Here is a 71,051-nt window from a genome sequence, read left to right as displayed (position 1 = left end):
TGAGGCGGGAGGCCCAGGGTCCCTTTCCACGTGCCACAGTGATCCTGGGACTCCTATCCATTTTCAAGTGGAGTCAGGCATCGTCTCCTTTGGAAGCATTGATCTCCGCGGACCTCTCGAGTTTTCAAAGGATGTGAGGCCTCCGGTCATGTTGAGGCGGAGGACTAGGTCTTTCTCTGTGGTCTCCACAGGGGATTCAGACATCCCTTCGTCTTGGGAGATGCAAGACGAGCCTGTATTCAATTCACTGCAGGGATATCCGGCCTTACTTCGAGTCAGAGCATCTCGGTGTCCATTCCACTTGAGGCCACAAACTCAGGGTCCCTCTCACATACCTTTTGCTGAGAGAAGCCTCCTCTTGAGGTGCTTGTGGAAAGTTGGTATTCCTCTTGAGTCGAAGCCAGGGAATAAGCTCTCATCTCGAGTTGATTTGGGGTCCACGGAGCCCTTTCGTGTTGCTCCAGTGACCTCAGGATCCCTCTAGACTTGAGACAGTGATCTTGGGTTTTCTCTGGAGTGCCATCAAGGAAATCAAGGCTCCTTTCACGTTTGATGTGGAACACGGAATTGCTCTGCACGCAGTGCAGGGGAATCGGGCCTCATCCAGCGGCGAGGGGGAAGTCTCATAGTTTTTCTCGAGTTGCGGCCGGAACCTGGGGTATATTCTCGAGTTAAGACGGGGAGGGCCCTTCCAGACACGTGTTTGTTCAGCGAAGTCAGGACTCCTGCCTAGGTGCGAGGGACACCTCGGGATTCTCCTCGAGTCTTGCCATGGGAATTGGGATATGTCTCCAGTTGAGGCGGGAGACCCAGGGTCCCTTTCCACGTGCCACAGTGATCCTGGGACTCCTATCCATTTTGAAGAGGCGTCAGGCATCGCTTCCTTCGGAAGTATTGATCTCCGCAGACCTCTCGAGTTTTCAAAGGATGTGATGCCTCCCGTCTCGTTGAGGTGGAGGACTAGGTCTTTCGCTGCTGTCTCCACAGGGGATTCAGACAACCCTTCGTCTTGGGAGATGCAAGACGAGCCTGCATTCAAATCACTGCAGGGATATCTGGCCTTACTTCGAGTCAGAGCATCTCGGTGTCCATTCCACTTGAGGCGACAAACTCAGGGTCCCTCTCACATACCATTAGTTGAGAGTAGCCTCCTCTTGAGGTGCTTGTGGAAAGTTGGTATTCCTCTTGAGTCGAAGCCAGGGACTAAGCTCTCATCTCGAGTTGATTTGGGGTCCACGGAGCCCTTTCGTGTTGCTACAGTGACCTCAGGATCCCTCTAGACTTGAAACAGTGATCTTGGGTTTTCTCTGGAGTGCCATTAAGGAAATCAAGGCTCCTTTCACGTTTGATGTGGAACACGGAATTGCTCTGCACGCAGTGCAGGGGAATCGGGCCTCATCTCGCAGGGATGGGGAAGTCTCATGGTTTTTCTCGAGTTGCGGCCGGAACCTGGGGTATATTCTCGAGTTACGACGGGGAGGGCCCTTCCAGACACGTGTTTGTTCAGCGACGTGAGGACTCCTGCCTAGGTGCGAGGGACACCTCGGGATTCTCCTCGAGTCTTGGCATGGCAATTGGGACGCTTCTCCACGTGAGGCGGGTGACCCAGGGTCCCTTTCCACGTGCCACAGTGATCCTGGGTTTCCTATCCATTTTCAAGAGGAGTCAGGCATCGTCTCCTTTGGAAGCATTGATCTCCGCGGACCTCTCGAGTTTTCAAAGGATGTGAGTCCTCCGGTCGCGATGAGGCGGAGAACTCGGTCTTTCTCTGTGGTCTCCACAGGGGATTCAGACATCCCTTCGTCTTGGGAGATGGAAGACGAGCCTGCATTCAACTCACTGCAGGGATATCCGGCCTTACTTCGAGTCAGAGCATCTCCGTGTCCATTCCACTTGAGGCCACACACTCAGGGTCCCTGTCACATACCTGTAGCTGAGAGAAGCCTCCTCTTGAGGTGCTTCTGGAAATTTGGTATTCCTCTTGAGTCGAAGCCACGGACTAAGCTCTCATCTCGAGTTGATTTGGGGTCCACGGAGCCCTTTCGTGTTGCTCCAGTGACCTCAGGATCCCTCTAGACTTGAGACAGTGATCTTGGGTTTTCTCTGGAGTGCCATCAAGGAAATCAAGGCTCCTTTCACGTTTGATGTGGAACATGGAATTGCTCTGCACGCAGTGCAGGGGAATCGGGCCTCATCCAGCGGCGAGGGGGAAGTCTCATGGTTTTTCTCGAGTTGCGGCCGGAACCTGGGGTATATTCTCGAGTTACGACGGGGAGGGCCCTTCCAGACACATGTTTGTTCAGCGACGTCAGGACTCCTGCCTAGGTGCGAGGGACACCTCGGGATTCTCCTCGAGTCTTGGCATGGCAATGGGGACGCGTCTCCACGTGAGGCGGGAGACCCAGGGTCCCTTTCCACGAGCCACAGGGATGCTGGGACTCCTATCCATTTTCAAGAGGAGTCAGGCATCGTCTCCTTTGGAAGCATTGATCTCCGCGGACTTCTCGAATTTTCAAAGGATGTGAGGCCTCTGGTCGCGATGAGGCGGAAAATTAGGTCATTCTCTGTGGTCTCCACAGGGGATACAGGCATCCCTTAGTCTTGCGAGAAGCAAGACGAGCCTGCATTCAATTCACTGCAGGGATATCCGGCCTTACTTCGAGTTAGAGCATCTCCGTGTCCATTCCACTTGAGGCCACAAACTCAGGGTCCCTCTCACATACCTGTAGCTGAGAGAAGCCTCCTCTTGAGGTGCTTGTGGAAAGTTGGTATTCCCCTTGAGTCGAAGCCAGGGACTAAGCTCTCATCTCGAGTTGATTTGGGGTCCACGGAGCCCTTTCGTGTTGCTCCAGTGACCTCAGGATCCCTCTAGACTTGAGACAGTGATCTTGGGTTTTCTCTGGAGTGCCATCAAGGAAATCAAGGCTCCTTTCACGTTTGATGTGGAACATGGAATTGCTCTGCACGCAGTGCAGGGGAATCGGGCCTCATCCAGCGGCGAGGGGGAAGTCTCATAGTTTTCCGGAGTTGCGGCCGGAACCTGGGGTATATTCTCCATTTAGGACGGGGAGGGCCCTTCCAGACACGTGTTTGTTCAGCGATGTCAGGACTCCTGCCTAGGTGCGAGGGACACCTCGGGGTCTCCTCGAGTCTCGCCATGGCAATTGGGACGTGTCTCCACGTGAGGCGGGAGGCCCAGGGTCCCTTTCCACGTGCCACAGTGATCCTGGGACTCCTATCCATTTTCAAGAGGAGTCAGGCATCGTCTCCTTTGGAAGCATTGATCTCCGCGGACCTCTCGAGTTTTCAAAGGATGTGAGGCCTCCGGTCGCGATGAGGCGGAGGACTAGGTCTTTCTCTGTGGTCTCCACAGGGGATTCAGACATCCCTTCGTCTTGGGAGATGCAAGACGAGCCTGTATTCAATTCACTGCAGGGATATCCGGCCTTACTTCGAGTCAGAGCATCTCGGTGTCCATTCCACTTGAGGCCACAAACTCAGGGTCCCTCTCACATACCTTTTGCTGAGAGAAGCCTCCTCTTGAGGTGCTTGTGGAAAGTTGGTATTCCTCTTGAGTCGAAGCCAGGGAATAAGCTCTCATCTCGAGTTGATTTGGGGTCCACGGAGCCCTTTCGTGTTGCTCCAGTGACCTCAGGATCCCTCTAGACTTGAGACAGTGATCTTGGGTTTTCTCTGGAGTGCCATCAAGGAAATCAAGGCTCCTTTCACGTTTGATGTGGAACACGGAATTGCTCTGCATGCAGTGCAGGGGAATCTGGCCTCATCCAGCGGCGAGGGGGAAGTCTCATAGTTTTTCTCGAGTTGCGGCCGGAACCTGGGGTATATTCTCGAGTTAAGACGGGGAGGGCCCTTCCAGACACGTGTTTGTTCAGCGAAGTCAGGACTCCTGCCTAGGTGCGAGGGACACCTCGGGATTCTCCTCGAGTCTTGCCATGGGAATTGGGATATGTCTCCAGTTGAGGCGGGAGACCCAGGGTCCCTTTCCACGTGCCACAGTGATCCTGGGACTCCTATCTATTTTGAAGAGGCGTCAGGCATCGCTTCCTTCGGAAGTATTGATCTCCGCAGACCTCTCGAGTTTTCAAAGGATGTGATGCCTCCCGTCTCGTTGAGGTGGAGGACTAGGTCTTTCGCTGTGTCTCCACAGGGGATTCAGACAACCCTTCGTCTTGGGAGATGCAAGACGAGCCTGCATTCAAATCACTGCAGGGATATCTGGCCTTACTTCGAGTCAGAGCATCTCGGTGTCCATTCCACTTGAGGCGACAAACTCAGGGTCCCTCTCACATACCATTAGTTGAAAGTAGCCTCCTCTTGAGGTGCTTGTGGAAAGTTGGTATTCCTCTTGAGTCGAAGCCAGGGACTAAGCTCTCATCTCGAGTTGATTTGGGGTCCACGGAGCCCTTTCGTGTTGCTACAGTGACCTCAGGATCCCTCTAGACTTGAAACAGTGATCTTGGGTTTTCTCTGGAGTGCCATTAAGGAAATCAAGGCTCCTTTCACGTTTGATGTGGAACACGGAATTGCTCTGCACGCAGTGCAGGGGAATCGGGCCTCATCTCGCAGGGATGGGGAAGTCTCATGGTTTTTCTCGAGTTGCGGCCGGAACCTGGGGTATATTCTCGAGTTACGACGGGGAGGGCCCTTCCAGACACGTGTTTGTTCAGCGACGTGAGGACTCCTGCCTAGGTGCGAGGGACACCTCGGGATTCTCCTCGAGTCTTGGCATGGCAATTGGGACGCTTCTCCACGTGAGGCGGGTGACCCAGGGTCCCTTTCCACGTGCCACAGGGATCCTGGGATTCCTATCCATTTTCAAGAGGAGTCAGGCATCGTCTCCTTTGGAAGCATTGATCTCCGCGGACCTCTCGAGTTTTCAAAGGATGTGAGGCCTCCGGTCGCGATGAGGCGGAGAACTCGGTCTTTCTCTGTGGTCTCCACAGGGGATTCAGACATCCCTTCGTCTTGGGAGATGGAAGACGAGCCTGCATTCAACTCACTGCAGGGATATCCGGCCTTACTTCGAGTCAGAGCATCTCTGTGTCCATTCCACTTGAGGCCACACACTCAGGGTCCCTGTCACATACCTGTAGCTGAGAGAAGCCTCCTCTTGAGGTGCTTCTGGAAATTTGGTATTCCTCTTGAGTCGAAGCCACGGACTAAGCTCTCATCTCGAGTTGATTTGGGGTCCACGGAGCCCTTTCGTGTTGCTCCAGTGACCTCAGGATCCCTCTAGACTTGAGACAGTGATCTTGGGTTTTCTCTGGAGTGCCATCAAGGAAATCAAGGCTCCTTTCACGTTTGATGTGGAACATGGAATTGCTCTGCACGCAGTGCAGGGGAATCGGGCCTCATCCAGTGGCGAGGGGGAAGTCTCATGGTTTTTCTCGAGTTGCGGCCGGAACCTGGGGTATATTCTCGAGTTACGACGGGGAGGGCCCTTCCAGACACGTGTTTGTTCAGTGACGTCAGGACTCCTGCCTAGGTGCGAGGGACACCTCGGAATTCTCCTCGAGTCTTGGCATGGCAATGGGGACGCGTCTCCACGTGAGGTGGGAGACCCAGGGTCCCTTTCCACGTCCCACAGGGATCCTGGGACTCCTATCCATTTTCAAGAGGAGTCAGGCATCGTCTCCTTTGGAAGCATTGATCTCTGCGCACCTCTCGAGTTTTCAAAGGATGTGAGGCCTCCGGTCGCGATGAGGCGGAGAACTCGGTCTTTCTCTGTGGTCTCCACAGGGGATTCAGACATCCCTTAGTCTTGCGAGATGCAAGACGAGCCTGCATTCAATTCACTGCAGGGATATCCGGCCTTACTTCGAGTCAGAGCATCTCGGTGTCCATTCCACTTGAGTCCACCAACTCAGGTTCCCTCTCACATACCTGTAGCTGAGAGAAGCCTCCTCTTGAGGTGCTTGTGGAAAGTTGGTAATCCTCTTGAGTCGAAGCCAGGGACTAAGCTCTGATCTCGAGTAGATTTGTGGTCCTCGGAGCCCTTTCGTGTTGCTCCAGTGACTTCAGGATCCCTCGAGACTTGAGACAGTGATCTTGGGTTTTCTCTGGAGTGCCATCAAGGAAATCAAGGCTCCTTTCACGTTTGATGTGGAACACGGAATTGCTCTGCACGCAGTGCAGGGGAATCTGGCCTCATCTCGCGGCGAGTGGGAAGTCTCATGGTTTTTCTCGAGTTGCGGCCGGAACCTGGGGTATATTCTCGAGTTACGACGGGGAGGGCCCTTCCAGACACGTGTTTGTTCAGCTACGTCAGGACTCCTGTCTAGGTGCGAGGGACACCTCGGGATTCTCCTCGAGTCTTGGCATGGCAATTGGGACGCGTCTCCACGTGAGGCTGCAGACCCAGGGTCCCTTTCCACGTGCCACAGGGATCCTGGGACTCCTATCCATTTTCAAGAGGAGTCAGGCATCGTCTCCTTTGGAAGCATTGATCTCCGCGGACCTCTCGAGTTTTCAAAGGATGTCAGGCCTCCGGTCGCGATGAGGCGGAGAAGTCGGTCTTTCTTTGAGGTCTCCACAGGGGATTCAGACATCCCTTCGTCTTGGGAGATGCAAGACGAGCCTGCATTCAATTCACTGCAGGGATATCCGGCCTTACCTCGAGTCAGAGCATCTCAGTGTCCATTCGACTTGAGGCCACAAACTCAGGGTCCCTCTCACATACCTGTAGCTGAGAGAAGCCTCCTCTTGAGGTGCTTGTGGAAAGTTGCTATTCCTCTTGAGTCGAAGCCAGGGACTAAGCTCTGATCTCGAGTAGATTTGTGGTCCACGGAGCCCTTTCGTGTTGCTCCTGTGACTTCAGGATCCCTCTAGACTTGAGACAGTGATCTTGGGTTTTCTCTGGAGTGCCATCAAGGAAATCAAGGCTCCTTTCACGTTTGATGTGGAACACGGAATAGCTCTGCACGCAGTGCAGGTAAATCGGGCCTCATCTCGCGGCGATGGGGAAGTCTCATGGTTTTTCTCGAGTTGCGGCCGGAACCTGGGGTATATTCTCGAGTTACGACGGGGAGGGCCCTTCCAGACACGTGTTTGTTCAGCTACGTCAGGACTCCTGCCTAGGTGCGAGGGATACCTCGGGATTCTCCTCGAGTCTTGGCATGGCAATTGGGACGCGTCTCCACGTGAGGCTGCAGACCCAGGGTCCCTTTCCACGTGCCACAGGGATCCTGGGACTCCTATCCATTTGCAAGAAGAGCCAGGCATCGTCTCCTTTGGAAGCATTGACCTCCGCAGACCTCTCGAGTTTTCAAAGGATGTGAGGCCTCTGGTCGCCATGAGACGGAGGCCTAGGTCTTTCTCTGTGGTCTCCACAGGGGATTCAGACATCCCTTCGTCTTGGGAGATGCAAGACGAGCCTGCATTCAATTCACTGCAGGGATATCTGGCCTTACTTTGAGTCAGAGAATCTCGGTGTCCATTCCACTTGAGGCCACAAACTCAGGGTCCCTCTCACATACCTGTAGCTGAGAGAAGCCTCCTCTTGAGGGGCTTGTGGAAAGTTCGTATTCCTCTTGAGTTGAAGCCAGGGACTAATCTCTCTTCTCGAGTTGATTTGGGGTCCACGGAGCGCTTTCATGTTGCCCCGTGACCTCAGGATCCCTCTAGACTTGAGACAGTGATCTTGGGTTTTCTCTGGAGTGACATCAAGGAAATCAAGGCTCCTTTCATTTTTGATGTGGAACACGGAATTGCTCTGCACGCAGTGCAGGGGAATCGGGTCTCATCTCGCGGCGAGGGGGAAGTCTCATGGTTTTTCTCGAGTTGCGGCCGGAACCTGGGGTATATTCTCGAGTTACGACGGGGAGGGCCTTTCCAGACACAGGTTTGTTCAGCGATGTGAGGACTCCTGCCTAGGTGCGAGGTACACCTCGGGATTCTCCTCGAGTCTTGGCATGGCAATTTGGACGCTTCTCCACGTGAGGCGGGAGACCCAGGGTCCCTTTCCACGTGCCACAGGGATCCTGGGACTCCTATCCATTTTCAAGAGGAGTCAGGCATCGTCTCCTTTGGAAGCATTGATCTCCGCGGACCTCTCGAGTTTTCAAAGGATGTGAGGCCTCCGGTCGCGATGAGGCGGAGAACTCGGACTTTCTCTGTGATCTCCACAGGGGATTCAGACATCCCTTCATCTTGGGAGAGGCAAGACGAGCCTGCATTCAATTCACTGCAGGGATATCCGGCCTTACTTCGAGTCAGAGCATCTCGGTGTCCATTCCACTTGAGTCCACCAACTCAGGTTCCCTCTCACATACCTGTAGCTGAGAGAAGCCTCCTCTTGAGGTGCTTGTGGAAAGTTGGTAATCCTCTGGAGTCGAAGCCAGGGACTAAGCTCTCATCTCGAGTTGATTTTGGGTCCACGGAGCCCTTTCGTGTTGCTCCAGTGACCTCAGGATCCCTCTAGAATTGAGACAGTGATCTTGGGTTTTCTCTGGAGTGCCATCAAGGAAATCAAGGCTCCTTTCACGTTTGATGTGGAACATGGAATTGCTCTGCATGCAGTGCAGGGTAATCGGGCCTCATCTCGCTGCGAGGGGGAAATCTCATGGTTTTTCTCGAGTTGCGGACCGAACCTGGGGTATATTCTCGAGTTACGACGGTGAGGGCCCTTCCAGACACGTGTTTGTTCAGCGACGTGAGGACTCCTGCCTAGGTGCGAGGGACACCTCGGGATTCTCCTCGAGTCTTGGCATGGCAATTGGGACAGGTCTCCACGTGAGGCGGGAGACCCAGGGTCCCTTTCCACGTGCCACAGGGATCCTGGGACTCCTATCCATTTTCAAGAGGACTCAGACATCGTCTCCTTTGGATGCATTGATATCTGCGGACCTCTCGAGTTTTCAAAGGATGTGAGGCCTCCGTTCGAGATGAGGCGGAGAACTAGGTATTTCTCTGTGGTCTCCACAGGGGATTCAGACATGCCTTCGTCTTGCGAGATGCAAGACGAGCCTGCATTCAATTCACTGCAGGGATATCCGGCCTTACTTCGAGTCAGAGCATCTCGGTGTCCATTCCAATTGAGGCCACAAACTCAGGGTCCCTCTCACATACCTGTAGCTGAGAGAAGCCTCCTCTTGAGGTGCTTGTGGAAAGTTGGTAATCCTCTTGAGTGGAAGCCAGGGACTAAGCTCTCATCTCTAGTTGATTTGGGGTCCACGGAGTCCTTTCCTGTTGCTCCAGTGACTGCAGGATCCCTCTAGACTTGAGACAGTGATCTTGGGTTTTCTCTGGAGTGCCATCAAGGAAATCAAGGCTCCTTTCATGTTTGATGTGGAACACGGAATTGCTCTGCACGCAGTGCAGGGGAATCGGGCCTCATCTCGCGGCGAGGGGGAAGTCTCATGGTTTTTCTCGAGTTGCGGCCGGAACCTGGGGTATATTCTCGAGTTACGACGGGGAGCGCCCTTCCAGACATGTGTTTGTTCAGCGACGTCCGCACTCCTGCCTAGGTGCGAGGGACACCTTGGGATTCTCCTCGAGTCTTTGCATGGCAATAGGGACGCGTCTCCATGTGAGGCGGGAGACCGACGGTCCCTTTCCCGTGCCTCAGGGATCCTGGGACTCCTATCCATTTTCAAGAGGAGTCAGGCATCGTCTCCTTCGGAAGTATTGATCTCCGCGCACCTCTCGAGTTTTCAAAGGATATGAGGCCTCCAGTTGCTTTGAGGCCGTGGGCTAGGTCTTTTTCTGTGGTCTCCACAGGGGATTCAGACATCCCTTCGTCTTGCGAGATGCAAGACGAGCCTGCATTCAATTCACTGCAGGGATATCCGGCCTTACTTCGAGTCAGAGCATCTCAGTGTCCATTCCACTTGAGTCCACAATCTCAGCGTCCCTCTCACTTACCTGCAGCTGAGAGAAGCCTCCTCTTGAGGTGCTTGTGGAAAGTTGGTATTCCTCTTGAGTTGAAGCCAGGGACTAAGCTCTCATCTCGGGTTGATTTGGGGTCCACGGAGCCCTTTCGTGTTGCTCCAGTGACCTCACGATCCCTCTAGACTTGAGACAGTGATCTTGGGTTTTCTCTGTAGTGCCATCAAGGAAATCAAGGCTTCTTTCACGTTTGATGTGGAATACGGAATTGCTCTGCACGCAGGGCAGAAGAATCGGGCCTCATGTGCGGCGAGGGGGAAGTCTCATGGGTTTTCTCGAGTTGTGGCCGGAACCTGGGGTATATTCTCGAGTTGCGACGGGGAGGGCCCTTCCAGACACGTGTTTGTTCAGCGACGTCAGCACTCCTCCCTAGGTGCGAGGGACACCTCGGGATTCTCCTTGAGTCTTGGCATGGCAATTGGGACGCGTCTCCACGTGAGGCGCGAGACCTAGGGTCCCTTTCCACGTACCACAGGGATCCAGGGACTCCTATCCATTTTCAAGAGGAGTGAGGCATCGTCTCCTTTGGAAGCATTGATCTCCGCGGACCTCTCGATTTTCAAAGGAGGTGAGGCCTCCGGTCGCTATGAGGCGGAGGACTAGGTCTTTCTCTGTGGTCTCCACAGGGGATTCAGACAACACTTCGTCTTGGGAGGTGCAAGATGAGCCTGTATTCAATTCACTGCAGGGATATCCGGCCTTACTTCGAGTCAGAGCCTCTCGGTGTCCATTCCACTGGAGGCCACAAACTCAGGGTCCCTCTCACATACCTGTAGCTGAGAGAAGCCTCCTCTTCAGGTGCTTGTGGAAAGTTTGTATTCCTCTTGAGTCGAAGCCAGGGACTAAGATCTCATCTCGAGTTGATTTGGGGTCCACGGAGCCCTTTCCTGTTGCTCCAGTGACCTCAGGATCCGTCTAGACTTGAGACAGTGAACTTGGGTTTTCGCTGGAGTGCCATCAAGGAAATCAAGGCTCCTTTCACGTTTGATGTGGAACACGGAATTGGTCTGCACGCAGTGCAGGGGAATCGGGCCTCATCTCGCGGGGAGGGGGAAGTCTCATGGTTTTTCTCGAGTTGCGGCCGGAACCTGGGGTATATTCTTGAGTTACGACGGGGAGGGCCCTTCCAGACACAGGTTTGTTCAGCGATGTGAGGACTCCTGCCTAGGTGCGAGGGACACCTCGGGATTCTCCTAGAGTCTTGGCATGGCAATTTGGACGCGTCTCCACGTGAGGCGGGAGACCCAGGGTCCCTTTCCACGTGCCACAGGGATCCTGGGACTCCTATCCATTTTCAAGAGGAGTCAGGCATCGTCTCCTTTGGAAGCATTGATCTCCGCGGACCTCTCGAGTTTTCAAAGGATGTGAGGCCTCCGCTCGCGATGAGGCGGAGAACTCGGTCTTTCTCTGTGATATCCACAGGGGATTCAGACATCCCTTCATCTTGGGAGATGCAAGCCGAGCCTGCATTCAATTCACTGCAGGGATATCCGGCCTTACTTCGAGTCAGAGCATCTCGGTGTCCATTCCACTTGAGGCCACAAACTCAGGGTCCCTCTCACATACCTGTAGCTGAGAGAAGCCTCCTCTTGAGGTGCTTGGGGAAAGTTGGTATTCCTCTTGAGTCGAAGCCAGGGACTAAGCTCTCATCTCGAGTTGATTTGGGGTCCACGGAGCCCTTTCGTGTTGCTCCAGTGACCTCAGGATCCCTCTAGACTTGAGACAGTGATCTTGGGTTTTCTCTGGAGTGCCATCAAGGAAATCAAGGCTCCTTTCACGTTTGATGTGGAACACGGAATTGGTCTGCACGCAGTGCAGGGGAATCGGGCCTCATCTCGCGGCGAGGGGGAAGTCTCATTGTTTTTGTCGAGTTGCGGCCGGAACCTGGGGTATATTCTCGAGTTACGACGGGGAGGGCCCTTCCAGACACGTGTTTGTTCAGCGACGTCAGTACTCCTGCCTCGGTGCGAGGGACACCTCGGGATTCTCCTCGAGTCTTGGCATGGCAATTGGGACGCGTCTCCACGTGAGGCGGGAGACCCAGGGTCCCTTTCCACGTGCCACAGTGATCCTGGGACTCCTATCCATTTTCAAGAGGAGTCAGGCGTCGTCTCCTTTGGAAGCATTGATCTCCGCGGACCTCTCGAATTTTCAAAGGATGTGAGGCCTCCGGTCGCTATGAGGCGGAGGACTAGGTCTTTCTCTGTGGTCTCCGCAGCGGATTCAGACATCCCTTCGTCTTGGGAGATGCAAGACGAGCCTGCATTCAATTCACTGCAGGGATATCCGGCCTTACTTTGAGTCAGAGCATCTCGGTGTCCATTCCACTTGATGCCACAAACTCAGGGTCCCTCTCACATACCTAGAGCTGTGAGAAGCCTCCTCTTGAGGTGCTTGTGGAAAGTTGGTATTCCTCTTGAGTCGAAGCCAGGGACTAAGCTCTCATCTCGAGTTGATTTGGGGTCCACGGAGCCCTTTTGTGTTGCTCCAGTGACCACAGGATCCCTCTAGACTTGAGACAGTGATCTTGGGTTTTCTCTGGCGTGCCATCAAGGAAATCAAGGGTCCTTTCACGTTTGATGTGGAACTCGGAATTGCTCTGCACGCAGTGCAGGGGAATCGGGCCTCATCTCGCGGCGAGGGGGAAGTCTCATGGTTTTTCTCGAGTTGCGGCCGGAACCTGGGGTATATTCTCGAGTTACGACGGGGAGGGCCCTTCCAGACACAGGTTTGTTCAGCGATGTGAGGACTCCTGACTAGGTGCGAGGGACACCTCGGGATTCTCCTCGAGTCTTGGCATGGCAATTTGGACGCGTCTCCACGTGAGGCGGGAGACCCAGTGTCCCTTTCCACGTGCCACACGGATCCTGTGACTCCTATCCATTTTCAAGAGGAGTCAGGCATCGTCTCCTTTGGAAGCATTGATCTCCGCGGACCTCTCGAGTTTTCAAAGGATGTGAGGCCTCCGGTCGCGATGAGGCGGAGAACTCGGTCTTTCTCTGTGATCTCCACAGGGGATTCAGACATCCCTTCGTCTTTGTAGATGCAAGACGAGCCTGCATTCAATTCACTGCAGGGATATCCGGCCTTACTTCGAGTCAGAGCATCTCGGTGTCCATTGCACTTGAGGCCACAAACTCAGGGTCCCTCTCACATACCTGTAGCTGAGAGAAGCCTCCTCTTGAGGTGCTTGTGGAAAGTTGGTATTCCTCTTGGGTCGAAGCCAGGGACTAAGCTCTCATCTCGAGTTGATTTGGGGTCCACGGAGGCCTTTCGTGTTGCTCCAGTGACCTCAGGATCCCTCTAGACTTGAGACAGTGATCTTGGGTTTTCTCTGGAGTGCCATCAAGGAAATCAAGGCTCCTATCACGTTTGATGTGGAACACGGAATTCCTCTGCACGCAGCCCAGCGGAATCGGGCCTCATCTCGCGGCGAGGGGGAAGTCTCATGATTTTTCTCGAGTTGCGGCCGGAACCTGGGGTATATTCTCGAGTTACGACGGGGAGGGCCCTTCCAGACACGTGTTTCTTCAGCGACGTCAGGAATCCTGCCTAGGTGCGAGGGACACCTCGGGATTCTCCTCGAGTCTTGGCATGGCAATTGGGACGCGTCTCCACGTGAGGCGGGAGACCCAGTGTCCCTTTCCACGTGCCACAGGGATCCTGGGACTCCTATCCATTTTCAAGAGGAGTCAGGCATCGTCTCCTTTGGAAGCATTGATCTCTGCAGACCTCTCGAGTTTTCAAATGATGTGAGGCCTCCGGTCGCGTTGAGGCGGAAGACTAGGTCTTTCTCTGTGTTCTGCACAGGGGATTCAGACATCCCTTCGTCTTGGGAGATGCAAGATGAGCCTGCATTCAATTCACTGCAGGGATATCCGGCCTTACTTCGAGTCAGAGCATCTCGGTGTCCATTCCACTGGAGGCCACAAACTCAGGGTCCCTCTCACATACCTGTAGCTGAGAGAAGCCTCCTCTTGAGGTGCTTGTGGAAAGTTTGTATTCCTCTTGAGTCGAAGCCAGGGACTAAGATCTCATCTCGAGTTGATTTGGGGTCCACGGAGCCCTTTCCTGTTGCTCCAGTGACCTCAGGATCCCTCTAGACTTGAGACAGTGAACTTGGGTTTTCGCTGGAGTGCCATCAAGGAAATCAAGGCTCCTTTCACGTTTGATGTGGAACACGGAATTGGTCTGCACGCAGTGCAGGGGAATCGGGCCTCATCTCGCGGGGAGGGGGAAGTCTCATGGTTTTTCTCGAGTTGCGGCCGGAACCTGGGGTATATTCTTGAGTTACGACGGGGAGGGCCCTTCCAGACACAGGTTTGTTCAGCGATGTGAGGACTCCTGCCTAGGTGCGAGGGACACCTCGGGATTCTCCTAGAGTCTTGGCATGGCAATTTGGACGCGTCTCCACGTGAGGCGGGAGACCCAGGGTCCCTTTCCACGTGCCACAGGGATCCTGGGACTCCTATCCATTTTCAAGAGGAGTCAGGCATCGTCTCCTTTGGAAGCATTGATCTCCGCGGACCTCTCGAGTTTTCAAAGGATGTGAGGCCTCCGGTCGCGATGAGGCGGAGAACTCGGTCTTTCTCTGTGATATCCACAGGGGATTCAGACATCCCTTCATCTTGGGAGATGCAAGCCGAGCCTGCATTCAATTCACTGCAGGGATATCCGGCCTTACTTCGAGTCAGAGCATCTCGGTGTCCATTCCACTTGAGGCCACAAACTCAGGGTCCCTCTCACATACCTGTAGCTGAGAGAAGCCTCCTCTTGAGGTGCTTGGGGAAAGTTGGTATTCCTCTTGAGTCGAAGCCAGGGACTAAGCTCTCATCTCGAGTTGATTTGGGGTCCACGGAGCCCTTTCGTGTTGCTCCAGTGACCTCAGGATCCCTCTAGACTTGAGACAGTGATCTTGGGTTTTCTCTGGAGTGCCATCAAGGAAATCAAGGCTCCTTTCACGTTTGATGTGGAACTCGGAATTGGTCTGCACGCAGTGCAGGGGAATCGGGCCTCATCTCGCGGCGAGGGGGAAGTCTCATTGTTTTTGTCGAGTTGCGGCCGGAACCTGGGGTATATTCTCGAGTTACGACGGGGAGGGCCCTTCCAGACACGTGTTTGTTCAGCGACGTCAGGACTCCTGCCTCGGTGCGAGGGACACCTCGGGATTCTCCTCGAGTCTTGGCATGGCAATTGGGACGCGTCTCCACGTGAGGCGGGAGACCCAGGGTCCCTTTCCACGTGCCACAGTGATCCTGGGACTCCTATCCATTTTCAAGAGGAGTCAGGCGTCGTCTCCTTTGGAAGCATTGATCTCCGCGGACCTCTCGAATTTTCAAAGGATGTGAGGCCTCCGGTCGCTATGAGGCGGAGGACTAGGTCTTTCTCTGTGGTCTCCACAGCGGATTCAGACATCCCTTCGTCTTGGGAGATGCAAGACGAGCCTGCATTCAATTCACTGCAGGGATATCCGGCCTTACTTTGAGTCAGAGCATCTCGGTGTCCATTCCACTTGATGCCACAAACTCAGGGTCCCTCTCACATACCTAGAGCTGTGAGAAGCCTCCTCTTGAGGTGCTTGTGGAAAGTTGGTATTCCTCTTGAGTCGAAGCCAGGGACTAAGCTTTCATCTCGAGTTGAATTGGGGTCCACGGAGCCCTTTTGTGTTGCTCCAGTGACCACAGGATCCCTCTAGACTTGAGACAGTGATCTTGGGTTTTCTCTGGCGTGCCATCAAGGAAATCAAGGGTCCTTTCACGTTTGATGTGGAACTCGGAATTGCTCTGCACGCAGTGCAGGGGAATCGGGCCTCATCTCGCGGCGAGGGGGAAGTCTCATGGTTTTTCTCGAGTTGCGGCTGGAACCTGGGGTATATTCTCGAGTTACGACGGGGAGGGCCCTTCCAGACACAGGTTTGTTCAGCGATGTGAGGACTCCTGACTAGGTGCGAGGGACACCTCGGGATTCTCCTCGAGTCTTGGCATGGCAATTTGGACGCGTCTCCACGTGAGGCGGGAGACCCAGTGTCCCTTTCCACGTGCCACACGGATCCTGTGACTCCTATCCATTTTCAAGAGGAGTCAGGCATCGTCTCCTTTGGAAGCATTGATCTCCGCGGACCTCTCGAGTTTTCAAAGGATGTGAGGCCTCCGGTCGCGATGAGGCGGAGAACTCGGTCTTTCTCTGTGATCTCCACAGGGGATTCAGACATCCCTTCGTCTTTGTAGATGCAAGACGAGCCTGCATTCAATTCACTGCAGGGATATCCGGCCTTACTTCGAGTCAGAGCATCTCGGTGTCCATTCCACTTGAGGCCACAAACTCAGGGTCCCTCTCACATACCTGTAGCTGAGAGAAGCCTCCTCTTGAGGTGCTTGTGGAAAGTTGGTATTCCTCTTGGGTCGAAGCCAGGGACTAAGCTCTCATCTCGAGTTGATTTGGGGTCCACGGAGGCCTTTCGTGTTGCTCCAGTGACCTCAGGATCCCTCTAGACTTGAGACAGTGATCTTGGGTTTTCTCTGGAGTGCCATCAAGGAAATCAAGGCTCCTATCACGTTTGATGTGGAACACGGAATTCCTCTGCACGCAGCCCAGCGGAATCGGGCCTCATCTCGCGGCGAGGGGGAAGTCTCATGATTTTTCTCGAGTTGCGGCCGGAACCTGGGGTATATTCTCGAGTTACGACGGGGAGGGCCCTTCCAGACACGTGTTTCTTCAGCGACGTCAGGAATCCTGCCTAGGTGCGAGGGACACCTCGGGATTCTCCTCGAGTCTTGGCATGGCAATTGGGACGCGTCTCCACGTGAGGTGGGAGACCCAGTGTCCCTTTCCACGTGCCACAGGGATCCTGGGACTCCTATCCATTTTCAAGAGGAGTCAGGCATCGTCTCCTTTGGAAGCATTGATCTCTGCAGACCTCTCGAGTTTTCAAATGATGTGAGGCCTCCGGTCGCGTTGAGGCGGAAGACTAGGTCTTTCTCTGTGTTCTGCACAGGGGATTCAGACATCCCTTCGTCTTGGGAGATGCAAGATGAGCCTGCATTCAATTCACTGCAGGGATATCCGGCCTTACTTCGAGTCAGAGCATCTCGGTGTCCATTCCACTGGAGGCCACAAACTCAGGGTCCCTCTCACATACCTGTAGCTGAGAGAAGCCTCCTCTTGAGGTGCTTGTGGAAAGTTTGTATTCCTCTTGAGTCGAAGCCAGGGACTAAGATCTCATCTCGAGTTGATTTGGGGTCCACGGAGCCCTTTCCTGTTGCTCCAGTGACCTCAGGATTCCTCTAGACTTGAGACAGTGAACTTGGGTTTTCGCTGGAGTGCCATCAAGGAAATCAAGGCTCCTTTCACGTTTGATGTGGAACACGGAATTGGTCTGCACGCAGTGCAGGGGAATCGGGCCTCATCTCGCGGGGAGGGGGAAGTCTCATGGTTTTTCTCGAGTTGCGGCCGGAACCTGGGGTATATTCTTGAGTTACGACGGGGAGGGCCCTTCCAGACACAGGTTTGTTCAGCGATGTGAGGACTCCTGCCTAGGTGCGAGGGACACCTCGGGATTCTCCTAGAGTCTTGGCATGGCAATTTGGACGCGTCTCCACGTGAGGCGGGAGACCCAGGGTCCCTTTCCACGTGCCACAGGGATCCTGGGACTCCTATCCATTTTCAAGAGGAGTCAGGCATCGTCTCCTTTGGAAGCATTGATCTCCGCGGACCTCTCGAGTTTTCAAAGGATGTGAGGCCTCCGGTCGCGATGAGGCGGAGAACTCGGTCTTTCTCTGTGATATCCACAGGGGATTCAGACATCCCTTCATCTTGGGAGATGCAAGCCGAGCCTGCATTCAATTCACTGCAGGGATATCCGGCCTTACTTCGAGTCAGAGCATCTCGGTGTCCATTCCACTTGAGGCCACAAACTCAGGGTCCCTCTCACATACCTGTAGCTGAGAGAAGCCTCCTCTTGAGGTGCTTGGGGAAAGTTGGTATTCCTCTTGAGTCGAAGCCAGGGACTAAGCTCTCATCTCGAGTTGATTTGGGGTCCACGGAGCCCTTTCGTGTTGCTCCAGTGACCTCAGGATCCCTCTAGACTTGAGACAGTGATCTTGGGTTTTCTCTGGAGTGCCATCAAGGAAATCAAGGCTCCTTTCACGTTTGATGTGGAACTCGGAATTGGTCTGCACGCAGTGCAGGGGAATCGGGCCTCATCTCGCGGCGAGGGGGAAGTCTCATTGTTTTTGTCGAGTTGCGGCCGGAACCTGGGGTATATTCTCGAGTTACGACGGGGAGGGCCCTTCCAGACACGTGTTTGTTCAGCGACGTCAGGACTCCTGCCTCGGTGCGAGGGACACCTCGGGATTCTCCTCGAGTCTTGGCATGGCAATTGGGACGCGTCTCCACGTGAGGCGGGAGACCCAGGGTCCCTTTCCACGTGCCACAGTGATCCTGGGACTCCTATCCATTTTCAAGAGGAGTCAGGCGTCGTCTCCTTTGGAAGCATTGATCTCCGCGGACCTCTCGAATTTTCAAAGGATGTGAGGCCTCCGGTCGCTATGAGGCGGAGGACTAGGTCTTTCTCTGTGGTCTCCACAGCGGATTCAGACATCCCTTCGTCTTGGGAGATGCAAGACGAGCCTGCATTCAATTCACTGCAGGGATATCCGGCCTTACTTTGAGTCAGAGCATCTCGGTGTCCATTCCACTTGATGCCACAAACTCAGGGTCCCTCTCACATACCTAGAGCTGTGAGAAGCCTCCTCTTGAGGTGCTTGTGGAAAGTTGGTATTCCTCTTGAGTCGAAGCCAGGGACTAAGCTCTCATCTCGAGTTGAATTGGGGTCCACGGAGCCCTTTTGTGTTGCTCCAGTGACCACAGGATCCCTCTAGACTTGAGACAGTGATCTTGGGTTTTCTCTGGCGTGCCATCAAGGAAATCAAGGGTCCTTTCACGTTTGATGTGGAACTCGGAATTGCTCTGCACGCAGTGCAGGGGAATCGGGCCTCATCTCGCGGCGAGGGGGAAGTCTCATGGTTTTTCTCGAGTTGCGGCCGGAACCTGGGGTATATTCTCGAGTTACGACGGGGAGGGCCCTTCCAGACACAGGTTTGTTCAGCGATGTGAGGACTCCTGACTAGGTGCGAGGGACACCTCGGGATTCTCCTCGAGTCTTGGCATGGCAATTTGGACGCGTCTCCACGTGAGGCGGGAGACCCAGTGTCCCTTTCCACGTGCCACACGGATCCTGTGACTCCTATCCATTTTCAAGAGGAGTCAGGCATCGTCTCCTTTGGAAGCATTGATCTCCGCGGACCTCTCGAGTTTTCAAAGGATGTGAGGCCTCCGGTCGCGATGAGGCGGAGAACTCGGTCTTTCTCTGTGATCTCCACAGGGGATTCAGACATCCCTTCGTCTTTGTAGATGCAAGACGAGCCTGCATTCAATTCACTGCAGGGATATCCGGCCTTACTTCGAGTCAGAGCATCTCGGTGTCCATTCCACTTGAGGCCACAAACTCAGGGTCCCTCTCACATACCTGTAGCTGAGAGAAGCCTCCTCTTGAGGTGCTTGTGGAAAGTTGGTATTCCTCTTGGGTCGAAGCCAGGGACTAAGCTCTCATCTCGAGTTGATTTGGGGTCCACGGAGGCCTTTCGTGTTGCTCCAGTGACCTCAGGATCCCTCTAGACTTGAGACAGTGATCTTGGGTTTTCTCTGGAGTGCCATCAAGGAAATCAAGGCTCCTATCACGTTTGATGTGGAACACGGAATTCCTCTGCACGCAGCCCAGCGGAATCGGGCCTCATCTCGCGGCGAGGGGGAAGTCTCATGATTTTTCTCGAGTTGCGGCCGGAACCTGGGGTATATTCTCGAGTTACGACGGGGAGGCCCCTTCCAGACACGTGTTTCTTCAGCGACGTCAGGAATCCTGCCTAGGTGCGAGGGACACCTCGGGATTCTCCTCGAGTCTTGGCATGGCAATTGGGACGCGTCTCCACGTGAGGCGGGAGACCCAGTGTCCCTTTCCACGTGCCACAGGGATCCTGGGACTCCTATCCATTTTCAAGAGGAGTCAGGCATCGTCTCCTTTGGAAGCATTGATCTCTGCAGACCTCTCGAGTTTTCAAATGATGTGAGGCCTCCGGTCGCGTTGAGGCGGAAGACTAGGTCTTTCTCTGTGTTCTGCACAGGGGATTCAGACATCCCTTCGTCTTGGGAGATGCAAGATGAGCCTGCATTCAATTCACTGCAGGGATATCCGGCCTTACTTCGAGTCAGAGCATCTCGGTGTCCATTCCACTTGATGCCACAAACTCAGGGTCCCTCTCACATATCTGTAGTTGAGAGAAGCCTCCTCTTGAGGGGCTTGTGGAAAGTTCGTATTCCTCTTGAGTAGAAGCCAGGGACTAATCTCTCATCTCGAGTTGATTTGGGGTCCACGGAGCCCTTTTGTGTTGCTCCGGTGACCTCAGGATCCCTCTAGACTTAAGACAGTGATCTTGGGTTTTCTCTGGAGTGCCATCAAGGAAATCAAGGCTCCTTTCACGTTTGATGTGGAACACGGAATTGCTCTGCACGCAGTGCAAGGGAATCGGGCCTCATCTCGCGGCGAGGGGGAAGTCTCATGGTTTTTCTCGAGTTGCGGCCGGAACCTGGGTTATATTCTCGAGTTACGACGGGGAGGGCCCTTCCAGACACGTGTTTGTTCAGCGACGTCAGGACTCCTGCCTAGGTGCGAGGGACACCTCGGGATTCTCCTCGAGTCTTGGCATGGCAATTGGGACGCGTCTCCACGTGACGCGGGAGACCCAGGGTCCCTTTCCACGTGCCACAGGGATGCTGGGACTCCTATCCATTTTCAAGAAGGGTCAGGCATCTTCTCCTTTGGAAGCATTGATCTCCGCGGACCTCTCGAGTTTTCAAAGGATGTGAGGCCTCCGGTCGCGATGAGGCGGAGAACTCGGTCTTTCTCTGTGGTCTCCACAGGGGATTCAGACATCCCTTCGTCTTGGGAGATGCAAGACGAGCCTGCATTCAATTCACTGCAGGGATATCCGGCCTTACTTCGAGTCAGAGCATCTCGGTGTCCATTCCACTTGAGGCCACAAACTCAGGGTCCCTCTCACATACCTGTAGCTGAGAGAAGCCTCCTCTTGAGGTGCTTGTGGAAAGTTGGTATTCCTCTTGAGTGGAAGCCAGGGACTAAGCTCTCATCTCGAGTTGATTTGGGGTCCACGGAGCCCTTTCGTGTTGCTCCAGTGACCTCAGGATCCCTCTAGACTTGAGACAGTGATCTTGGGTTTTCTCTGGAGTGCCATCAAGGAAATCAAGGCTCCTTTCACGTTTGATGTGGAACACAGAATTGCTCTGCATGCAGTGCAGGGGAATCGGGCCTCAACTCGCGGCGAGGTGGATATCTCATGGTTTTTCTCGAGTTGCGGCCGGAACCTTGGGTATATTCTCGAGTTACGATGGGGAGGGCCCTTCCAGACACGTGTTTGTTCAGCGACGACAGGACTCCTGCCTAGGTGCGAGGGACACCTCGGGATTCTCCTCGAGTCTTGGCATGGCAATTGGGACGCGTCTCCACGTGAGGCGGGAGACCCAGGGTCCCTTTCCACGTGCCACAGGGATCCTGGGACTCCTATCCATTTTCCAGAGGAGTCAGGCATCGTCTCCTTTGGAAGCATTGATCTCTGCAGACCTCTCGAGTTTTCAAAGGATGTGAGGCCTCCGGTCGCGATGAGGCAGAGGACTAGGTCTTTCTCTGTCGTCTCCACAGCGGATTCAGACATCCCTTCGTCTTGGGAGATGCAAGACGAGCCTGCATTCAATTCGCTGCAGGGATATCCGGCCTTACTTCGAGTAAGAGCATCTCGGTGTCCATTCCACTTGGGGCCACAAACTCAGGGTCCCTCTCACATACCTGTAGCTGAGAGAAGCCTCCTCTTGAGGTGCTTGTGGAAAGTTGGTATTCCTCTTGAGTCGAAGCCAGGGACTAAGCTCTCATCTCGAGTTGATTTGGGGTCCACGGAGCCCTTTCGTGTTGCTCCAGTGACCTCAGGATCCCTCTAGACTTGAGACAGTGATCTTGGGTTTTCTCTGGAGTGCCATCAAGGAAATCAAGGCTCCTTTCACCTTTGATGTGGAACACGGAATTGCTCTGCACGCAGTGCAGGGGAATCGGGCCTCATCTCGCGGGGAGGGGGAAGTCTCATGGTTTTTCTCGAGTTGCGACCGGAACCTGGGGTATATTCTTGAGTTACGACAGGGAGGGCCCTTCCAGACACAGGTTTGTTCAGCGATGTGAGGACTCCTGCCTAGGTGCGAGGGACACCTCGGGATTCTCCTCGAGTCTTGGCATGGCAATTTGGACGCGTCTCCACGTGAGGCGGGAGACCCAGGGTCCCTTTCCACGTGCCACAGGGATCCTGGGACTCCTATCCATTTTCAAGAGGAGTCAGGCATCGTCTCCTTTGGAAGCATTGATCTCCGCGGACCTCTCGAGTTTTCAAAGGATGTGAGGCCTCCAGGTCGCGATGAGGCGGAGAACTCGGTCTTTCTCTGTGATATCCACAGGGGATTCAGACATCCCTTCATCTTGGGAGATGCAAGCCGAGCCTGCATTCAATTCACTGCAGGGATATCCGGCCTTACTTCGAGTCAGAGCATCTCGGTGTCCATTCCACTTGAGGCCACAAACTCAGGGTCCCTCTCACATACCTGGAGCTGTGAGAAGCCTCCTCTTGAGGTGCTTGTGGAAAGTTGGTATTCCTCTTGAGTCGAAGCCAGGGACTAAGCTCTCATCTCGAGTTGATTTGGGGTCCACGGAGAACTTTCGTGTTGCTCCAGTAACCTCAGGATCCCTCTAGACTTGAGACAGTGATCTTGGGTTTTCTCTGGCGGGCCATCAAGGAAATCAAGGGTCCTTTCACGTTTGATGTGGAACTCGGAATTGCTCTGCACGCAGTGCAGGGGAATCGGGCCTCATCTCGCGGCGAGGGGGAAGTCTCATGGTTTTTCTCGAGTTGCGGCCGGAACCTGGGGTATATTCTCGAGTTACGACGGGGAGGGCCCTTCCAGACACAGGTTTGTTCAGCGATGTGAGGACTCCTGCCTAGGTGCGAGGGACACCTCGGGATTCTCCTCGAGTCTTGGCATGGCAATGTGGACGCGTCTCCACGTGAGGCGGGAGACCCAGGGTCCTTTTCCACGTGCCACACGGATCCTGGGATTCCTATCCATTTTCAAGAGGAGTCAGGCATCGTCTCCTTTGGAAGCATTGATCTCCGCGCACCTCTCGAGTTTTCAAAGGATGTGAGGCCTCCGGTCGCGATGAGGCGGAGAACTCGGTCTTTCTCTGTGATCTCCACAGGGGATTCAGACATCCCTTCGTCTTGGGAGATTCAAGACAAGCCTGCATTCAATTCACTGCAGGGATATCCGGCCTTACTTCGAGTCAGAGCATCTCGGTGTCCATTCCACTTGAGGCCACAAAATCAGGGTCCCTCTCACATACCTGTAGCTGAGAGAAGCCTCCTCTTGAGGTGCTTGTGGAAAGTTGGTATTCCTCTTGAGTCGAAGCCAGGGACTAAGCTCTCATCTCGAGTTGAATTGGGTTATACGGAGCCCTTTCATGTTGCTGCAGTGACCTCAGGATCCCTGTAGACTTGAGACAGTGATCTTGGGTTTTCTCTGGAGTGCCATCAAAGAAATCAAGGCTCCTTTCACGTTTGATGTGGAACACGGTATTGCTCTGCACGCAGTGCAGGGGAATCAGGCCTCATCTCGCAGCGAGGGGGAAGTCTCATGGTTTTTCTCGAGTTGCGGCCGAACCTGGGGTATATTCTCGAGTTACGACGGGGAGGGCCCTTCCGTACACGTGTTTGTTCAGCGAAGTCAGGACTCCTGCCTAGGTGCGAGGGATTCCTCGGGATTCTCTTCGAGTCTTGGCATGGCAATGGGGACGCGTCTCCACGTGAGGCGGGAGACCCAGGGTCCCTTTCCACGTGCCACAGGGATCCTGGGACTCCTATCCATTTTCAAGATGAGTCAGGCATCGTCTCCTTTGGAAGCATTGATCTCCGCGGACCTCTCGACTTTTCAAAGGATGTGAGGCCTCCGCTCGCGATTAGGCGGAAAATAAGGTCTTTCTCTGTGGTCTCCACAGGGGATTCAGACATCCCTTCATCTTGGGAGATGCAAGACGAGCCTGCATTCAATTCACTGCAGGGATATCCGGCCTTACTTCGAGTCAGAGCATCTCGGTGTCCATTCCACTTGAGGCCACAAACTCAGGGTCCCTCTCACATACCTGTAGCTGAGAGAAGCCTCCTCTTGAGGTGCTTGTGGAAAGTTGGTATTCCTGTTGAGTTTAATCCAGGAACTAAGCTCTCATCTCGAGTTGATTTGGGGTCCACGGAGCCCTTTCGTGTTGCTCCAGTGACCTCAGGATCCCTCTAGACTTGAGACAGTGATCTTGGGTTTTCTCTGGAGTGCCATCAAAGAAATCAAGGCTCCTTTCACGTTTGATGTGGAACACGGTATTGCTCTGCACGCAGTGCAGGGGAATCGGGCCTCATCTCGCAGCGAGGGGGAAGTCTCGTGGTTTTTCTCGAGTTGCGGCCGAACCTGGGGTATATTCTAGAGTTACGACGGGGAGGGCCCTTCCGGACACGTGTTTGTTCAGCGAAGTCAGGACTCCTGCCTAGGTGCGAGGGATTCCTCGGGATTCTCTTCGAGTCTTGGCATGGCAATTGGGACGCATCTCCACGTGAGGCGGTAGACCCAGGGTCCCTTTCCAAGTTCCACAGGGATTCTGAAACTCCTGTCCATTTTCAAGAGGAGTCAGGCATCTTCTCCTTTGGAAGCATTGATCTCCGCGGACCTCTCGAGTTTTCAAAGGATGTGAGGCCTCTGGTCGCGAGGACGCGGAGAACTCGGTCTTTCTCTGTGGTCTCCACAGGGGATTCAGACATCCCTTCGTCTTGGGAGATGCAAGACGAGCCTGCATTCAATTCACTGCAGGGATATCCAGGCTTACTTCGAGTCAGAGCATCTCGGTGTCCATTCCACTTGAGGCCACAAACTCAGGGTCCATCTCACATACCTGTAGCTGAGAGAAGCCTCCTCTTGAGGTGCTTGTGGAAAGTTGGTATTCCTCTTGAGTCGAAGCAAGGGACTAAGCTCTCATCTCGAGTTGATTTGGGGTCCACGGAGCCCTTTCCTGTTGCTCCAGTGACCTCAGGATCCCTCTAGACTTGAGACACTGATCTTGGGTTTTATCTGGAGTGCCATCAAGGAAATCAAGGCTCCTTTCACGTTTGATGTGGAACACGGAATTGCTCTGCATGCAGTGCAGGGGCATCGGGCCTCATCTCGCGGCGAGGGGGAAGTCTCATGGTTTTTCTCGAGTTCCGGCCGGAACCTGGGGTATATTCTCGAGTTACCATGGGGAGGGCCCTTCCAGACACGTGTTTGTTCAGCGCCGTCAGGACTCCTGCCTAGGTGCGAGGGACACCTCAGGATTCTCCTCGAGTCTTGGCATGGCAATTGGGACTCGTCTCCACGTGAGGCGGGAGACCCAGGGTCCCTTTCCACGTGGCACAGGGATCCTGGGACTCCTATCCATTTTCAAGAGGAGTCAGGCATCGTCTCCTTTGGAAGCATTGATCTCCACGGACCTCTCGAGTTTTCAAAGGATGTGAGTCCTCCGGTCGCGTTGAGGCTGAGAACTAGTTCTTTCTTTGTGTTCTGCACAGGGGATTCAGACATCCCTTCATCTTGGGAGATACAAGACGAGCCTGCATTCAATTCACTGCAGGGATATCCGGCCTTACTTCGAGTCAGAGCATCTCGATGTCCATTCCACTTGAGGCCACAAACTCAGGGTCCATCTCACATACCTGTAGCTGAGAGAAGCCTCCTCTTGAGGTGCTTGTGGAAAGTTGGTATTCCTCTTGAGTCGAAGCCAGGGACTAAGCTCTCATCTCGAGTTGATTTGGGGTCCACGGAGCTTTTTCGTGTCAGAACAGTGACCTCAGGATCCCTCTAGACTTGAGACAGTGATCTTGGGTTTTCTCTGGAGTGCCATCAAGGAAATCAAGGCTCCTTTCACGTTTGATGTGGAACACGGAATTGCTCTGTACGCAGTGCAGGGGAATCTGGCCTCATCTCGAGGCGAGGGGGAAGTCTCATGGTTTTTCTCGAGTCGCGGCCGGAACCTGGGGTATATTCTCGAGTTACGACGGGGAGGGCCCTTCCAGACACGTGTTTGTTCAGCGACGTCAGGACTCCTGCCTAGGTGCGAGGGACACCTCGGGATTCTCCTCGAGTCTTGGCATGGCAATTGGGACGCGTCTCCACGTGAGGCGGGAGACCCAGGGTCCCTTTCCACGTGCCACAGGGATCCTGGGACTCCTATCCATTTTCAAGAGGAGTCAGGCATCGTCTCCTTTGGAAGCATTGATCTCCGCGGACCTCTCGAGTTTCAAAGGATGTGAGGCCTCTGGTCACGAGGAGGCGGAGAACTAGGTCTTTCTCTGTGGTCTCGACAGGGGATTCAGACATCCCTTCCTCTTGGGAGATGCAACACGAGCCTGCATTCAATTCACTGCAGGGATATACGGCCTTACTTCGAGTCAGAGCATCTCGGTGTCCATTCCACTTGAGGCCACAAACTCAGGGTCCTTTTCAATACCTGTGGCTGAGAGAAGCCACCTCTTGAGGTGCTTTTGGAAAGTTGGTATTCCTCTTGAGTCGAAGCCAGGGACTAAGCTCTCATCTGGAGTTGATTTGGGGTCCACGGAGCCCTTTCTTGTTGCACCAGTGACCTCAGGATCCCTCTAGACTTGAGACAGTGATCTTGGATTTTCTCTGGAGTGCCGTCAAGGAAATCAAGGCTCCTTTCAAGTTTGATGTGGAACACGGAATTGCTCTGCACGCAGTGCAGGGGAATGGGCCTCATCTTCCGGCAAGGAGGATGTCTCATGGTTTTTCTCAAGTTTCGGCCGGAACCTGGGGTATATTCTCGAGTTACGACGGGGAGGGCCCTTCCAGACACGTGTTTGTTCAGCGACGTCAGGACTCCTGCCTAGGTGCGAGGGACACCTCGGGATTCTCCTCGAGTCTTTGCATGGCAATAGGGACGCGTCTGCACGTGAGGCGGGAGACCCAGGGTCCCTTTCCACGTGCCACAGGGATCCTGGGACTCCTATCCATTTTCAAGAGGACTCAGGCATCGTCTCCATCGGAAGTATTGATCTCCGTGGACCTCTCGAGTTTTCAAAGGATATGAGGCCTCCGGTTGCATTGATGCGGTGGACTAGGTCTTTTTCTGTGGTCTCCACTGGGGATTCAGACATCCCTTCGTCTTGGGAGATGCAAGACGAGCCTGCATTCTATTCACTGCAGGGATATCCGGGCTTACTTCGAGTCAGAGCATCTCGGTGTCCATTCCACTTGTGGCCACAAACTCAGGGTCCCTCTCACATACCTGTAGCTGAGAGAAGCCTCCTCTTGAGGTGCTTGTGAAAAGTTGGTATTCGTCTTGAGTCGAAGGCAGGGACTAAGCTCTCATCTCGAGTTGATTTGGGGTCCACGGAGCCCTTTCGTGTTGCTCCAGTGACCTCAGGATCCCTCTAGACTTGAGACAGTGATCTTGGGTTTTCTCTGGAGTGCCATCAAGGAAATCAAGCCTCCTTTCACGTTTGATGTGGAACACGGAATTCCTCTGCATGCAGTGCAGGGGAATCGGGCCTCATGTCGCGGCGAGGGGGAAGTCTCATTGTTTTTCTCGAGTTCCGGCCGAAACCTGGGGTATATTCTCGAGTTACGATGGGGAGGGCCCTTCCAGACACGTGTTTGTTCAGCGACGTCAGGACCCCTGCCTAGGTGCGAGGGACACCTAGGGATTCTCCTCGAGTCTTGGCATGGCAATTGGGACGCGTCTCCACGTGAGGCGGGAGACCCAGGGTCCCTTTCCACGTGCCACAGGGATCCTGGGACTCCTATCCATTTTCAAGAGGAGTCAGGCATCGTCTCATTGGAAGCATTGATCTCCGCGGACCTCTCGACTTTTCAAAGGATGTGAGGCCTCCGGTCGCGATGAGGCGGAGAATTAGGTCTTTCTCTGTGGTCTCCACAGGGGATTCAGACATCCCTTCGTCTTGGGAGATACAAGACGAGCGTGCATTCAATTCACTGCAGGGATATCCTGCCTTACTTCGAATCAGAGCATCTCGGTGTCCATTCCACTTGAGGCCACAAACTCAGGGTCCATCTCACATACCTGTAGCTGAGAGAAGCCTCCTCTTGAGGTGCTTGTGGAAAGTTGGTATTCCTCTTGAGTCGAAGCCAGGGACTAAGCTCTCATCTCGAGTTGATTTGGGGTCCACGGAGCCCTTTCGTGTTGCTCCAGTGAACTCAGGATCCCTCTAGACTTGAGACAGTGATCTTGGGTTTTCTCTGGAGTGCCATCTAGGAAATCAAGGCTCCTTTCACGTTTGATGTGGAACACGGAATTGCTCTGCACGCAGTGCAGGGGAATCGGGCCTCATCTCGCGGGGAGGGGGAAGTCTCATGGTTTTTCTCGAGTTGCGGCCGGAACCTGGGGTATATTCTCGAGTTACGACGGGGAGGGCCCTTCCAGACACGTGTTTGTTCAGCGCCGTCAGGACTCCTGCCTAGGTGCGAGGGACACCTCGGGATTCTCCTCGAGTCTTGGCATGGCAATTGGGACGCGTCTCCACGTGAGGCGGGAGACCCAGGGTCCCTTTCCACGTGCCACAGGGATCCTGGGACTCCTATCCATTTTCAAGAGGAGTCAGGCATCGTCTCCTTTGGAAGCATTGATCTCCGCGGACCTCTCGAGTTTTCAAAGGATGTGAGGCCTCCGGTCGCGTTGAGGCGGAGAACTAGGTCTTTCTCTGTGGTCTCCACAGGGGATTCAGACATCCCTTCATCTTGGGAGATACAAGACGAGCCTGCATTCAATTCACTGCAGGGATATCTGGCCTTACTTCGAGTCAGAGCATCTCGATGTCCATTCCACTTGAGGCCACAAACTCAGGGTCCATCTCACATACCTGTAGCTGAGAAAAGCCTCCTCTTGAGGTGCTTGTGGAAAGTTAGTATTCCTCTTGAGTCGAAGCCAGGGACTAAGCTCTCATCTCGAGTTGTTTTGGGGTCCACGGAGCTTTTTCGTGTCAGTACAGTGACCTCAGGATCCCTCTAGACTTGAGACAGTGATCTTGGGTTTTCTCTGGAGTGCCATCAAGGAAATCAAGGCTCCTTTCAAGTTTGAGGTGGAACACGGAATTGCTCTGCCCCCAGTGCAGGGGCATCGGGCCTCATCTCGCGGGGAGGGGGAAGTCTCATGGTTTTTCTCGAGTTGCGGCCGGAACCTGGGGTATATTCTCGAGTTACGACGGGGAGGGCCCTTCCAGACACGTGTTTGTTCAGCGCCGTCAGGACTCCTGCCTAGGTGCGAGGGACACCTCGGGATTCTCCTCGAGTCTTGGCATGGCAATTGGGACGCGTCTCCACGTGAGGCGGGAGACCCAGGGTCCCTTTCCACGTGCCACAGGGATCCTGGGACTCCTATCCATTTTCAAGAGGAGTCAGGCATCGTCTCCTTTGGAAGCATTGATCTCCGCGGACCTCTCGAGTTTTCAAAGGATGTGAGGCCTCCGGTCGCGTTGAGGCGGAGAACTAGGTCTTTCTCTGTGGTCTCCACAGGGGATTCAGACATCCCTTCATCTTGGGAGATACAAGACGAGCCTGCATTCAATTCACTGCAGGGATATCTGGCCTTACTTCGAGTCAGAGCATCTCGATGTCCATTCCACTTGAGGCCACAAACTCAGGGTCCATCTCACATACCTGTAGCTGAGAAAAGCCTCCTCTTGAGGTGCTTGTGGAAAGTTAGTATTCCTCTTGAGTCGAAGCCAGGGACTAAGCTCTCATCTCGAGTTGTTTTGGGGTCCACGGAGCTTTTTCGTGTCAGTACAGTGACCTCAGGATCCCTCTAGACTTGAGACAGTGATCTTGGGTTTTCTCTGGAGTGCCATCAAGGAAATCAAGGCTCCTTTCAAGTTTGAGGTGGAACACGGAATTGCTCTGCCCCCAGTGCAGGGGCATCGGGCCTCATCTCGCGGCGAGGGGGAAGTCTCATTGTTTTTCTCGAGTTGCGGCCGGAACCTGGGGTATATTCTCGAGTTACTACATGGAGGGCCCTTCCAGACACGTGTTTGTTCAGCGACGTCAGGACTCTTGCCTAGGTGCGAGGGACAACTCTGGATTCTCCTCGAGTCTTGGCATGGCAATTGGGACGCTTCTCCACGTGAGGCGGGAGACCCAGGGACCCTTTCCATGTGCCACATGGATCCTGGGACTTCTATCCAATTTCAAGAGGAGTCAGGCATAGTCTCCTTTGGAAGCATTGATCTCCGCGGACCTCTCCAGTTTTGAACGGATGTGAGGCCTCCGGTCGCAATGAGGCGGAGAACTAGGTCTTTCTCTGTGGTCTCCACAGGGGATTCAGACATCCCTTCATCTTGGGAGATGCAAGACGAGCCTGCATTCAATTCACTGCAGGGATATCCGGCCTTACTTCGAGTCAGAGCATCTCGGTGTCCATTCCACTTGAGGCCACAAACTCAGGGTCCCTCTCACATACCTGTAGCTGAGAGAAGCCTCCTCTTGAGGTGCTTGTGGAAAGTTGGTATTCCTCTCGATTTGAAGCCATGGATTAAGCTCTCATCTCGAGTTGATTTGGGGTCCACGGAGCCCTTTCGTTTTGCTCCAGTGACCTCAGGATCCCTCTAGACTTGAGACAGTGATCTTGGGTTTTCTCTGGAGTGCCATCAAGGAAATCAAGGCTCCTTTTATTTTTGATGTGGAATACGGAATTGCTCTGCACGCAGGGCAGGGGAATCGGGCCTCATCTCGCGGCGATGGGGAAGTCTCATGGTTTTTCTCGAGTTGCGGCCTGAACCTGGTGTATATTCTCCATTTAGGACGGGGAGGGCCCTTCCAGACACGTGTTTGTTCAGCGACGTCAGGACTCCTGCCTAGGTGCGAGGGACACCTCGGGATTCTCCTCGAGTCTTGGCATGGCAATTGGGACGCGTCTCCACGTGAGGCGGGAGACCCAGTGTCCCTTTCCACGTGCCACAGGGATCCTGGGACTCCTATCAATTTCAAGAGGAGTCAGGCATCATCTCCTTCGGAAGTATTGATCTCCGCGGACCTTTCGAGTTTTCAAAGGATGTGAGGCCTCCAGTCGCGTTGAGGCGGAGGACTAGGTCTTTCTCTGTGGGCTCCACAGGGGATTCAGACAACCCTTCGTCTTGGGAGATGCAAGACCAGCCTGCATTCAATTCATTGCAGGGATATCCGGCCTTACTTCGAGTCAGAGCATCTCGGTGGCCATTCCACTTGAGGCCACAAACTCAGGGTCCCTCCGACATACCTGTAGCTGAGAGAAGCCTCCTCTTGAGGTGCTTGTGGAAAGTTGGTATTCCTCTTGAGTGGAAGCCAGGGACTAAACTCTCATCTCGAGTTGATTTGGGGTCCACGGAGCCCTTTCGTGTTGCTACAGTGACCTCAGGATCCCTCTAGACTTGAGACAGTGATCTTGGGTTTTCTCTGGAGTGCCATCAAGGAAATTAAGGTTCCTTTCACGTTTGATGTGGAACACGGAATTGCTCTGCACGCATTGCAGGGGAATCGGGCCTCATCTCGCGGCGAGGGGGAAGTCTCATGGTTTTTCTCGAGTTGCGGCCGGAACCTGGGGTATATTCTCGAGTTACGACGGGGAGGGCCCTTCCAGACACGTGTTTGTTCAGCGACGTCAGGACTCCTACCTAGGTGCGAGGGACACCTCGGGATTCTCCTCAAGTCTTGGCATGGCAATTGGGACGCGTCTCCACGTGAGGCGGGAGACCCACGGTCCCTTTCCACGTGCCACAGTGATCCTGGGACTCCTATCCATTTTCCAGATGAGTCAGGCATCGTCTCATTTGGAAGCATTGATCTCTGTAGACCTCTCGAGTTTTCAAAGGATGTGAGGACTCCGTTCACGATGAGGCGGAGGACTAGGTCTTTCTCTGTGGTCTCCACAGGGGATTCAGACATCCCTTCGTCTTGGGAGATGCAAGACGAGCCTGCATTCAATTCACTGCAGGGATATCCGGCCTTACTTCGAGTCAGAGCATCTCGGTGTCCATTGCACTTGAGGCCACAAACTCAGGGTCCCTCTCACTTACCTGTAGCTGAGAGAAGCCTCCTCTGGAGGGGCTTGTGGAAAGTTCGTATTCCTCTTGAGTTGAAGCCAGGGACTAATCTATCATCTAGACTTGATTTGGGGTCCACGGATCCCTTTCGTGTTGCTCCAGTGACCTCAGGATCCCTCTAGACTTGAGACAGTGATCTTGGGTTTTCTCTGGAGTGCCATCAAGGAAATCAAGGCTCCTTTCACGTTTGATGTGGAACACAGAATTGCTCTGCATGCAGTGCAGGGGAATCGGGCCTCAACTCGCGCGGAGGGGGAAGTCTCATGGTTTTTCTCGAGTTGCGGCCGGAACCTGGGGTATATTCTCGAGTTACGACGGGGAGGGCCCTTCCAGACACGTGTTTGTTCAGCGACGTGAGGACTCCTGCCTAGGTGCGAGGGACACCTCGGGATTCTCCTCGAGTCTTGGCATGGCAATTTGGACGCGTCTCCACGTGAGGCGGGAGAACCAGGGTCCCTTTCCACGTGCCACAGGGATCCTGGGACTCCTATCCATTTTCAAGAGGAGTCAGGCATCGTCTCCTTTGGAAGCATTGATCTCCGCGGACCTCTCGAGTTTTCAAAGGATGTGAGGCCTCCGGTCGCATTGAGGCGGAGGACTACGTCTTTCTCTGTGTTCTGCACAGGGGATTCAGACATCCCTTCGTCTTGGGAGATGCAAGATGAGCCTGCATTCAATTCACTGCAGGGATATCTGGCCTTACTTTGAGTCAGAGAATCTCGGTGTCCATTCCACTTGAGTCGACAAACTCAGGGTCCCTCTCACATACAATTAGCTGAGATAAGCCTCCTCTTGAGGTGCTTGTGGAAAGTTGGTATTCCTCTCGATTTGAAGCCAGGGACTAAGCTCTCATCTCGAGTTGATTTGGGGTCCACGGAGCCCTTTCCTGTTTCTCCAGTGACCTAAGGATCCCTCTAGACTTGAGACAGTGATCTTGGGTTTTCTCTGGAGTGCCATTAAGGAAATCAAGGCTCCTTTCACGTTTGATGTGGAACATGGAATTGCTCTGCACGCAGTGCAGGGGAATCGGGCCTCATCTCGCGGCGAGTGGGAAGTCTCATGGTTTTTCTCGAGTTGCGGCTGGAACCTGGGGTATATTCTCGAGTTACGACGGGGAGGGCCCTTCCAGACACGTGTTTGTTCAGCGACGTCAGGACTCCTGCCTAGGTGCGAGAGACACCTCGGAATTCTCCTCGAGTCTTGCTATGGCAATTGGGACACGTCTCCACGTGAGGCGGGAGACCCAGGGTCCCTTTCCACGTGCCACAGGGATCCTGGGACTTCTATCCATTTTCAAGAGGAGTCAGGCATCGTCTCCTTTGGAAGCATTGATCTCCGCGGACCTCTCGAGTTTTCAAAGGATGTGAGGCCTCCAGTCGCGTTGAGGCGGAGGACTAGGTCTTTCTCTGTGTTCTGCACAGGGGATTCAGACATCCCTTCGTCTTGGGAGATGCAAGATGAGCCTGCATTCAATTCACTGCAGGGATATCCGGCCTTACTTTGAGTCAGAGCATCTCCGTGTCCATTCCACTTGAGGCGACAAACTCACCGTCCCTCTCACATACCATTAGCTGAGAGAAGCCTCCTCTTGAGGTGCTTGTGGAAAGTTGGTATTCCTCTCGATTTGAAGCCAGGGACTAAGCTCTCATCTCGAGTTGATTTGGGGTCCACGGAGCCCTTTCGTGTTGCTCCAGTGACCTCAGGATCCCTCTAGACTTGAGACAGTGATCTTGGGTTTTCTCTGGAGTGCCATCAAGGAAATCAAGGCTACTTTCATTTTTGATGTGGAATACGGAATTGCTCTGCACGCAGGGCAGGGGAATCGGGCCTCATCTCGCGGCGATGGGGAAGTCTCATGGTTTTTCTCTAGTTGCGGCCGGAACCTGGGGTATATTCTCGAGTTACGACGGGGAGGGCCCTTCCAGACACGTGTTTGTTCAGCGATGTCAGGACTCCTGCCTATGTGCGAGGGACACCTCGGGATTCTCCTCGAGTCTTGGCATGGCAATTGGGACGCGTCTCCACGTGAGGCGTGAGACCCAGGGTCCCTTTCCACGTGCCACAGGGATCCTGGGACTCCTATCCATTTTCAAGAGGAGTCAGGCATCGTCTCCTTTGGAAGCATTGGTCTCTGCAGACCTCTCGAGTTTTCAAAGGATGTGAGGCCTCCGGTCACGATGAGGCGGAGGACTAGGTCTTTCTCTGTGGTCTCCACAGGGGATTCACACAACCGTTCGTCTTGGGAGATGCAAGACGAGCCTGCATTCAATTCATTGCAGGGATATCCGGCCTTATTTCGAGTCAGAGCATCTCGGTGTCCATTGCACTTGAGGCCACAAACTCTGGGTCCCTCTCACTTACCTGTAGCTGAGAGAAGCCTCCTCTTGAGGTGCTTGTGGAAAGTTGGTATTCCTCTTGAGTCTAAGTCAGGGACTAAACTCTCATCTCGAGTTGATTTGGTGTCCACGGAGCACTTTCGTGTTGCTCCAGTGACCTCAGGATCCCTCTAGACTTGAGACAGTGATCTTGGGTTTTCTCTGGAGTGCCATTAAGGAAATCAAGGCTCCTTTCACTTTTGATGTGGAACACGGAATTGGTCTACACTTAGTGCAGGGGAATCGGGCCTCATCTCGCGGGGAGGGGAAATCTCATGGTTTTTCTCGAGTTGCGGCCGGAACTTGGGGTATATTCTCGAGTTACGACGGGGAGGGCCCTTCCAGACACGGGTTTGTTCAGCGACGTGAGGACTCCTGCCTAGGTGCGAGGGACATCTCGGGATTCTCCTCGAGTCTTGGCATGGCAATTTGGACGCGTCTCCACGTGAGGCGGGAGACCCAGGTTCCGTTTCCACGTGCCACAGGGATCCTGGGACTTCTATCCATTTTCAAGAGGAGTCAGGCATCGTCTCCTTTGGAAGCATTGATCTCCGCGGACCTCTCGAATTTTCAAAGGATGTGAGGCCACCGGTCGCGATGAGGCGGAAAATTAGGTCTTTCTCTGTGGTCTCACAGGGGATTCAGACATCCCTTCGTTTTTGGCGATGCAAGACGAGCCTGCATTCAATTCACTGCAGGGATATCCGGCCTTACTTCGAGTCAGAGCATCTCGGTGTCCATTCCACTTGAGGCCACAAACTCAGGGTCCCTCTCACATACCTGTAGCTGAGAGAAGCCTCCTCTTGAGGTGCTTGTGGAAAGTTGGTATTCCTCTTGAGTCGAAGCCAGGTACTAAGCTCTCATCTCGAGTTGATTTGGGGTCCACGGAGCCCATTCGTGTTGCTCCAGTGACCTCAGGATCCCTCTAGACTTGAGACAGTGATTTTGGGTTTTCTCTGGAGTGCCATCAAGGAAATCAAGGCTCCTATCACGTTTAATGTGGAACACGGAATTGCTCTGCACGCATTGCAGGGGAATCGGGACTCATCTCGCGGCAAGGGGGAAGTCTCATGGTTTTTCTCGAGTTGCGGCCCGAACCTGGGGTATATTCTCGAGTTACGACTGGGAGGGCCCTTCAAGACACGTGTTTGTTCAGCGACGTCAGGACTCCTGCCTAGGTGCGAGGGACACCTCGGGATTCTCCTCGAGTCTTGGCATGGCAATTGGGAGGCGTCTCCACGTGAGGCGGGAGACCCAGTGTCCCTTTCCACGTGCCACAGGCATCCTGGGACTCCTCTCCATTTTCAGGAGGCGTCAGGCGTCGTCTCCTTTGGAAGCATTGATCTCTGCGGACCTCTCGAGTTTTCAAAGGATGTGAGGCCTCCGTTCACGTTGAGGTGGAGGACTAGGTCTTTCTCTGTGTTCTCCACAGGGGATTCAGACATTCCTTCGTCTTGGGAGATGCAAGACGAGCCTGCATTCAATTCACTGCAGGGATATCTTGCCTTACTTTGAATCAGAGCATCTCGGTGTCCATTCCACTTGAGGCGACAAACTCAGGGTCCCTCTCACATACCATTAGCTGAGAGAAGCCTCCTCTTGAGGTGCTTGTGGAAAGTTGGTATTCCTCTCGATTTGAAGCCAGGGACTAAGCTCTCATCTCGAGTTGATTTGGGGTCCACGGAGCCCTTTTGTGTTGCTCCATTGACCTCAGGATCCCTCTAGACTTGAAACAGTGACCTTGGGTTTTCTCTGGAGTGCCATCAAGGAAATCAAGGCTCCTTTCATTCTTGATGTGGAATACGGAATTGCTCTGCACGCAGGGCAGGGGAATCGGGCCTCATCTCGCGGCGATGGGGAAGTCTCATGGTTTTTCTCGAGTTGCGGCCGGAACCTGGGGTATATTCTCGAGTTACGATGGGGAGGGCCCTTCCAGACACGTGTTTGTTCAGCGACGTCAGGACTCCTGCCTAGGTGCGAGGGACACCTCGGGATTCTCCTCGAGTCTTGGCATGGCAATGCGGATGCGTATCCACGTGAGGCGGGAGACCCAGGGTCCCTTTCCACGTGCCACAGGGATCCTGGGACTCCTATCCTTTTCAAGAAGAGTCAGGCACCGTCTCCTTTGGAAGCATTGATCTCCGCGGACCTCTCGAGTTTTCAAAGGATGTGAGGCCCCCGGTCGCTATGAGGCGGAGAATTAGGTCTTTCTCTGTGGTCTCCACAGGGGATTCAGACATCCCTTCGTCTTGGGAGATGCAAGACGAGCCTGCATTCAATTCACTGCAGGGATATCCGGCCTTACTTCGAGTCAGAGCATCTCGGTGTCCATTCCACTTAAGGCCACAAATTCAGGGTCCCTCTCACATACCTGTAGCTGAGAGAAGCCTCCTCTTAAGGTGCTTGTGGAAAGTTGGTAGTCCTCTTGAGTCGAAGCCAGGGACTAGGCTCTCATCTCGAGTTAATTTGGGTTTCACGGAGCCCTTTCGTATTGCTCCAGTGACCTCAGGATCCCTCTAGACTTGAGACAGTGATCTTGGGTTTTCTCTGGAGTGCCATCAAGGAAATCAAGTCTCCTTTCATATTTGATGTGGAACACGGATTTCTTCTGCACGCAGTGCAGGGGAATCGGGCCTCATCTCGCTGCGAGGGGGAAGTCTCATGGTTTTTCTCGAGTTGCGGCCGGAACCTGGGGTATATTCTCGAGTTACGACGGGGAGGACCCTTCCAGACACGTGTTTGTTCAGCGACGTAGGACTCCTGCTTAGGTGCGAGGGACACCTCGGGATTCTCCTCGAGTCTTGGCATGGCAATTGAGACGCGTCTCCTCCGGAGCCGGGAGACCCAGGGTCCCTTTCCACGTGCCACAGGGATCCTGGGACTCCTATCCATTTTCCAGAAGAGTCAGGCATCGTCTCCTTTGGAAGCATTGATCTCCGCAGACCTCTCGAGATTTCAAAGGATGTGAGGCCTCCGGTCTTGATGAGGCGGAGGACTAGGTCTTTCTCTGTGGTCTCCACAGCGGATTCAGACATCCCTTCGTCTATGGAGATGCAAGACGAGCCTGCATTCAATTCACTGCAGGCATATCCGGCCTTACTTCGAGTCAGAGCATCTCGGTGTCCATTCCACTTGAGGCCACAAACTCAGGGTCCCTCTCACATACCTGTAGCTGAGAGAAGCCTCCTCTTGAGGTGCTTGTGGAAAGTTGGTATTCATCTTGAGTCGAAGCCAGGGACTAAGCTCTCATCTAGAGTTGATTTGGGGTCCACGGAGAACTTTCGTGTTGCTCCAGTGACCTCAGGATCGCTCTAGACTTGAGACAGTGATCTTGGGTTTTCTCTGGAGTGCCATCAAGGAAATCAAGGCTCCTTTCACGTTTGATGTGGAACACGGAATTGCTCTGCATGCAGTGCAGGGGAATCGGGCCTCAACTCGCGGCGAGGGGGAAATCTCATGGTTTTTCTCGAGTTGCGGCCGGAACCTGGGGTATATTCACGAGTTACGACGGGGAGGGCCCTTCCAGACACGTGTTTGTTCAGCGACGTCAGGACTCCTGCCTAGGTGCTAGGGACAGCTCGGGATTCTCCTCGAGTCTTGGCATGGCAATTGGGACGCGTCTCCACGTGAGGCGGGAGACCCAGTGTCCCTTTCCACGTGCCACAGAAATCCTGGGACTCCTATCCATTTTCAAGAGGAGTCAGGCATCGTCTACTTTGGAAGCATTGATCTCCGCGGACCTCTCTAGTTTTCAAAGGATGTGAGGACTCCGGTCGCGTTGAGGCGGAGGACTAGGTCTTTCTGTGTGGTCTCCACAGGGGATTCAGACAACCCTTCGTCTTGGGAGATGCAAGACGAGCCTGCATTCAATTCACTGCAGGGATATCCGGCCTTACTTCGAGTCAGAGCATCTCGGTGTCCATTCCACTTGAGGCCACAAACTCAGGGTCCCTCTCACATACCTGTAGCTGAGAGAAGCCTCCTCTTGAGGTGCTTGTGGAAAGTTGGTATTCCCCTTGACTCGAAGCCAGGGACTACGCTCTCATCTCGAGTTGATTTGGGGTCCACGGAGCCCTTTCGTGTTGCTCCAGTGACCTCAGGATCCCTCTAGACTTGAGAAAGTGATCTTGGGTTTTCTCTGGAGTGCCATCAAGGAAATCAAGGCTCCTTTCACGTTTGATGTGGAACACGGAATTGCTCTGCACGCAGTGCAGGGGAATCGGGCCTCATCCAGCAGCGAGGGGGAAGTCTCATGGTTTTTCTTGAGTTGCGGCCGGAACCTGGGGTATATTCTCGAGTTATGACGGGGAGGGCCCTTCCAGACACCTGTTTGTTGAGCGACGTCAGGAATCCTGCCTAGGTGCGAGGGACACCTCGGGATTCTCCTCGAGTCTTGGCATGGCAATTGGGACGCGTCTCCACGTGAGGCGGGAGACCCAGGGTCCCTTTCCACGTACCACAGGGATCCTGGGACTCCTATCCATTTTCAAGAGGAGTCAGGCATCGTCTCCTTTGGAAGCATTGATCTCCGCGGACCTCTGGAGTTTTCAAAGGATGTGAGGCCTCCGGTCACGTTGAGGCGGAGGACTAGGTCTTTCTCTGTGGTCTCCACAGGGGATTCAGACAACCCTTCGTCTTGGGAGATGCAAGACGAGCCTGCATTCAATTCACTGCAGGGATATCCGGCCTTACTTCGAGTCAGAGCATCTCGGCGTCCATTCCACTTGAGGCCACAAACTCAGGGTCCCTCTGACATACCAGTAGCTGAGAGAAGCCTCCTCTTGAGGTGCTTGTGGAAAGTTCGTATTCCTCTTGAGTCGAAGCCAGGGAATAAGCTCTCATCTCGAGTTGATTTGTGGTCCACGGAGCCCTTTCCTGTTGCTCCAGTGACCTCAGGATCCCTATAGACTTGAGACAGTGATCTTGGGTTTTCTCTGGAGTGCCATTAAGGAAATCAAGGCTCCTTTCACGTTTGATGTGGAACACGGAATTGGTCTACACGCAGTGCAGGGGAATCGGGCCTCATCTCGCGGCGAGGGGGAAGTCTCATGGTTTTTCTCTAGTTGCGGCCGCAACCTGGGGTATATTCTCGAGTAACGACGGGGAGGGCCCTTCCAGACACGGGTTTGTTCAGCGACGTGAGGACTCCTGCCTAGGTGCGAGGGACACCTCGGGATTCTCCTCGAGTCTTGGCATGGCAATTGGGATGCGTCTCCACGTGAGGCGGGAGACCCAGGGTCCCTTTCCACGTGCCACAGGGATCCTGGGACTCCTATCCATTTTCAAGAAGAGTCAGGAATCGTCTCCTTTGGAAGCATTGATCTCCGCATACCCTCGAATTTTGAAAGGATGTGATGCCTCCGGTCTCAATGAGGCGGAGGACTAAGTCTTTCTCTGTCGTCTCCACAGGGGATTCAGACATCCCGTCGTCTTGGGAGATGCAAGACGAGCCTGCATTCAATTCACTGCAGGGATATTCGGCCTTACTTCGAGTCAGAGCATCTCGGTGCCCATTCCGCTTGAGGCCACAAATTCAGGGGCCCTCTCACATACCTGTGGCTGCGAGAAGCCTCCTCTTCAGGTGCTTGTGGAAAGTTGGTATTCCTCTTGAGTCGAAGCCAGGGACTAAGCTCTCATCTCGAGTTGATTTGGGGTCCACGGAGCCCTTTCGTGTTGCTACAGTGACCTCAGGAACCCTCTAGACTAGAGACAGTGATCTTGGATTTTCTCTGGAGTGCCATCAAGGAAATCAAGGCTCCTTTCACTTTTGATGTGGAACACGGAATTGGTCTGCACGCAGGGCAGGGGAATCGGGCCTCATCTCTCGGGGAGGGGGAAGTCTCATGGTTTTTCTCGAGTTGCGGCCGGAACCTGGGTTATATCCTCGAGTTACGACGGGGAGGGCCCTTCCAGACACGTGTTTGTTCAGCGACGTCAGGTCTCCTGCCTAGGTGCGAGGGACACCTCGTGATTGTCCTCGAGTCTTGGCATGGCAATTGGGACGCGTCTCCACGTGAGGCGGGAGACCCAGTGTCCCTTTCCACGTGTCACAGGGATCCTGGGACTCCTATCCATTTTCAAGAGGAGTCAGGCATCGTCTCCCTTGGAAGCATTGATCTCTGCAGACCTCTCGAGTTTTCAAAGGATGTGAGGCCTCCGGTCACGAAGAGGCGGAGGACTAGGTCTTTCTCTGTGGTCTCCACAGGGGATTCAGACATCCCTTCATCTTGTGAGATGCAAGACGAGCCTGCTTTCAATTCACTGCAGGGTTATCCGGCCTTATTTCGAGTCAGAGCATCTCAGTGTCCATTGCACTTGAGGCCACAAACTCAGGGTTCCTCTCACAAACCTGTAGCTGAGAGAAGCCTCCTTTTGAGGTGCTTGTGGAAATTTGGTATTCCTCTTGAGTCTAAGCAAGGGACTAAGCTCTCATCTCGAGTTGATTTGGGGTCCACGGAGCCCTTTCGTGTTGCTCCAGTGACCTCAGGATCCCTCTAGACTTGAGACAGTGATCTTGGGTTTTCTCTGGAGTGCCATCAAGGAAATCAAGGCTCCTTTCACGTTTGATGTGGAACACGGAATTGCTCTGCACGCAGTGCAGGGGAATCGGGCCTGATTTCGCGGCGAGGGGAAGTCTCATGGTTTTTCTCGAGTTGCGGCCAGAACCTGGCGTATATTCTCGAGTTACGACGGGGAGGGCCCTTCCAGACACGTGTTTGTTCAGCGACGTCAGGACTCTTCCCTAGGTGCAAGGGACAACTCGGGATTCTCCTTCACTCCTGGCATGGCAATTGGGACCCGTCTCCACGTGAGGCAGGAGACCACGGCTCCCTTTCCACGTGCCACAGGGATCCTCGGACTCCTATCCAATTTCAAGAGATTCAGCAACGTCTCCTTTGGAAGTATTGATCTCCGCGGACCTTTCGAGTTTTCAAAGGATGTGAGGCCTCCGGTCGCGATGAGGCAGAGGACTAGGTCTTTCTCTGTGTTCTGCACAGGGGATTAAGACATCCCTTCGTCTTGGGAGATGCAAGACGAGCCTGCATTCAATTCACTGCAGGGATATCCGGCCTTACTTCTAGTCAGAGCATCTCGGTGTCCATTCCACTTGAGGCCACAAAATCAGGGTCCCTCTCACATACCTGTAGCTGAGAGAAGCCTCCTCTTGAGGTGCTTGTGGAAAGTTGGTATTCCTCTTGAGTCGAAGCCAAGGACTAAGCTCTCATCTCGCGTTGATTTGGGGTCCACGGAGCCCTTTCGTGTTCTTCCGGTGACCTCAGGATCCCTCTAGGCTTGAGACAGTGATCTTGGGTTTTCTCTGGAGTGCGATCAAGGATATCAAGGCTCCTTTCAAGTTTGATGTGGAACACGGAATTGCTCTGCACGCAGTGCAGGGGAATCGGGCCTCATCTCGCGGCGAGGGGGAAGTCTCATGGTTTTTCTCGAGTTGCGGCCGGAACCTGGGGTATATTCTCGAGTTACGATGGGGAGGGCCCTTCCAGACACGTGTTTGTTCAGCGACTTGAGGACTCCTCCTAGGTGCGAGAGACACCTCGGGATTCTCCTCGAGTCTGGGCATGGCAATTGGGACGCGTCTCCACGTGAGGCGGGAGACCCAGGTTCCCTTTCCACGTGCCAGAGGGATCATGGGACTCCTATCCATTTTCAAGAGAAGTCAGGCATCGTCTCCTTCGGAAGTATTGATCTCCGAGGACCTTTCGAGTTTTCAAAGGATGTGAGGCCTCCTGTCACGATGAGGCGGAGGACTAGGTCTTTCTCTGTGGTATCCACAGGGGATTCAGACATCCCTTCGTCTTGGGAGATGCAAGACGAGCCTGCATTCAATTCACTGCAGGGATATCCAGCCTTACTTCGAGTCAGAGCATCTCGGTGTCCATTGCACTTGAGGCCACAAACTCAGGGTCCCTCTCACATACCTGTAGCTGAGAGAAGCCTCCTCTTGAGGTGCTTGTGGAAAGTTGGTATTCCTCTTGAGTCGAAGCCAGGGACTAAGCTCTCATCTCGAGTTGATTCGGGGTCCACGGAGCCCTTTCGTGTTGCTACAGTGACCTCAGGATCCCTCAAGACTTGAGACAGTGATCTTGGGTTTTCTCTGGAGTGCCATTAAGGAAATCAAGGCTCCTTTCACGTTTGATGTGGAACACGGAATTGGTCTGCACTCAGTGCAGGGGAATCGGGCCTCATCTCGCGGGGAGGGGGAAGTCTCATGGTTTTTCTCGAGTTGCGGCCGGAACCTGGGGTATATTCTCGAGTTACGACGGGGAGGGCCCTTCCAGACACGGGTTTGTTCAGCGACGTGAGGACTCTTGCCTAGGTGCGAGGAACACCTCGGGATTCTCCTCGAGTCTTGGCATTGCAATTTGGACGCATCTCCACGTGAGACGGGAGAACCAGGGTCCCTTTCCACGTGCCACAGGGATCCTGGGACTCCTATCCATTTTCAAGAGGAGTCAGGCATCGTCTCCTTTGGAAGCATTGATCTCCGCGGACCTCTCGAATTTTCAAAGGATGTGAGGACACCGGTCGCGATGAGGCGAAAAATTAGGTCTTTCTCTGTGGTCTCCACAGGGGATTCAGACATCCCTTCGTCTTGGGAGATGCAAGACGAGCCTGCATTCAATTCACTGCAGGGATATCTGTCCTTACTTTGAGTCAGAGCATCTCGGTGTCCATTCCACTTGAGGCGACAAACTCAGGGTCCCTCTCACATACCATTAGCTGAGAGAAGCCTTCTCTTGAGGTGCTTGTGGAAAGTTTGTATTCCTCTCGATTTGAAGCCATGGATTAAGCTCTCATCTCGAGTTGATTTGGGGTCCACGGAGCCCTTTCGTTTTGCTCCAGTGACCTCAGGATCCCTCTAGACTTGAGACAGTGATCTTGGGTTTTCTCTGGAGTGCCATCAAGGAAATCAAGGCTCCTTTTATTTTTGATGTGGAATACGGAATTGCTCTGCACGCAGGGCAGGGGAATCGGGCCTCATCTCGCGGCGATGGGGAAGTCTCATGGTTTTTCTCGAGTTGCGGCCGGAACCTGGTGTATATTCTCGAGTTACGACGGGGAGGGCCCTTCCAGACACGTGTTTGTTCAGCGACGTCAGGACTCCTGCCTAGGTGCGAGGGACACCTCGGGATTCTCCTCGAGTCTTGGCATGGCAATTGGGACGCGTCTCCACGTGAGGCGGGAGACCCAGTGTCCCTTTCCACGTGCCACAGGGATCCTGGGACTCCTATCAATTTCAAGAGGAGTCAGGCATCGTCTCCTTCGGAAGTATTGATCTCCGCGGACCTTTCGAGTTTTCAAAGGATGTGAGGCCTCCGGTCGCGTTGAGGCGGATGACTAGGTCTTTTTCTGTGGGCTCCACAGGGGATTCAGACAACCCTTCGTCTTGGGAGATGCAAGACCATCCTGCATTCAATTCACTGCAGGGATATCCGGCCTTACTTCGAGTCAGAGCATCTCGGTGGCCATTCCACTTGAGGCCACAAACTCAGGGTCCCTCTGACATACCTGTAGCTGAGAGAAGCCTCCTCTTGAGGTGCTTGTGGAAAGTTGGTATTCCTCTTGAGTGGAAGCCAGGGACTAAGCTCTCATCTCGAGTTGATTTGGGGTCCAAGGAGCCCTTTCGTGTTGCTACAGTGACCTCAGGATCCCTCTAGACTTGAGACAGTGATCTTGGGTTTTCTCTGGAGTGCCATCAAGGAAATTAAGGTTCCTTTCACGTTTGATGTGGAACACGGAATTGCTCTGCACGCAGTGCAGGGGAATCGGGCCTCATCTCGCGGCGAGGGGGAAGTCTCATGGTTTTTCTCGAGTTGCGGCCGGAACCTGGGGTATATTCTCGAGTTACGACGGGGAGGGCCCTTCCAGACACGTGTTTGTTCAGCGACGTCAGGACTCCTACCTAGGTGCGAGGGACACCTCGGGATTCTCCTCAAGTCTTGGCATGGCAATTGGGACGCGTCTCCACGTGAGGCGGGAGACCCACGGCCCCTTTCCACGTGCCACAGTGATCCTGGGACTCCTATCCATTTTCAAGAGGAGTCGGGCATCGTCTCCTTTGAAAGCATTGATCTCCGCGGACCTCTCGAGTTTTCAAAGGATGTGAGGCCTCCGGTCGCATTGAGGCGGAGGACTAGGTCTTTCTCTGTGTTCTGCACAGGGGATTCAGACATCCCTTCGTCTTGGGAGATGCAAGATGAGCCTGCATTCAATTCACTGCAGGGATATCCGGCCTTACTTCGAGTCAGAGCATCTCGGTGTCCATTCCACTTGAGGCCACAAACTCAGGGTCCCTGTCACATACCTGTAGCTGAGACAAGCCTCCTCTTGAGGGGCTTGTGGAAAGTTCGTATTCCTCTCGATTTGAAGCCAGGGACTAATCTCTCATCTCGAGTTGATTTGGGGTCCACGGAGCCCTTTCGTGTTGCCCAAGTCACCTCAGGATCCCTCTAGACTTGAGACAGTGATCTTGGGTTTTCTCTGGAGTGGCATCAAGGAAATCAAGGCTCCTTTCACGTTTGATGTGGAACACGGAATTGCTCTGCACGCATTGTAGGGGAATCGGGCCTCATCTCGCGGCGAGGGGGAAGTCTCATTGTTTTTCTCGAGTTGCGGCCGGAACCTGGGGTATATTCTCGAGTTACGACGGGGAGGGCCCTTCCAGACACGTATTTGTTCAGCGACGTCAGGACTCCTGCCTAGGTGCGAGGGACACCTCGGGATTCTCCTCAAGTCTTGGCATCGCAATTGGGAGGCGTCTCCACGTGAGGCGGGAGACCCAGGGTCCCTTTCCACGTGCCACAGGGATCCTGGGACACCTATCCATTTTCAAGAGGCGTCAGGCATCGTTTCCTTTGGAAGCATTGATCTCCGCGGACCTCTGGAGTTTTCAAAGGATGTGAGGACTCCGGTCGCGATGAGGCGGAGGACTAGGTCTTTCTCTGTGGTCTCCACAGGGGATTCAGACATCCCTTCTTGTTGGGAGATGCAAGACAATCCTGCATTCAATTCACTGCTGGGATATCTGGCCTTACTTTGAGTCAGAGCTTCTCGGTGTCCATTCCACTTGAGGCGACAATCTCAGGGTCCCTCTCACATACCATTAGCTGAGGGTAGCCTCCTCTTGAGGTGCTTGTGGATAGTTGGTATTCCTCTCGATTTGAAGCCAGGGACTAAGCTCTCATCTCGAGTTGATTTGGGGTCCACGGAGCCCTTTCGTGTTGCTCCAGTGACCTCAGGATCCCTCTGGACATGAGACAGTGATCTTGTGTTTTCTCTGGAGTGCCATCAAGGAAATCAAGGCTCCTTTCATTTTTGATGTGGAATACGGAATTGCTCTGCACGCAGGGCAGGGGAATCGGGCCTCATCTCGCGGCGATGGGGAAGTCTCATGGTTTTTCTCGAGTTGCGGCCGGAACCTGGGGTATATTCTCGAGTTACAACGGGGAGGGCCCTTCCAGACACGTGTTTGTTCAGCGACGTCAGGACTCCTGCCTAGGTGCGAGGGACACCTCGGGATTCTCCTCGAGTCTTGGCATGGCAATTGGGACGCGTCTCCACGTGAGGCGGGAGACGCAGGGTCCCTTTCCACTTGCCACAGTGATCCTGGGACTCCTATCCATTTTCAAGAGGAGTCAGGCATCGTCTCCTTTGGAAGCATTGATCTCTGCAGACCTCTCGAGTTTTCAAAGGATGTGAGGCCTCCGGTCGCGTTGAGGCGGAGGACTAGTTCTTTCTCTGTGTTCTGCACAGGGGATTCAGACATCCCTTCGTCTTGGGAGATGCAAGATGAGCCTGCTTTCAATTCACTGCAGGGATATCCGGCCTTATTTCGAGTCAGAGCATCTCGGTGTCCATTCCACTTGATGCCACAAACTCAGGGTCCCTCTCACATACCTGTAGCTGAGAGAAGCCTCCTCTTGAGGGGCCTGTGGAAAGTTTGTATTCCTCTTGAGTTGAAGCCAGGGACTAATCTCTCATCTCGAGTTGATTTGGGGTCCACGGAGCCCTTTGGTGTTGCTCCGGTTACCTCAGGATCCCTCTAGACTTGAGACAGTGATCTTGGGTTTTCTCTGGAGTGCCATCAAGGAAATCAAGGCTCCTTTCACGTTTGATTTGGAACACGGAATTGCTCTGCACGCAGTGCAGGGGAATCGGGCCTCATCTCGCGGCGAGGGGGAAGTCTCATGGTTTTTCTCGAGTTGCGGCCCGAACCTGGGGTATATTCTCGAGTTACGACGGGGAGGGCCCTTCCAGACAGGGGTTTGTTCAGCGATGTCAGGACTCCTGCGTAGGTGCGAGGGACACCTCGGGATTCTCCTCAAGTCTTAGCATGGCAATTGGGACGCGTCTCCACGTGAGGCTGGAGACCCACTGTGCCTTTCCACGTGCCACAGTGATCCTGGGACTCCTATCCATTTTCAAGAGGAGTCAGGCATCGTCTCCTTTGGAAGCATTGATCTCTGCAGACCTCTCGTGTTTTCAAAGGATGTGAGGCCTCCGGTCACGATGAGGCGGAGGACTAGGTCTTTCTCTGTGGTCTCCACAGGGGATTCAGACATCCCTTCGTATTGGGAGATGCAAGATGAGCCTGCATTCAATTCATTGCAGGGATATCCGGCCTTACTTCGAGTCAGAGCATCTCGGTGTCCATTGCACTTGAGGCCACAAACTCTGGGTCCCTCTCACTTACCTGTAGCTGAGAGAAGCCTCCTCTTGAGGTGCTTGTGGAAAGTTGGTATTCCTCTTGAGTCTAAGTCAGGGACTAAGCTCTCATCTCGTGTTGATTTGGGTTCCACGGAGCCCTTTCGTGTTGCTCCAGTGACCTCAGGATCCCTCTAGACTTGAGACAGTGATCTTGGGTTTTCTCTGGAGTGCCATCAAGGAAATCAAGGCTCCTTTCACGTTTGAAGTGGAACACGGAATTGCTCTGCACGCAATGCAGGGGAATCGGGCCTCAACTCACAGCGAGGGGGAAATCTCATGGTTTTTCTCGAGTTGCGGCCGGAACCTGGGGTATATTCTCGAGTTAAGACGGGGAGGGCCCTTCCAGGCACGTGTTTGTTCAGCGATGTCAGGACTCCTGCCTAGGTGCGAGGGACACCTCGGGATTCTCCTCGAGTCTTGGCATGGCAATTGGGACGCGTCTCCACGTGAGGCGGGAGACCCAGGTTCCCTTTCCACGTGCCACAGGGATGCTGGGACTCCTATCCATTTTCAAGAGGAGTCAGGCATCGTCTCCTTCGGAAGTATTGATCTCCGCGGACCTCTCGAGTTTTCAAAGGATGTGAGGCCTCCGGTCGCGTTGAGGCGGAGGACTAGGTCTTTTCTGTGGGCTCCACAGGGGATTCAGACAACCCTTCATCGTGGGAGATGCAAGACGAGCCTGCATTCAATTCACTGCAGGAATATCCGGCCTTACTTCGAGTCAGAGCATCTTGGTGTCCATTCCACTTGAGGCCACAAACTCAGGGTCCCTCGGACATACCTGTAGCTGAGAGAAGCCTCCTCTTGAGGTGCTTGTGGAAAGTTGGTATTCCTCTTGAGTCGAATCCAGGGACTAAGCTCTCATCTCGAGTTGATTTGGGGTCCACGGAGCACTTTCGTGTTGCTCCAGTGACCTCAGGATCCCTCTAGACTTGAGACAGTGATCTTGGGTTTTCTCTGGAGTGCCATTAAGGAAATCAAGGCTCCTTTCACCTTTGATGTGGAACATGGAATTGCTCTGCACGCAGTGCAGGGGAATCGGGCCTCATCTCGCGGCGAGGGGGAAGTCTCATGGTTTTTCTCGAGTTGCGGCTGGAACCTGGGGTATATTCTCGAGTTACGACGGGGAGGGCCCTTCCAGACACGTGTTTGTTCAGCGACGTCAGGACTCCTGCCTAGGTGCGAGAGACACCTCGGGATTCTCCTCGAGTCTTGCTATGGCAATTGGGACGCGTCTCCACGTGAGGCGGGAGACCCAGGGTCCCCTTCCACGTGCCACAGGGATCCTGGGACTCCTATCCATTTTCAAGAGGAGTCAGGCATCGTCTCCTTTGGAAGCATTGATCTCCGCGGACCTCTCGAGTTTTCAAAGGATGTGAGGCCTCCGGTCGCGTTGAGGCGGAGGACTAGGTCTTTCTCTGTGTTCTGCACAGGGGATTCAGACATCCCTTCGTCTTGGGAGATGCAAGATGAGCCTGCATTCAATTCACTGCAGGGATATCTGGCCTTACTTTGAGTCAGAGCATCTCCGTGTCCATTCCAGTTGAGGCGACAAACTCAGGGTCCCTCTCACATACCATTAGCTGAGAGAAGCCTCCTCTTGAGGTGCTTGTGGAAAGTTGGTATTCCTCTCGATTTGAAGCCAGGGACTAAGCTCTCATCTCGAGTTGATTTGGGCTCCACGGAGCCCTTTCGTGTTGCTCCAGTGACCTCAGGATCCCTCTAGACTTGAGACAGTGATCTTGGGTTTTCTCTGGAGTGCCATCAAGGAAATCAAGGCTCCTTTCATTTTTGATGTGGAATACCGAATTGCTCTGCATGCAGGGCAGGGGAATCGGGACTCATCTCGCGGCGATGGGGAAGTCTCATGGTTTTTCTCTAGTTGCGGCCGGAACCTGGGGTATATTCTCGAGTTACGACGGGGAGGGCCCTTCCAGACACGTGTTTGTTCAGCGACGTCAGGACTCCTGCCTAGGTGCGAGGGACACCTCGGGATTCTCCTCGAGTCTTGGCATGGCAATTGGGACGCGTCTCCACGTGAGGCGGGAGACCCAGGTTCCCTTTCCACGTGCCACAGGGATCCTGGGACTCCTATCCATTTTCAAGAGGCGTCAGGCATCGTCTCCTTTGGAAGCATTGATCTCCGCGGACCTCTGGAGTTTTCAAAGGATGTGAGGACTCCGGTCGCGATGAGGCGGAGGACTAGGTCTTTCTCTGTGGTCTCCACAGGGGATTCAGACATCCCTTCTTGTTGGGAGATGCAAGACAATCCTGCATTGAATTCACTGCAGGGATATCTGGCCTTACTTTGAGTCAGAGCTTCTCGGTGTCCATTCCACTTGAGGCGACAATCTCAGGGTCCCTCTCACATACCATTAGCTGAGGGTAGCCTCCTCTTGAGGTGCTTGTGGATAGTTGGTATTCCTCTCGATTTGAAGCCAGGGACTAAGCTCTCATCTCGAGTTGATTTGGGGTCCACGGAGCCCTTTCGTGTTGCTACAGTGACCTCAGGAACCCTCTAGACTTGATATAGTGATCTTGGGTTTTCTCTGGAGTGCCATTAAGGAAATCAAGGCTCCTTTCACGTTTGATGTGGAACACGGAATTGGTCTGCACTCAGTGCAGGGGAATCGGGCCTCATCTCGCGGGGAGGCGGAAGTCTCATGGTTTTTCTCGAGTTGCGGCCGGAACCTGGGGTATATTCTCGAGTTACGACGGGGAGGGCCCTTCCAGACACGGGTTTGTTCAGCGACGTGAGGACCCCTGCCTAGGTGCGAGGGACACCTCGGGATTCTCCTCGAGTCTTGGCATGGCAATTTGGACGCGTCTCCACGTGAGGCGGGAGAACCAGTGTCCCTTTCCACGTGCCACAGGGATCCTGGGACTTCTATCCATTTTCAAGAGGAGTCAGGCATCGTCTCCTTTGGAAGCATTGATCTCCGCGGACCTCTCGAATTTTCAAAGGATGTGAGGCCACCGGTCGCAATGAGGCGGAAAATTAGGTCTTTCTCTGTGGTCTCCACATGGGATTCAGACATCCCTTCGTTTTTGGAGATGCAAGACGAGCCTGCATTCAATTCACTGCAGGGATATCCGGCCTTACTTCGAGTCAGAGCATCTCGGTGTCCATTCCACTTGAGGCCACAAACTCAGGGTCCCTCTCACATACCAGTAGCTGAGAGAAGCCTCCTCTTGAGGGGCTTGTGGAAAGTTGGTATTCCTCTTGAGTCGAAGCCAGGTACTAAGCTCTCATCTCGAGTTGATTTGGGGTCCACGGAGCCCTTTCATGTTCCTCCAGTGACCTCAGGATCCCTCTAGACTTGAGACAGTGATCTTGGGTTTTCTCTGGAGTGCCATCAAGGAAATCAAGGCTCCTATCACGTTTGATGTGGAACACGGAATTCCTCTGCAAGCAGCCCAGGGGAATCGGGCCTCATCTCGCGGCGAGGGGGAAGTCTCATGGTTTTTTTCGAGTTGCGGCCAGAACCTGGGGTATATTCTCGAGTTACGACGGGGAGGGCCCTTCCAGACACGTGTTTGTTCAGCGACGTCAGGACTCCTGCCTAGGTGCGAGGGACACCTCAGGATTCTCCTCGAGTCTTGGCATGGCAATGGGGACGCGTCTCCACGTGAGGCGGGAGACCCAGGGTCCCTTTCCACGTGCCACAGGGATCCTGGGACTCCTATCCATTTTCAAGAGGAGTCAGGCATCGTCTCCTTTGGAAGCATTGATCTCCGCGGACCTCTCGAGTTTTCAAAGGATGTGAGGCCTCCGGTGGCCTTGAAGCGGAGGACTAGGTCTTTCTCTGTGTTCTGCACAGGGGATTCAGACATCCCTTCGTCTTGGGAGATGCAAGATGAGCCTGCATTCAATTCACTGCAGGGATATCTGGCCTTACTTTGAGTCAGAGCTTCTCGGTGTCCATTCCACTTCAGGCAACAATCTCAGGGTCCCTCTCACATACCATTAGCTGAGGGTAGCCTCCTCTTGAGGTGCTTGTGGATAGTTGGTATTCCTCTCGATTTGAAGCCAGGGAGTAAGCTCTCATCTCGAGTTGATTTGGGGTCCACGGAGCCCTTTCGTGTTGCTCCAGTGACCTCAGGATCCCTCTGGACATGAGACAGTGATCTTGTCTTTTCTCTGGAGTGCCATCAAAAAAATCAAGGCTCCTTTCATTTTTGATGTGGAATACGGAATTGCTCTGCACGCAGGGCAGGGGAATCGGGCCTCATCTCGCGGCGATGGGGAAGTCTCATGGTTTTTCTCGAGTTGCGGCCGGAACCTGGGGTATATTCTCGAGTTACAACGGGGAGGGCCCTTCCAGACACGTGTTTGTTCAGCGACGTCAGGACTCCTGCCTAGGTGCGAGGGACACCTCGGGATTCTCCTCGAGTCTTGGCATGGCAATTGGGACGCTTCTCCACGTGAGGCGGGAGACCCAGGTTCCCTTTCCACGTGCCACAGGGATCCTGGGACTCCTATCCATTTTCAAGAGGAGTCAGGCATCGTCTCCTTTGGAAGCATTGATCTCCGCATACCTCTCGACTTTTCAAAGGATGTGAGGCCTCCGGTCGCGATGAGGCGGACGACTAGGTCTTTCTCTGTGGTCTTCACAGCGGATTCAGACATCCCTTCGTCTTGGGAGATGCAAGACGAGCCTGCAATCTATTCACTGCAGGGATATCCGGCCTTACTTCGAGTCAGAGCATCTCGGTGTCCATTCCACTTGAGGCCACAAACTCAGGGTTCCTCTCACATACCTGTAGCTGAGAGAAGCCTCCTCTTGAGGGGCTTGTGGAAAGTTGGTATTCCTCTTGAGTCGAAGCCAGGGACTAAGCTCTCATCTCGAGTTGATTTGGGGTCCACGGAGCCCTTTCGTGTTGCTCCAGTGACGTCAGGATCCCTCTAGACTTGAGACAGTGATCTTGTGTTTTCTCTGGAGTGCCATCAAGGAAATCAAGGCTCCTTTCACGTTTGATGTGGAACACGGAATTGCTCTGCATGCAGTGCAGGGGAATCGGGCCTCAACTCGCGGTGAGGGGGAAATCTCATGGTTTTTCTCGAGTTGCGGCCCGAACCTGGGGTATATTCTCGAGTTAAGACGGGGAGGGCCCTTCCAGACACGTGTTTTTTCAGCGACGTCAGGACCCTGCCTAGGTGCGAGGGACACCTCGGGATTCTCCTCGAGTCTTGGCATGGCAATTGGGACGCGTCTCCACGTGAGGAGGGAGACCCAGGGTCCCTTTCCACTTGCCACAGTGATCCTGGGACTCCTATCCATTTTCAAGAGGAGTCAGGCATCGTCTCCTTTGGAAGCATTGATCTCTGCAGACCTCTCGAGTTTTCAAAGGATGTGAGGCCTCCGGTCGCGTTGAGGCGGAGGACTAGTTCTTTCTCTGTGTTCTGCACAGGGGATTCAGACATCCCTTCGTCTTGGGAGATGCAAGATGAGCCTGCATTCAATTCACTACAGGGATATCCGGCCTTATTTCGAGTCAGAGCATCTCGGTGTCCATTCCACTTGATGCCACAAACTCAGGGTCCCTCTCACATACCTGTAGCTGAGAGAAGCCTCCTCTTGAGGGGCCTTTGGAAAGTTTGTATTCCTCTTGAGTTGAAGCCAGGGACTAATCTCTCATCTCGAGTTGATTTGGGGTCCACGGAGCCCTTTCGTGTTGCTCCGGTTACCTCAGGATCCCTCTAGACTTGAGACAGTGATCTTGGGTTTTCTCTGGAGTGCCATCAAGGAAATCAAGGCTCATTTCACGTTTGATTTGGAACACGGAATTGCTCTGCACGCAGTGCAGGGGAATCGGACCTCATCTCTCGGCGAGGGGGAAGTCTCATGGTTTTTCTCGAGTTGCGGCCGGAACCTGGGGTATATTCTCGAGTTACGACGGGGAGGGCCCTTCCAGACACGGGTTTGTTCAGCGACGTGAGGACTCCTGCCTAGGTGCGAGGGACATCTCGGGATTCTCCTCGAGTCTTGTCATGGCAATTTGGACGCGTCTCCACGTGAGGCGGGAGACCCAGGTTCCGTTTCCACGTGCCACAGGGATCCTGGGACTTCTATCCATTTTCAAGAGGAGTCAGGCATCGTCTCCTTTGGAAGCATTGATCTCCGCGGACCTCTCGAATTTTCAAAGGATGTGAGTCCACCTGTCACGATGAGGCGGAAAATTAGGTCTTTCTCTGTGGTCTCACAGGGGATTCAGACATCCCTTCGTTTTTGGAGATGCAAGACGAGCCTGCATTCAATTCACTGCAGGGATATCCGGCCTTACTTTGAATCAGAGCATCTCGGTGTCCATTCCACTTGAGGCAACAAACTCAGGGTCCCTCTCACATACCATTAGCTGAGAGAAGCCTCCTCTTGAGGTGCTTGTGGAAAGTTGGTATTCCTCTTGAGTCGAATCCAGGGACTAAGCTCTCATCTTGAGTTGATTTTGGGTCCACGGAGAACTTTCGTGTTGCTCCAGTGACCTCAGGATCCCTCTAGACTTGAGACAGTGATCTTGGGTTTTCTCTGGAGTGCCATCAAGGAAATCAAGGCTCCTATCACGTTTGATGTGGAACACGGAATTCCTCTGCACGCAGCCCAGGGGAATCGGGCCTCATCTCGCGGCGAGGGGGAAGTCTCATGGTTTTTCTCGAGTTGCGGCCAGAACCTGGGGTATATTCTCGAGTTACGACGGGGAGGGCCCTTCCAGACACGTGTTTGTTCAGCGACGTCAGGACTCCTGCCTAGGTGCGAGGGACACCTCGGGATTCTCCTCGAGTCTTGGCATGGCAATGGGGACGCGTCTCCACGTGAGGCGGGAGACCCAGGGTCCCTTTCCACGTGCCACAGGGATCCTGGGACTCCTATCCATTTTCAAGAGGAGTCAGGCATCGTCTCCTTTGGAAGCATTGATCTCCGCGGACCTCTCGAGTTTTCAAAGGATGTGAGGCCTCCGGTCGCGTTGAAGCGGAGGACTAGGTCTTTCTCTGTGTTCTGCACAGGGGATTCAGACATCCCTTCGTCTTGGGAGATGCAAGATGAGCCTGCATTCAATTCACTGCAGGGATATCCGGCCTTACTTCGAGTCAGAGCTTCTCGGTGTCCATTCCACTTGAGGCGACAATCTCAGGGTCCCTCTCACATACCATTAGCTGAGGGTAGCCTCCTCTTGAGGTGCTTGTGGATAGTTAGTATTCCTCTCGATTTGAAGCCAGGGACTAAGCTCTCATCTCGAGTTGATTTGGGGTCCACGGAGCCCTTTCGTGTTGCTACAGTGACCTCAGGAAACCTCTAGACTTGATATAGTGATCTTGGGTTTTCTCTGGAGTGCCATTAAGGAAATCAAGGCTCCTTTCACGTTTGATGTGGAACACGGAATTGGTCTGCACTCAGTGCAGGGGAATCGGGCCTCATCTCGCGGGGAGGCGGAAGTCTCATGGTTTTTCTCGAGTTGCGGCCGGAACCTGGGGTATATTCTCGAGTTACGACGGGGAGGGCCCTTCCAGACACGGGTTTGTTCAGCGACGTGAGGACCCCTGCCTAGGTGCGAGGGACACCTCGGGATTCTCCTCGAGTCTTGGCATGGCAATTTGGACGCGTCTCCACGTGAGGCGGGAGAACCAGTGTCCCTTTCCACGTGCCACAGGGATCCTGGGACTTCTATCCATTTTCAAGAGGAGTCAGGCATCGTCTCCTTTGGAAGCATTGATCTCCGCGGACCTCTCGAATTTTCAAAGGATGTGAGGCCACCGGTCGCAATGAGGCGGAAAATTAGGTCTTTCTCTGTGGTCTCCACATGGGATTCAGACATCCCTTCGTTTTTGGAGATGCAAGACGAGCCTGCATTCAATTCACTGCAGGGATATCCGGCCTTACTTCGAGTCAGAGCATCTCGGTGTCCATTCCACTTGAGGCCACAAACTCAGGGTCCCTCTCACATACCAGTAGCTGAGAGAAGCCTCCTCTTGAGGGGCTTGTGGAAAGTTGGTATTCCTCTTGAGTCGAAGCCAGGTACTAAGCTCTCATCTCGAGTTGATTTGGGGTCCACGGAGCCCTTTCATGTTCCTCCAGTGACCTCAGGATCCCTCTAGACTTGAGACAGTGATCTTGGGTTTTCTCTGGAGTGCCATCAAGGAAATCAAGGCTCCTATCACGTTTGATGTGGAACACGGAATTCCTCTGCACGCAGCCCAGGGGAATCGGGCCTCATCTCGCGGCGAGGGGGAAGTCTCATGGTTTTTTTCGAGTTGCGGCCAGAACCTGGGGTATATTCTCGAGTTACGACGGGGAGGGCCCTTCCAGACACGTGTTTGTTCAGCGACGTCAGGACTCCTGCCTAGGTGCGAGGGACACCTCAGGATTCTCCTCGAGTCTTGGCATGGCAATGGGGACGCGTCTCCACGTGAGGCGGGAGACCCAGGGTCCCTTTCCACATGCCACAGGGATCCTGGGACTCCTATCCATTTTCAAGAGGAGTCAGGCATCGTCTCCTTTGGAAGCATTGATCTCCGCAGACCTCTCGAGTTTTCAAAGGATGTGAGGCCTCCGGTGGCCTTGAAGCGGAGGACTAGGTCTTTCTGTGTGTTCTGCACAGGGGATTCAGACATCCCTTCGTCTTGGGAGATGCAAGATGAGCCTGCATTCAATTCACTGCAGGGATATCTGGCCTTACTTTGAGTCAGAGCTTCTCGGTGTCCATTCCACTTGAGGCGACAATCTCAGGGTCCCTCTCACATACAATTAGCTGAGGGTAGCCTCCTCTTGAGGTGCTTGTGGATAGTTGTTATTCCTCTCGATTTGAAGCCAGGGACTAAGCTCTCATCTCGAGTTGATTTGGGGTCCACGGAGCCCTTTCGTGTTGCTCCAGTGACCTCAGGATCCCTCTGGACATGAGACAGTGATCTTGTCTTTTCTCTGGAGTGCCATCAAAAAAATCAAGGCTCCTTTCATTTTTGATGTGGAATACGGAATTGCTCTGCACGCAGGGCAGGGGAATCGGGCCTCATCTCGCGGCGATGGGGAAGTCTCATGGTTTTTCTCGAGTTGCGGCCGGAACCTGGGGTATATTCTCGAGTTACAACGGGGAGGGCCCTTCCAGACACGTGTTTGTTCAGCGACGTCAGGACTCCTGCCTAGGTGCGAGGGACACCTCGGGATTCTCCTCGAGTCTTGGCATGGCAATTGGGACGCTTCTCCACGTGAGGCGGGAGACCCAGGTTCCCTTTCCACGTGCCACAGGGATCCTGGGACTCCTATCCATTTTCAAGAGGAGTCAGGCATCGTCTCCTTTGGAAGCATTGATCTCCGCATACCTCTCGACTTTTCAAAGGATGTGAGGCCTCCGGTCGCGATGAGGCGGAGGACTAGGTCTTTCTCTGTGGTCTTCACAGCGGATTCAGACATCCCTTCGTCTTGGGAGATGCAAGACGAGCCTGCATTCAATTCACTGCAGGGATATCCGGCCTTACTTCGAGTCAGAGCATCTCGGTGTCCATTCCACTTGAGGCCACAAACTCAGGGTTCCTCTCACATACCTGTAGCTGAGAGAAGCCTCCTCTTGAGGGGCTTGTGGAAAGTTGGTATTCCTCTTGAGTCGAAGCCAGGGACTAAGCTCTCATCTCGAGTTGATTTTGGGTCCACGGAGAACTTTCGTGTTGCTCCAGTGACCTCAGGATCCCTCTAGACTTGAGACAGTGATCTTGGGTTTTCTCTGGAGTGCCATCAAGGAAATCAAGGCTCCTATCACGTTTGATGTGGAACACGGAATTCCTCTGCACGCAGCCCAGGGGAATCGGGCCTCATCTCGCGGCGAGGGGGAAGTCTCATGGTTTTTCTCGAGTTGCGGCCAGAACCTGGGGTATATTCTCGAGTTACGACGGGGAGGGCCCTTCCAGACACGTGTTTGTTCAGCGACATCAGGACTCCTGCCTAGGTGCGAGGGACACCTCGGGATTCTCCTCGAGTCTTGGCATGGCAATGGGGACGCGTCTCCACGTGAGGCGGGAGACCCAGGGTCCCTTTCCACGTGCCACAGGGATCCTGGGACTCCTATCCATTTTCAAGAGGAGTCAGGCATCGTCTCCTTTGGAAGCATTGATCTCCGCGGACCTCTCGAGTTTTCAAAGGATGTGAGGCCTCCGGTCGCGTTGAAGCGGAGGACTAGGTCTTTCTCTGTGTTCTGCACAGGGGATTCAGACATCCCTTCGTCTTGGGAGATGCAAGATGAGCCTGCATTCAATTCACTGCAGGGATATCCGGCCTTACTTCGAGTCAGAGCATCTCGGTGTCCATTCCACTTGAGGCCACAATCTCAGGGTCCCTCTCACATACCTGTAGCTGAGAGAAGCCTCCTCTTGAGGGGCTTGTGGAAAGTTCGTATTCCTCTTGAGTCGAAGCCAGGGACTAAGCTCTCATCTCGAGTTGATTTGGGGTCCACGGAGCCCTTTCGTGTTGCTCCAGTGACCTCAGGATCCCTCTAGACTTGAGACAGTGATCTTGGGTTTTCTCTGGAGTGCCATCAAGGAAATCAAGGCTCCTTTCACGTTTGATGTGGAACACGGAATTGCTCTGCACGCATTGCAGGGGAATCGGGCCTCATCTCACGGCGATGGGGAAGTCTCATGGTTTTTCTCGAGTTGCGACCGGAACCTGGGGTATATTCTCGAGTTACGACGGGGAGGGCCCTTCCAGACACGTGTTTGTTCAGCGACGTCAGGACTCCTGCCTAGGTGCGAGGGACACCTCGGGATTCTCCTCGAGTCTTGGCATGGCAATTGGGACGCGTCTCCACGTGAGGCGGGAGACCCAGGGTCCCTTTCCACGTGCCACACGGATCCTGGGACTCCTATCCATTTTCAAGAGGAGTCAGGCATCGTCTCCTTTGGAAGCATTGATCTCCGCGGACCTCTCGAGTTTTCAAAGGATGTGAGGCCTCCGGTCGCGATGAGGCGGAGGACTAGGTCTTTCTCTGTGATCTCCACAGGGGATTCAGACATCCCTTCTTGTTGGGAGAGGCAAGACAATCCTGCATTGAATTCACTGCAGGGATATCTGGCCTTACTTTGAGTCAGAGCTTCTCGGTGTCCATTCCACTTGAGGCGACAATCTCAGGGTCCCTCTCACATACCATTAGCTGAGGGTAGCCTCCTCTTGAGGTGCTTGTGGATAGTTGGTATTCCTCTCGATTTGAAGCCAGGGACTAAGCTCTCATCTCGAGTTGATTTGGGGTCCACGGAGCCCTTTCGTGTTGCTCCAGGACCTCAGGATCCCTCTGGACATGAGACAGTGATCTTGGGTTTTCTCTGGAGTGCCATCAAGGAAATCAAGGCTCCTTTCATTTTTGATGTGGAATACGGAATTGCTCTGCACGCAGGGCAGGGGAATAGGGCCTCATCTCGCGGCGATGGGGAAGTCTCATGGTTTTTCTCGAGTTGCGGCCGAAACCTGGGGTATATTCTCGAGTTACAACGGGGAGGGCCCTTCCAGACACGTGTTTGTTCAGCGACGTCAGGACTCCTGCCTAGGTGCGAGGGACACCTCGGGATTCTCCTCGAGTCTTGGCATGGCAATTGGGACGCTTCTCCACGTGAGGCGGGAGACCCAGGTTCCCTTTCCACGTGCCACAGGGATCCTGGGACTCCTATCCATTTTCAAGAGGAGTCAGGCATCGTCTCCTTTGGAAGCATTGATCTCCGCGGACCTCTCGAGTTTTCAAAGGATGTGAGGCCTCCGGTCGCGATGAGGCAGAGGACTAGGACTTTCTCTGTGGTCTCCACAGGGGATTCAGACAGCCCTTCGTCTTGGGAGATGCAAGACGAGCCTGCATTCAATTCGCTGCAGGGATATCCGGCCTTACTTCGAGTCAGAGCATCTCGGTGTCCATTCCACTTGAGGCCACAAACTCAGGGTCCCTCTCACATACCTGTAGCTGAGAGAAGCCTCCTCTTGAGGTGCTTGTGGAAAGTTGGTATTCCTCTTGAGTCAAAGCCAGGGACTAAGCTCTCATCTCGAGTTGATTTGGGGTCCACGGAGCCCTTTCGTGTTGCTCCGGTGACCTCAGGATCCCTCTATACTCTAGACAGTGATTTTGGGTTTTCTCTGGAGTGCCATCAAGGAAATCAAGGCTCCTTTCACGTTTGATGTGGAACACGGAATTGCTCTGCACGCAGTGCATGGGAATCGGGCCTCATCTCGCGTCGAGGGGTAATTTTCATGGTTTTTCTCGAGTTGCGGCTGGAACCTGGGTTATATTCTCGAGTTACGACGGGGAGGGCCCTTCCAGACACGTGTTTGTTCAGCGACGTCAGGACTCCTGCCTAGGTGCTAGGGACACCTCGGGATTCTCCTCGAGTCTTGGCATGGCAATTTGGACGCGTCTCCACGTGATGCGGGAGACCCAGGGTCCCTTTCCACGTGCCACAGGGATGCTGGGATTCCTATCCATTTTCAAGAGGAGTCAGGCATCGTCTCCTGTGAAAGCATTGATCTCCGCGTACCTCTCGAGTTTTCAAAGGATGTGAGTCCTGCGGTCGCGATGAGGTGGAGGACTAGGTCTTTCTCTATCATCTCTACAGGGGATTCAGAGATCCCTTAGTCTTGGGAGATGCACGAAGAGCCTGCATTCCATTCACTGCAGGGAAATCCGGCCTTACTTCAAGTCAGAGAATCTCGGTGTCCATTCCACTTGAGGCCACAAACTCAGGGTCCCTCTAACATACCTGTAGCTGAGAGAAGCCTCCTCTTGAGGTGCTTGTGGAAAGTTGGTATTCCTCTTAATTCGAAGCCAGGGACTAAGCTCTCATCTCGAGTTGATTTGGGGTCCACGGAGCCCTTTCGTGTTGCTCCAGTGACCTCAGGATCCCTCTAGACTTGAGAGAGTGATTTTGGGTTTTCTCTGGAGTGCCATCAAGGAATTCAAGGCTCCTTCCACGTTTGATGTGGAACACGGAATTGCTCTGCATGCAGTGCAGGGGAATCGGGCCTCACCTCGTGGCAAGAGGGAAGTCTCATGTTTTTTCTCGAGTTGCGGCCGGAACCTGGGTTATATTCTCGAGTTACGATGGGGAGGGCCCTTCCAGACACGTGTTTGTTCAGCGAAGTCAGGACTCTTGCCTAGGTGCTAGGGACACCTCGGGATTCTCCTCGAGTCTTGGCATGGCAATTTGGACGCGTCTCCACGTGAGGCGGGAGACCCAGGGTCCCTTTCCACGTGCCACAGGGATCCTGGGACTCCTATCCATTTTCAAGAGGAGTCAGGCATCGTCTCCTTGGGAAGCATTGATATCCGCAGATCTCTCGAGTTTTCAAAGGATGTGAGGCCTCCGGTCGCGATGAGGCGGAGGACTAGGTCTTTCTCTGTGGTCTCCACAGCGGATTCAGACATCCCTTCGTCTTGTGAGATGCAAGAGGAGCCTGCATTCAATTCACTGCAGGGATATCCGGCCTTACTTCGAGTCAGAGCATCTCGGTGTCCATTCCACTTGAGGCCACAAACTCAGGGTCCCTCTCACATACCCCTAGCTGAGAGAAGCCTCCTCTTGAGCTGCTTCTGGAAAGTTGGTATTCCTCTTGAGTCGAAGCCAGGGACTAAGCTCTCATCTCGAGTTGATTTTGGGTCCACGGAGAACTTTCGTGTTGCTCCAGTGACCTCAGGATCCCTCTAGACTTGAGACAGTGATCTTGGGTTTTCTCTGGAGTGCCGTCAAGGAAATCAAGGCTCCTTTCACGTTTGATGTGGAACTCGGAATTGCTCTGCACGCAGTGCAGGGGAATCGGGCCTCATCTCGCGGCGAGGGGGAAGTCTCATGGTCTTTCTCGAGTTGCGGCCAGAAACTGGGGTATATTCTCGAGTTACGACGGGGAGGGCCCTTCCAGACACGTGTTTGTTCAGCGACGTCAGGACTCCTTCCTAGGTGCGAGGGACACCTCGGGATTCTCCTCGAGTCTTGCCATGGCAATTGGGAGGCGTCTCCACGTGAGGCGGGAGACCCAGGGTCCCTTTCCACGTGCCACAGGGATCCTGGGACTCCTATCCATTTTCAAGAGGAGTCAGGCATCGTCTCCTTTGGAAGCATTGATCTCCGCGGACCTCTCGAGTTTTCAAAGGATGTGAGGCCTCCGGTCGCGTTGAGGTGGAGGACTAGGTCTTTCTCTGTGGTCTCCACAGGGGATTCAGACAACCCTTCGTCTTGGGAGATGCAAGACGAGCCTGCATTCAATTCACTGCAGGGATATCCGGCCTTACTTCGAGTCAGAGCATCTCGGTGTCCATTCCACTTGAGGCCACAAACTCAGGTTCCCTCTGACATACCAGTAGCTGAGAGAAGCCTCCTCTTGAGCTGCTTCTGGAAAGTTGGTATTCCTCTTGAGTCGAAGCCAGGGACTAAGCTCTCATCTCGAGTTGATTTGGGGTCCACGGAGCCCTTTCGTGTTGCTCCAGTGACCTCAGGATCCCTCTAGACTTGAGAGAGTGATCTTGGGTTTTCTCTGGAGTGCCATCAAGGAAATCAAGGCTCCTTCCACGTTTGATGTGGAACACGGAATTGCTCTGCATGCAGTGCAGGGGAATCGGGCCTCACCTCGTGGCAAGAGGGAAGTCTCATGTTTTTTCTCGAGTTGCGGCCGGAACCTGGGGTATATTCTCGAGTTACGACGCGGAGGGCCCTTCCAGACACGTGTTTTTTCAGCGACGTCAGGACTCCTGCCTAGGTGCGAGGGACACATCGGGATTCTCCTCGAGTCTTGGCATGGCAATTGGGTCGCGTCTCCATGTGAGGCGGGAGATCCAGGGTCCCTTTCCACGTGCCACAGGGATTCTGGGACTCCTATTCATTTTCAAGAGGAGTCAGGCATCGTCTCCTTTGGAAGCATTGAACTCCGCGGACCTCTCGAGTTTTCAAAGGATGTGAGGCCTCCGTTCGCGTTGAGGCGGAGGACTAGGTCTTTCTCTGTGGTCTCCACAGGGGATTCAGACATCCCTTCGTCTTGGGAGATGCAAGACGAGCCTGCATTCAATTCACTGCAGGGATATCCGGCCTTACTTCGAGTCAGAGCATCTCGGTGTCCATTCCACTTGAGGCCACAAACTCAGGGTCCCTCTCACATACCTGTAGCTGAGAGAAGCCTCCTCTTGAGTTGCTTGTGGAAAGTTGGTATTCCTCTTGAGTCGAAGCCAGGGACTAAGCTCTCATCTCGAGGTGATTTGGGGTCCACGGAGCCCTTTCGTGTTGCTCCAGTGACCTCAGGATCCCTCTATACTCTAGACAGTGATTTTGGGTTTTCTCTGGAGTACCATCAAGGAAATCAAGGCTCCTTTCACGTTTGATGTGGAACACGGAATTGCTCTGCACGCAGTGCATGGGAATCGGGCCTCATCTCGCGTCGAGGGGTAATTTTCATGGTTTTTCTCGAGTTGCGCCCGGAACCTGGGTTATATTCTCGAGTTACGACGGGGAGGGCCCTTCCAGACACGTGTTTGTTCAGCGAAGTCAGGACTCCTGCCTAGGTGCTAGGGACACCTCGGGATTCTCCTCGAGTCTTGGCATGGCAATTTGGACGCGTCTCCACGTGAGGCGGGAGACCCAGGGTCCCTTTCCACGTGCCACAGGGATCCTGGGACTCCTATCCATTTTCAAGAGGAGTCAGGCATCGTCTCCTTTGGAAGCATTCATCTCCGCGGACCTCTGGAGTTTTCAAACGATGTGAGGCCTCCGGTCGCGATGAGGCGGAGGACTAGGTCTTTCTCTGTGGTCTCCACAGTGGATTCAGACATCCCTTCGTCTTGGGAGATGCAAGACGAGCCTGCATTCAATTCACTGCAGGGATATCCGGCCTGACTTCGAGTCAGAGCATCTCGGTGTCCATTCCACTTGAGGCCACAAACTCAGGGTCCCTCTCACATACCTGTATCTGAGAGAAGCCTCCTCTTGAGGTGCTTGTGGAAAGTTGGTATTCCTCTTGAGTCAAAGCCAGGGACTAAGCTCTCATCTCGAGTTGATTTGGGGTCCACGGAGCCCTTTCGTGTTGCTCCAGTGACCTCAGGATCCCTATAGACTTGAGACAGTGATCTTGGGTTTTCTCTGGAGTGCCATCAAGGAAATCAAGGCTCCTTTCACGTTTGATGTGGAACACGGAATTGCTCTGCACGCAGTGAAGGGGATTCGGGCCTCATCCAGCGGCGAGGGGGAAGTCTCATGGTGTTTCTCGAGTTGCGGCCGGAACCTGGGGTATATTCTCGAGTTACGACGGGAAGGGCCCTTCCAGACACGTGTTTGTTCAGCGACGTCAGGACTCCTGCCTAGGTGCGAGGGACACCTCGGGATTCTCCTCGAGTCTTGGCATGGCAATTGGGACGCGTATCCACGTGAGGCGGGAGACCCAGGGTCCCTTTCCACGTGCCACAGGGATCCTGGGACTCCTATCCATTTTCAAGAGGAGTCAGGCATCCTCTCCTTTGGAAGCATTGATCTCCGCGGACCTCTCGAGTTTTCAAAGGATGTGAGGCCTGCGGTCGCGATGAGGCGGAGGACTAGGTCTTTCTCTGTGGTCTCCACAGGGGATTCAGACATCCCTTCGTCTTGGGAGATGCAAGACGAGCCTGCATTCAATTCACTGCAGGGATATCCGGCCTTACTTCGAGTCAGAGCATCTCGGTGCCCATTCCACTTGAGGCGACAAACTCAGGGTCCCTCTCACATACCATTAGGTGAAAGTAGCCTCCTCTTGAGGGGCTTGTGGAAAGTTCGTATTCCTCTTGAGTCGAAGCCAGGGACTAAGCTCTCATCTCGAGTTGATTTGGGGTCCACGGAGCCCTTCCTTGTTGCTACAGTGACCTCAGATCCCTCTAGACTTGAGACAGTGATCTTGGGTTTTCTCTGGAGTGCCATTAAGGAAATCAAGGCTCCTTTCACGTTTGATGTGGAACACGGAATTGGTCTGCACGTAGTGCAGGGGAATCGGGCCTCATCTCGCGGGGAGGGGGAAGTCTCATGGTTTTTCTCGAGTTGCGGCCGGAAGCTGGGGTATATTCTCGAGTTACGATGGGGAGGGCCCTTCCAGACACAGGTTTGTTGAGCGACGTGAGGACTCCTGCCTAGGTGCGAGGGACACCTCGGGATTCTCCTCGAGTCTTGGCATGGCAATTTGGACGCGTCTCCACGTGAGGCGGGAGACCCAATGTCCCTTTCCACGTGCCACAGGGATCCTGGGACTCCTATCCATTTTCAAGAGGAATCAGGCATCGTCTCCTTTGGAAGCATTTATCTCCGCGGACCTCTCGAGTTTTCAAAGGATGTGAGGCCTCCGGTCGCGATGAGGCGGAGAACTCGGTCTTTCTCTGTGGTCTCCACAGGGGATTCAGACATCCCTTCGTCTTGGGAGATGCAAGACGAGCCTGCATTCAATTCACTGCAGGTATATCTGGCCTTACTTCGAGTCAGAGCATCTCGGTGTCCATTCCACTTGACGCCACAAACTCAGGGTCCCTCTCACATACCTGTAGCTGAGAGAAGCCTCCTCTTGAGGTGTTTTTGGAAAGTTGGTATTCCTCTTGAGTCGAAGCCAGGGACTAAGCTCTCATCTCGAGTTGATTTGGGGTCCACGGAGCCCTTTCGTGTTGCTCCAGTGACCTCAGGATCCCTCTAGACTTGAGACAGTGATCTTGGGTTTTCTCTGGAGTGCCATCAAGGAAATCAAGGCTCCTTTCACGTTTGATGTGGAACACGGAATTGCTCTGCACGCAGTGCAGGTGAATCTGGCCTCATCTCGCGGCGAGGGCGAAGTCTCATGGTTTTTCTCGAGTTGCTGCCGGAACCTGGGGTGTATTCTCGAGTTACGACGGGGAGGGCCCTTCCAGACCCGTGTTTGTTCAACGACGTCAGGACTCCTGCCTAGGTGCGAGGGTCACCTCGGGGTTCTCCTCGAGTCTTGGTATGGCAATTGGGACGCGTCTCCACGTGAGGCAGGAGACCCAGGGTCCCTTTCCACGTGACACAGGGATCCTGGGACTCCTATCCATTTTCAAGAGGAGTCAGGCATCGTCTCCTTTAGAATCATTGATCTCCGCGGACCTCTCAGTTTTCAAAGGATGTGAGGCCTCCGGTCGCGATGAGGCGGAGGACTAGGTCTTTCTCTGTGGCCTCCGCAGGGGATTCAGACATCCCTTCATCTTGGGAGATGCAAGACGAGCCTGCATTCAATTCACTGCAGGGATATCCGGCCTTACTTCGAGTCAGAGCATCTCGGTGTCCATTCGACTTGAGGCCACAAACTCAGGGTCCCTCTCACATACCTGTAGCTGAGAGAAGCCTCCTCTTGAGTTGCTTGTGGAAAGTTGGTATTCCTCTTGAGTCGAAGCCAGGGACTAAGCTCTCATCTCGAGTTGATTTGGGGTCCACGGAGCCCTTTCGTGTTGCTCCAGTGACCTCAGTATCACTCTATACTCTAGACAGTGATTTTGGGTTTTCTCTGGAGTGCCATCAAGGAAATCAAGGCTCCTTTCACGTTTGATGTGGAACACGGAAATGCTCTGCACGCAGTGCATGGGAATCGGGCCTCATCTCGCGTCGAGGGGTAATTTTCATGGTTTTTCTCGAGTTGCGGCTGGAACCTGGGTTATATTCTCGAGTTACGACGGGGAGGGCCCTTCCAGACACGTGTTTGTTCAGCGACGTCAGGACTCCTGCCTAGGTGCTAGGGACACCTCGGGATTCTCCTCGAGTCTTGGCATGGCAATTTGGACGCGTCTCCACGTGATGCGGGAGACCCAGGGTCCCTTTCCACGTGCCACAGGGATGCTGGGATTCCTATCCATTTTCAAGAGGAGTCAGGCATCGTCTCCTGTGAAAGCATTGATCTCCGCGGACCTCTCGAGTTTTCAAAGGATGTGAGTCCTGCGGTCGCGATGAGGTGGAGGACTAGGTCTTTCTCTATCATCTCTACAGGGGATTCAGAGATCCCTTAGTCTTGGGAGATGCACGAAGAGCCTGCATTCCATTCACTGCAGGGAAATCCGGCCTTACTTCAAGTCAGAGAATCTCGGTGTCCATTCCACTTGAGGCCACAAACTCAGGGTCCCTCTAACATACCTGTAGCTGAGAGAAGCCTCCTCTTGAGGTGCTTGTGGAAAGTTGGTATTCCTCTTAATTCGAAGCCAGGGACTAAGCTCTCATCTCGAGTTGATTTGGGGTCCACGGAGCCCTTTCGTGTTGCTCCAGTGACCTCAGGATCCCTCTAGACTTGAGAGAGTGATTTTGGGTTTTCTCTGGAGTGCCATCAAGGAATTCAAGGCTCCTTCCACGTTTGATGTAGAACACGGAATTGCTCTGCATGCAGTGCAGGGGAATCGGGCCTCACCTCGTGGCAAGAGGGAAGTCTCATGTTTTTTCTCGAGTTGCGGCCGGAACCTGGGTTATATTCTCGAGTTACGATGGGGAGGGCCCTTACAGACACGTGTTTGTTCAGCGAAGTCAGGACTCCTGCCTAGGTGCTAGGGACACCTCGGGATTCTCCTCGAGTCTTGGCATGGCAATTTGGACGCGTCTCCACGTGAGGCGGGAGACCCAGGGTCCCTTTCCACGTGCCACAGGGATCCTGGGACTCCTATCCATTTTCAAGAGGAGTCAGGCATCGTCTCCTTTGGAAGCATTGATCTCCGCGGACGTCTCGTGTTTTCAAAGATGTGAGGCCTCCGGTCGCGATGAGGCGGAGGACTAGGTCTTTCTCTGTGGTCTCCACAGCGGATTCAGACATCCCTTCGTCTTGTGAGATGCAAGAGGAGCCTGCATTCAAATCACTGCAGGGATATCCGGCCTTACTTCGAGTCAGAGCATCTCGGTGTCCATTCCACTTGAGGCCACAAACTCAGGGTCCCTCTCACATACCTCTAGCTGAGAGAAGCCTCCTCTTGAGCTGCTTCTGGAAAGTTGGTATTCCTCTTGAGTCGAAGCCAGGGACTAAGCTCTCATCTCGAGTTGATTTTGGGTCCACGGAGAACTTTCGTGTTGCTCCAGTGACCTCAGGATCCCTCTAGACTTGAGACAGTGATCTTGGGTTTTCTCTGGAGTGCCGTCAAGGAAATCAAGGCTCCTTTCACGTTTGATGTGGAACTCGGAATTGCTCTGCACGCAGTGCAGGGGAATCGGGCCTCATCTCGCCGCCAAGGGGAAGTCTCATGGTCTTTCTCGAGTTGCGGCCAGAAACTGGGGTATATTCTCGAGTTACGACGGGGAGGGCCCTTCCAGACACGTGTTTGTTCAGCGACGTCAGGACTCCTGCCTAGGTGCGAGGGACACCTCGGGATTCTCCTCGCGTCTTGGCATGGCAATTGGGACGCGTCACCACGTGAGGCGGGAGACCCAAGGTCCCTTTCCAAGTGCCACAGGGATCCTGGGACTCCTATCCATTTTCAAGAAGAGTCAGGCATCGTCTCCTTTGGAAGCATTGATCTCCGCGGACCTCTCGAGTTTTCAAAGGATGTGAGGCCTCCGGTCGCGATGAGGCGGAGGCCTAGGTTTTCTCTGTGGTCTCCACAGGGGATTCAGACATCCCTTCGTCTTGGGAGATGCAAGACGAGCCTGCATTCAATTCACTGCAGGGATATCCGGCCTTACTTCGAGTCAGAGCATCTCGGTGTCCATTGCACTTGAGGCCACAAACTCAAGGTCCCTCTCACATACCTGTAGCTGAGAGAAGCCTCCTCTTGAGGTGCTTGTGGAAAGTTGGTATTCCTCTTGAGTCTAAGCCAGGGACTAAGCTCTCATCTCGAGTTGATTTGGGGTCCACGGAGCCCTTTCGTTTTGCTCCAGTGACCTCAGAATCCCTCTAGACTTGAGACAGTGATCTTGGGTTTTCTCTGGAGTGCCATCAAGGAAATCAAGGCTCCTTTCACGTTTGATGTGGAACACGGAATTGCCCTGCACGCAGTGCAGGGGAATCGGGCCTCAACTCGCAGCGAGGGGGAAATCTCATGGTTTTTCTCGAGTTGCGGCCCGAACCTGGGGTATATTCTCGAGTTACGACGGGGAGGGCCCTTCCAGACACGTGTTTGTTCAGCGACGTCAGGACTCCTTCCTAGGTGCGAGGGACACCTCGGGATTCTCCTCGAGTCTTGCCATGGCAATTGGGAGGCGTCTCCACGTGAGGCGGGAGACCCAGGGTCCCTTTCCACGTGCCACAGGGATCCTGGGATTCCTATCCATTTTCAAGAGGAGTCAGGCATCGTCTCCTTTGGAAGCATTGATCTCCGCGGACCTCTCGAGTTTTCAAAGGATGTGAGGCCTCCGGTCGCGTTGAGGTGGAGGACTAGGTCTTTCTCTGTGGTCTCCACAGGGGATTCAGACAACCCTTCGTCTTGGGAGATGCAAGACGAGCCTGCATTCAATTCACTGCAGGGATATCTGGCCTTACTTCGAGTCAGAGCATCTCGGTGTCCATTCCACTTGAGGCCACAAACTCAGGTTCCCTCTGACATACCAGTAGCTGAGAGAAGCCTCCTCTTGAGGTGCTTGTGGAAAGTTGGTATTCCTCTTGAGTCTAAGCCAGGGACTAAGCTCTCATCTCGAGTTGATTTGGGGTCCACGGAGCCCTTTCGTGTTGCTCCAGTGACCTCAGGATCCCTCTAGACTTGAGAGAGTGATCTTGGGTTTTCTCTGGAGTGCCATCAAGGAAATCAAGGCTCCTTCCACGTTTGATGTGGAACACGGAATTGCTCTGCATGCAGTGCAGGGGAATCGGGCCTCACCTCGTGGCAAGAGGGAAGTCTCATGTTTTTTCTCGAGTTGCGGCCGGAACCTGGGGTATATTCTCGAGTTACGACGCGGAGGGCCCTTCCAGACACGTGTTTTTTCAGCGACGTCAGGACTCCTGCCTAGGTGCGAGGGACACATCGGGATTCTCCTCGAGTCTTGGCATGGCAATTGGGTCGCGTCTCCATGTGAGGCGGGAGATCCAGGGTCCCTTTCCACGTGCCACAGGGATTCTGGGACTCCTATTCATTTTCAAGAGGAGTCAGGCATCGTCTCCTTTGGAAGCATTGAACTCCGCGGACCTCTCGAGTTTTCAAAGGATGTGAGGCCTCCGTTCGCGTTGAGGCGGAGGACTAGGTCTTTCTCTGTGGTCTACACAGGGGATTCAGACATCCCTTCGTCTTGGGAGATGCAAGACGAGCCTGCATTCAATTCACTGCAGGGATATCCGGCCTTACTTCGAGTCAGAGCATCTCGGTGTCCATTCCACTTGAGGCCACAAACTCAGGGTCCCTCTCACATACCTGTAGCTGAGAGAAGCCTCCTCTTGAGGTGCTTGTGGAAAGTTGGTATTCCTCTTGAGTCGAAGCCAGGGACTAAGCTCTCATCTCGAGGTGATTTGGGGTCCACGGAGCCCTTTCGTGTTGCTCCAGTGACCTCAGGATCCCTCTATACTCTAGACAGTGATTTTGGGTTTTCTCTGGAGTGCCATCAAGGAAATCAAGGCTCCTTTCACGTTTGATGTGGAACACGGAATTGCTCTGCACGCAGTGCATGGGAATCGGGCCTCATCTCGCGTCGAGTGGTAATTTTCATGGTTTTTCTCGAGTTGCGCCCGGAACCTGGGTTATATTCTCGAGTTACGACCGGGAGGGCCCTTCCAGACACGTGTTTGTTCAGCGAAGTCAGGACTCCTGCCTAGGTGCTAGGGACACCTCGGGATTCTCCTCGAGTCTTGGCATGGCAATTGGGACGCGTCTCCACGTGATGCGGGAGACCCAGGGTCCCTTTCCACGTGCCACAGGGATGCTGGGACTCCTATCCATTTTCAAGAGGAGTCAGGCATCGTCTCCTTTGGAAGCATTGATCTCCGCGGACCTCTCGAGTTTTCAAAGGATGTGAGGCCTCCGGTCGCGATGAGGCGGAGGACTAGGTCTTTCTCTGTGGTCTCCACAGGGGATTCAGACATCCCTTCGTCTTGGGAGATGCAAGACGAGCCTGCATTCAATTCACTGCAGGGATATCCGGCCTTACTTCGAGTCAGAGCATCTTGGTGTCCATTGCACTTGAGGCCACAAACTCAGGGTCCCTCTCACTTACCTGTAGCTGAGAGAAGCCTCCTCTTGAGGTGCTTCTGGAAAGTTGGTATTCCTCTTGAGTCGAAGCCAGGGACTAAGCTCTCATCTCGAGTTGATTTGGGGCCCACGGAGACATTTCGTGTTGCTCCAGTGACCTCAAAATCCCTCTAGACTTGAGCCAGTGATCTTGGGTTTTCTCTGGAGTGCCATCAAGGAAATCAAGGCTCCTTTCACGTTTGATGTGGAACACGGAATTGCTCTGCACGCAGTGCAGGGGAATCGGGCCTCATCTCGCGGCGAGGGGGAAGTCTCATGGTTTTTCTCGAGTTGCAGCCGGAACATGGGGTATATTCTCGATTTACGACGGGGAGGGCCCTTCCAGACCCGTGTTTGTTCACCGACGTCAGGACTCCTGCCTAGGTGCGAGGGACACCTCGGGATTCTCCTCGAGCCTTGGCATGGCAATTGGGACGCGTCTCCACGTGAGGCGGGAGACCCAGTGTCCCTTTCGACGTGCCACAGGGATCCTGGGACTCCTATCCATTTTCAAGAGGAGTCAGGCATCGTCTCCTTTGGAAGCATTGATCTCCGCAGACCTCTCGAGTTTTCAAAGGATGTGAGGCCTCCGGTCGCAATGAGGCGGAGGACTAGGTCTTTCTCTGTGGTCTCCACAGGGGATTCAGACATCCCTTCCTCTTGGGAGATGCAAGACGAGCCTGCA

The sequence above is a fragment of the Dama dama genome, unplaced genomic scaffold, assembly GCF_033118175.1.
Source record: "Dama dama isolate Ldn47 unplaced genomic scaffold, ASM3311817v1 ptg000109l, whole genome shotgun sequence".
Classification (NCBI taxonomy): Eukaryota; Metazoa; Chordata; class Mammalia; order Artiodactyla; family Cervidae; genus Dama; species Dama dama.
This window is presented reverse-complemented; position numbering follows the sequence as displayed.